This window comes from Sinohyriopsis cumingii, chromosome 8 (genome assembly GCF_028554795.1).
Source record: "Sinohyriopsis cumingii isolate HCF-2022 chromosome 8, ASM2855479v2, whole genome shotgun sequence".
NCBI lineage: Eukaryota > Metazoa > Mollusca > Bivalvia > Unionida > Unionidae > Sinohyriopsis > Sinohyriopsis cumingii.
In genome coordinates this window covers 89,066,529-89,129,597 of record NC_142968.1, presented here as the reverse complement: position 1 = coordinate 89,129,597, position 63,069 = coordinate 89,066,529, and the positions used below count along the sequence as shown (strand labels likewise).

The 63,069-nt window shown below is 34.2% G+C and overlaps 1 protein-coding gene across 3 annotated transcripts; it reads right to left on the bottom strand.

Moving 5' to 3' along the window:
- Positions 1-8,834: 8,834 nt before the first annotated feature.
- On the bottom strand, positions 8,835-56,683 carry LOC149794103 (uncharacterized). 3 transcript variants are annotated; one of them, XM_089968074.1, is made up of 11 exons: positions 56,180-56,683; positions 38,674-38,748; positions 37,528-37,830; positions 35,826-35,962; positions 30,942-31,071; positions 28,459-28,515; positions 25,755-25,811; positions 23,971-24,090; positions 23,039-23,113; positions 19,280-19,327; positions 8,835-12,965 (listed from the first exon to the last, which is right to left on the bottom strand). In XM_089968074.1, the coding sequence occupies exons 2-11, from the start codon at positions 38,735-38,737 to the stop codon at positions 12,943-12,945; spliced, it is 1,014 nt and encodes a 337-aa protein (XP_089824200.1). In that variant the 5' UTR covers positions 38,738-38,748; positions 56,180-56,683; the 3' UTR covers positions 8,835-12,942. The 3 variants fall into 3 exon arrangements, with proteins under 3 accessions (XP_089824200.1, XP_089824202.1, XP_089824201.1); XM_089968076.1 differs by having other exon boundaries at positions 56,184-56,683; XM_089968075.1 differs by lacking the exon at positions 56,180-56,683 and adding an exon at positions 48,755-49,079.
- Positions 56,684-63,069: the final 6,386 nt, after the last annotated feature.

Genomic DNA, 63,069 nt, shown 5'->3' with positions numbered 1-63,069 from the left:
GGTTCGAGTGCTCTCAATCTTTAACAACAAGATGACCACACATGGGACTTTCCAACCGCGTTTCCATCGTTATATTCCAATAGTTGAGAACTGTGTCCACCTCTGGCTAAATAATTGACAATTTCAAGTAGTGGCGCAGGTCCTTATGAGTCAAAATATCAAAACTAATTAGGTGTCACGACATATGCAGCCCAATGATTGACAGGTCCTGCCGTCAAATCTTGAATAACAAAGCTGGTTTCGTGTGTGCGTGGCACAATCTAAACACTACGAAAATGCTGGACTGATTTTACCACCACTCGTAAATCAAGACTGAATAATAGACAAGTGACAATTGACGTAGTCGAAGACAACGCTCTGATGGAACTTTTACGACTTGCTCCTGGAAAACGAGAGCCTTTTCATTTTCTATTTGTTTCCATGTGATATGCGTTCACCGACCGCCTTTTTTAAAGTCATTTATGATACTGTTCCGACAGCCCTAACTCCGCCGCGTTTGCGACTGTTGGAGTAGCTGCTGATAACAACGCTGGAATCGCTGCAAGGAATGAAAATAATCCACCGGCATTTTGCAATTACATCACCTCTTTTAACGTCACTGAGGTTTTAGTTCGTTTTTACCGCACTGAGCTGATTACGTTACGCTTGAGTCAGCTACACTAGGACAATTCGAGTTAATTTTCTTGTTGACGGTTTCAATGTGATCGCAAAATCACGTTTATTGCGTTTTTTACTTTTCCCACCTGGTTATCACTAAGGCCGACTTCATAATAGGAAATTATTATTTCAAAACGTAGCAGGTTCAATTACTAATTATCTACATACGCATGAAGGATCATCATTTGACCACCCACGATAGAGTCTTAACAGAAATAATCACAGCAACACGCCGATAACCACCGGGACCAGTCGCCTATACACGTACGTGAAATACATGTCGATAATGGACTGTCTGAAAACTGCAGATATTCTAACGAAAAGTAATAAATTGGTGCAATGTAGGGATGTTGTGTTATGAAACTGGCAAACCAGTATCAAGGTTTTCATGTCGGTCCATATACGATCACAAAATGAAATATGCATATACTATTTGATTGTTGTCAAATTTGAGCAAACTTTCTTAAAAAGGTCCCTGATGATTGTTTAACCGCAGAGAAACTTCACATGTAAGTGGTGAAATAGCATATGTTGTATGTGCGAGAAATGACTGCAAAAATGACAACAGAAATGATTCTTTGATCAGAGATGGAAATAGCAAAGGCATCCACAAGGTCAATGGTACTAATACATCTTTACAACCAGTAACACCATTAGTATGCCAAGTTTCGTCTTTGGCGTTGTTCTTACGAACTAATATAACCGTGCATTTTGGCCTTGGGAGAATCTCTACAAAATCAAAATATGTGACTGGGGGAATTCCACATAAAAACCTCAACGAGTCTCCGTAAACTTGTAGTCGACACTGTACAAAACTCAGGAGTCAAAATTATTGGCACCAATTACTTCGGTTTTTAGTCCATCGTTGCTACGTTTTAGATGGCGTCAATATTATGTAGTTTATGATATGCATAATTAGATGTATCTTTGATAAACATCATAGCTGAACCAGGAGATGTTTCATATCTAGCGAGTCCAAGAATCGTCGTGACAATGTCAATATTTCCAAGAATTGCTTTGCTTTTCTTTCCTTTGATGGAATAACGTGTGCTGTTAAACGATGCATGATGACATTCTAGAAATATCAAACACGGTCATTGGTACCGTAATCGTCATATTTCTCCTATATTACTTTTCATTCAATTTCCAATAAAACTTCATATGGAAGAAAAACGTTGACCTGTCCTGAACTTGCATTTCAATTTTTGTTTTAAAACGGTCCTTATCCTGGGATGAATAATGCTAAAAATATTTTATTTCAATCTATCAAAGCAATCTACTGTTTCTTCAAACTGGGCCATGGTGAAAATATATATTATTATTATTTAATATCTTTACAAAGCCTCTCCTCCTTACCATATTTCCAAAAGTCTTGTCTAAACCATAATCAACAACAGCTGAGTTTTTCTATCCAAGGATGGGTTTTGTCAGCTTGAGTTTTGCAACGTAATATGAAAAACAATAACTCCACCATCAAAGATATTTCTGAAATCAAATGATGGATCAGCAATCACGAACAAGGTTGATTCGAATTCTCTTTCGTAAAGTTTGCCAAATTCGGAATTGTTCAGGAACTTCAAGACATCTTTTTCAATGTTGTTGACAGCCTTTTTTCTCAGATCTGTATTCGTTTGAATGAATGATGTCATCCAATCACTTTAGCGAAATCCAAGTACTCGATAGACTTTACTTACACACATTCCAAATCGCAAATACAATGACAGATTTTGTTCGTACAAAATCATAATTGTTTTTGGTTATGAAATTTCTAACACACTTAGTGCATTCAGACAATGTGCGTCCTGGTTTTTCAACGATTGTACACTGACAGGGTGGCAATCACTCACGGGGCATTGGTAACGCTTCTGGGGCTAATGTATAATCGTTATGGGCATGCTAAAGTTCATTGGGTGTTTCTAAGTCAATATTAAGGAAAGTTCCATAGTCGATATTGCTGTTGTAATTGTGTTCAAGAAAATCCACCAACACGCATTATTGCCCAATCGTAAAGAGTATGGGCGCAAGAGTTCAGTATAATATCTGCAGATCTGAACTACGTGCGGTTATGTTCTGACAGACTGGTTTTTCTAATGACACAAACCTAGTTCCTTCCAGATACATAATTTAACTGTTTGGTCTACACGTCTATATTAGGATTACCATTGAAATATCACCAAGGAGTGAGCACTCAATAAACAAATGCATATTAATATCAGTCAACAGTTCCAACCCGAGTTTAGGCTTTGATTAAAGTTTATCCTAAATCATTCATGTATTGGTAGGATACATGCCTTTCCTAATTAATTAGTAGTACAATACCGACTCATGATTTTGAAGTTTGTCTAGTGATGAACCCAAAAACAAATATGAATCTATGAAATGTAATTGTGCGAGATCATATGTCATGTATTTTTCCATAATTTTTGGAATAACAGTGGCATATATTTTGCCTTACCTTTTTAAATTGCTTTCAATTGCACGATATGTGTGCAGCTCCCCTATATATGACAGTGATCATCAATTTCGAAATCACACATCCAGCATTAAGCCGCCATGTAAATCGCATTAGTACAATCACTGTTTATAATTCTGTCGGCAGAAGAAAATAGTTGTTGTTGAATCCATTTCGCAGTGCCCTCAAGCGATTTAAGAAATACTTCAAATGAATCAGCCGACCCCTTTTAACGATAGAACATTAGTGACTCTTTACGTCGAATTTGTCAACATTGTATTAAAACCAACATGGGAATTGTTCAGCAGCTTGTGGGTTTTTTGTGTTTCTTTGGTCCAGATTATTGTGTACTTAACTATGGTGTTAAACCCCAAAACAACAATAACAAAACTGGTATATGCATTCACTCGCTGGATGTAGCGAGGATAATATTGCACATTCCAACCATCTGTCATCATTATTAATTACATTTAACACTGACAGCTGAGGAACATATCCTGGCATTAGTATTATAACTCGATGGTTGGTATAAGGAAACGTGCGCTTCAAATTTCATACGTATATAAAGAATTCATCCTGATACCCCTATTTATATCTTTCTCAAGTCTTGAGAATCTTTCCAATTCTTTTATTTATTTCATCATTAATAGCCTTGGTGTTTTTGCGATTCAGATATTACAAGCATCCGTTTTCCTCAACGGCATTGGGTGTTTTTACAATCATCGGCATAGCAAATCTTCGTCGACAAGCGCAATAATGCTCTCGAGCAGATCCGCATTGTCTGAAAATTGATTACGCAGCTCTTCTTCTAAACGACATTTAAGATATGGTCGAGCGCCTGAAACAACAGGAATATGATCTATAGTATTGATAATGGTGTGTTCTGGTGCGTAGTACACATTGTCCTTGCAGATATTACGTCCAAACGCCATGGAACGTTTTTATTTACATAGCATTTTCTCTAAAAGAAATAATCATCTATGTTGTCATCAAAATCATCATCTGTGTTTTTTTTTACTGATGGCTTACGTTACTTTAGGAGTATGTGCTTCTCATTAAATATGAATAGTCTTGAAACAATTTGCAGTGGGTATTGTTTGATTGTACGACCATTTGTTGTAAAATACCTTACGCCTTTGAAAATAATTTGCAGTTTTTCGGGCAATGTATTGAAACAAATTTTAAAACCATTATGCATTGCTCGAGGATCAATCTCCGATTTTAGTGTTTGGACGTTGACTATAAAAAGAAGTGTAAGTTTCATGTCAAAAGATGAATTGCACAGATTATGCAGACATGATAGGAAGAATGGACACATTATAAAATAGATATGCAAAAATTCTGGAAAGTAAGTCACCGTGTCCCAGTTTTATAGCGCAATAAACATCCATCCTAAGATACACCTTATGGTAAGTTTGATGGTATTATATAAAAATATATAAATTTAAGACTAGCAATTTTCATTAAATCTTGGCAAAAATGTCACAGTGATCCAGTTTTGGTTCACAACACGTGATTATGCCTGGGTGTATGACAATAGATATAACAGAACAGTTATTTTAAAACATTTAAGATGGATACAATTTAACCAAATTTTTAATAGATCCTAGCAAATAATTCCTAATATCGTACAGTTGGTGGTAATAGGTAAAAATAGATGGGAACAGATGAAACGCAGACAAGACACGATTTTTTGAACAATTTTTGTCTCGCCTTTCCGAAGTAAAACACAGCAAACCTAATCTCATTCATACCAGTAGCATCGTTTTAATGTAAATGTTGTTTGCATGCCCTTAACTCCAAACGCGTTTGTATGAATTTGCTGGAACTTGCTACAACTCATGTTTAGATATAGCTGAACGCTTTTTCACGAATCCTAACCGAATGCAAGAGGGATGCGATAAGTCAAAGTTCATAGCCTAATTTCTAGATATCTTTTTTTTAAAAAATTCAAGGCATGTTTGAGATGATGTACTGCATTCGTCAACCTATTTTAATCTAAAAAATATTATATAATGAGATAGTAAGCGTTGCTTTAGACCAACACTGTAGCTTTTTCAACACTCACCTTCCATTCTGTTCACAATGTAAGAAACTAGCAAGAAGGCTATCTATTGAGCATCCAGTGTTACGATACGAGTTACTAATATTTAGTACTTTACAGCAATATTGAGCTTTGAAAAAGGGGAAGGAGTTCCATAGATACAAGTTACTGTAATTATTGTTACTAAACAGTCTTAATATCAAAGGTCTTGACTGGCACATGCTTGGATTAACCGGACATGGGTCAGATTGTATCCCAAATATCATACTATGAAATACTCTTTAATTCATTTAATTTGTTTATCCATTATAAGGTCAAATAAACACTTGAACGAAATAACAGTCAAAGGTTAGTATGTCTAGTTTACATAATGTTTATTTGTAGAACAATAACAAAAGGTGTTGCTGAGTAAGCTTCATTCAACGATTAATTGGTCTTGTTTACACAGTTTATGTGTCTAAAAATTAAAAGAGGCGAGACCGATTATGCTTGTTACTGCTCAGCTTTCTGAAGACTATATCGGTCATAGTTAAGCTGGTTTAATGACTTAGATCGGAAAGATCGGTTTCCCAGTAAGATATGTGTTTGCTATTCTGACGATGAGAGCAAGCCCTCCTGTAGGAATAACTGCCAGCCAACGACCTTGCAATAGAGAAAGGTGATTTTCTACCTTTTCTAATGTGATAAAAGGGACATTGCATATTGTTTTCATGCCTATTACAAGAAGTCCAGCATCAACTGTGGAGTTTTGAATGGGGATGTTCGCCTCAGAATTTGATCAAAACAACGTTGGCTCCTGACATAATCACCATCACAGTGAAAATGTGACTATTACACACTTTAACAAACACATGTGAAATGCAATCTTATAAATACCCACATTTGTCTTCATGTCTGTGTGCCCCGGCTGCCAAACAAGAAATCGCGAGTTTGAAACTCGCGGTGGCATCCCGACTTTCTCTTTTTTGACTTTACCTTTTTATGTTTAGGTTCAAACTTGTTCATCTCAGTTTTGTATAATTTTTATACTGTTTTATTTTTATGATGCAACTCTGTTGTATCACTCCCTTCCTATGACGGGCAATTAAATTAGTCTTAAATATAAACACCCACGTTCGTCATTCTTTTTCTGTGCTAGTCCCGGCAGGCAAACAAGAGGTCGCAAGTCACCATACATTAACCATTGGAGAGAAAAGGACGTGCTGTCTATGTTTTGTTTAAGACCTCTGTGAACTAGTCACGGGTTAGATGTGTACAGTTGAACGTGGCACAGGAGTTCTTTTGGCAATTTGTTGATTTTGAAATTAAGCATCTGCCAAGCAATATTCTGGAAATATCCGAAATTATATATATACAAAATCACTTAGATTCCACATTTTTTTTATTGATTCTGGTGTCTTTATCTTTAAAGGATTTTTAAAAAATGAATTAGGAAGCAGCAAAATCATGTCATACCTTCATTTCAGTGTATGGTTTTATTTTAGTGAGGTTTCAGCTGTACATAAAGTCATACCAAAAATGTAAACGTGTCATAACGGAACCCGTTTTAACCTGCTAACATAGTTTATTGTGTTTCAGCTTCCAAAGATCAAATTTTTTGTCCTATATCCGAACTTATTCTTTCTTTCACCAACGACACCCACGCAAAAGTATACTCCCATGCATATTTGCTTTTTCTTTCGTGTTTTCTTTATTCATTCATTAATTCACATGTAATTTATACTCGTATTGTCTGTGCCTGTTCGTGCTCTAAAATGACTGAGCTCCGAGACGCATAAGTTATCTCAGATGGATACTTCCAACGTCTTGTTTAATGCCTTCTATATCGATATTTAACTGCCAGTTCTACAGTATGTATTGTAACGATATCGATGGTTTTATGATGGATGTCTCATTTACGTGAATGTGAATATCATATGTATGATACATTCGATGTGATAGTTTATATGGATAATATTATTTTATTGATGAATGTTAGAATTTTGCAAAACCAAACAATGTATATATAGTATGCATGCAATAAATTCATAGTACAAAGAACGATGAAATAAACTGGACTGCTGAATGGGGATAAAAATGTATATTTAGCACTGTAGTCACTATACTAATAATGAAACTTAAGTCTCAATATTCTTCAGAAATTGTTTTGAATTTGCCATCTATAGAGAATGATGTGACAGTCAAGGGAGATTTATTCTGTTATGTTTTAGACATAATGGAAATAAAATAACCCTAATGCATTTGCATGAGTATAACGATGATAGTCCTAGCTGTTCTCGAAATCTAATGGAAGAAATTTTCATCAATTATAATATGTGGAGATTGAAATACTTTTCAAGAATTAGATTTGTCCCTGAGTTCCCTAAATTTTGTACTACCTGGGATGTTTTATCAGTACAAATTCTGGAAGTAAGCGGGCACTGAAATTCTTAACGATTAAGTCGATGAACACGGTAATATAATATCTCTCGAAATGAAGAAAAAAAAAATGCGATGCTATGATTTAAAAAAAAATGCTTCTCCTTAATATCCAAAATTACAACATCATGAAAAGATTCAATTCAAAACAATTTGACTCAAAACAATTTTGATAAACAGGAGGATGAGATTGAACTTGCAAATTGTCGTTACTAAGTTTCTTTTCGAAGTTTTTTTTTAAAAATATGCAAAGAGACAAAACACTGCTAAGCAAGAAACTTGGATGCAAATATTAAATTAAACGTAATGAGTGGTCTAAAATGTATAGCCTGGCGAAACTATATACTTAGGATACAAAGTTGATATCTTTTGATTTTAAACTAATTCATAGAATAATTGTCACCAATATGTTTTTGAAAAGTATTAACATATTAAGCGACGACAAATACACTATCTATAAGAGTGAGAACGAAAGTATTGAACATCGATGGCAATCTTATTTTGACGTTTTGGTTTTACTAATCTTTTGCACCTTCTTGTCCAAATAATGTATATTTCTCCTAAAAAGAAATATTTTAGGAAGTGTACAATTGGACATTTTGTGCAATTTCTTGAGTTTTTTTGCCTAAATAGTATATCTACATTTTCAGTTTCAACATGCAAAATCATCTATCGAAGATTTAAGCAAACAGTTGAAAAGCATAAGGACATTGGAAACTACACTGTTAATTTAATAAAAAGAAGACCATTTTCTTCAAAATGGGCCTCAGTAATGAACATGTAACTTATGCAAGTCCTTATATTCATTTTGGTCAGATTTGATAGTTACAGGAACAAATATGGTAATATCACAGAGTGTATGTCACCAACAAAATGTATACTTGTGTCAGTCTAAGGTATGTCTCTAAAGAAATTGCATGATATGTGCATGTGTACATGAATGTGTGGGGTTTTTGTTTGTCGTTTCTTTTTCTGTGCAGTATATTTATTGTCCATAGACTATCTGATAACCAGAAATGTTTCATTATAAAGTCAGGTCGTTTTCTAACCAGTGGTCAACCTATTACTTTTATATATATATATATATATATATATATATATATATATATATATATATATATATATATATATATATATATATATATATTTATGTGTGTGTGTGTGTGTGTGTGTGTTGCTATGTGGATAGTTATTTTACATCGCTGATGTGCGGAGAGGTACTGGATTTGAACTGCAAGAAGGAAAGTCAGACGTACGAAGCAATTGTGGCGTAGCAACTCTTTTAACTGAAATCAAACAACACACAATATAGAAAAATACACACACATCGAGCTATACGTTTTATATATAGAATGCAATATGTTCATTTATTTAAAAGCTTATCAACTTCATACAATTCAGAAATTTATGTATTTAGAATATAATGTGAATATTTAAAGATCGAATAAGTGAACGATAGCCAAAATTCTTAATAATTACATATTTCAGACTAATACCAAACTCATTTGTAATAAAATTATGTTTGACCTAAAATATTAAAATATCAGGTTCTGCAACTTTAAAGGTATTTTCGCTCTAAATTAATGACTTTTTAGCATGAAGATGGTAGCAAAATCATTTCTACAAAAGTCAATTCTACAATTTTAAATCCATACAAATGTTTAATAAAGATTAAACAATCGATTGCACACTATATTTAAAGATTAATATTATTATTATATGTTAAAAAATATATAATGCTTTGAGAGAGAATGAAATATTTTCAAAATATGTCTTTTAAAAGTAATCCGATGTTTCGAGACACTAAGAAATATCTTTAAACTCTAAATATATATTTTCTTACCTGCAAAAAAGGTCAGAAGTAAGAAATTTAGTGGCGTTGCAACTCCTGACTATGTTTGTGGGTGCAATATATATATATATATATATATATATATATATATATATATATATATATATATATATATATATATATATATATATATATATATTGTGCTCTTGAGTTTCGGAAACCTCTTCGTAATAAAAAAATACGAAGTTTGCCTTGTATCCCATTCCGTTTATAATAATGGTTTGCCCGTCAAATATTGCTTACACCGCTTGACTCTAGAGTACTTAACCTTTTTACGTGTATTTAACGTTAGTGACGAATGTTGCGGGGAATCTGCTAACAACAATATTTCCTTGTATTTGTACTGTGTAGTGTTACCTAACTCACTAGAATATACGAGTAACACAGTAATATATTTGTGCAATGTAAAACGTGTGGCGGTATATAATCAACACTCGTCTTTGTTAAAAGTATATACATTTTAATTACAATAATAAAAATCCCAGCAATCATAATACTTATTAAAACTATACAAATTTAAGTTACAATAATAAAATTTGCATTGTTTACAAATTCAAAGAAAATTCACTCGTAACAAGTATACTACATTGAAAAAAACACAAATCCACTTCAGTCTAGGTAAGAGTACAAGCGAGGTTTAGTACAAGGATGGAGATTCCATCCACATCATTGGGACACACCCGTCTAGCATCATATACATGTACGATAGAGGTCAGTAAAACTATCTCAGAGTCTTGATTTCCCACCGCTGCAATACACTGAACTACAAACGGGTTAAAGTAAGCATAATTAATTATACTGAAAGAAATATGCATTGGAATAATAATAAATGCTGTCCAACATGGGTTGAGAGACTCGAAAGATTTTAGTAAAACTTGGTTGAGTTCTCGGTGACCTCGGTAAAGCTTGGGCAGATTACCAAAGGAGATTTGGCAAGCAGCATGCAGTCGCTGAAGTGAATGGAACATTGTACAGTCAATCAACATCGGTGCATACCGAATTGTGTTTCATCTGACGTGTCTGTGCCTCAGACATGAGACAGGTTCACTGACCTTTACGGAACTGGAGAGGTTACATTTGAATATATGTATTTACAGAATAAACTATAATAAGCTCCTCCTGACGTACCCCACTCTCACCCAGTAATGCTATGTGCAGTAGTAAGCCACGCGTCTCGGCAACTCTAACAACATCCCAGTAGCCAGCCACTGACGAACACGCATGTCAGCTGCCCATTCAGAAGGCGTCTAACATACCTTCTCGGAAATGATCAGAGAATGTGGATAATACCACTGACATAAACAATGCAACCAATAATAAAGATTTGCTATAAAACACTAATTGATATAACTAAAAGTAGACATGTAAATTACATCTTAAACGTCATAAGTATATAGTATTTACTAAAAATGAATAGAAAAGTGGAAACGTCTTAATTCAATCGTTTAAATGGTACTGTAACAACTAGATATAAGGCTTCATGACAGTTTATTCAGGTTAAAATTAAGAATGTCGAAGTAATATTGTAGGACTTACTGTTGCGATTTATTACAAAATAGCAAACTGTCAGCACGCCGTTCCACCTATATATGCATTTACAACACATATAAATGTATACATGGATAAATATCTATGTATACATATGTTCACAAACACGCGCGTATGTACACATGCACATACACCAGCACGTGTGTATGTGTAACACCAATTAACTTTTATTCGTATATTCCTCTAATATTCAAACAAGTATTAGTGCCATATATATATATATATATATATATATATATATATATATATATATATATATATATATATATATCCATGAGGACAATGCAAAAATGTTTGAAGGAATAATATACAAATATATTACCTACTTCCTGTTTATATATGCACATGGACATTATAGATTTTTTGGTTTACCGATGTCATACTTATGTATGTGAACCTTAAATTACCGATTTCTGTTTATATATGTGAACCTGTAAATTACCGATTTCCTCTTTTAAATATGTGAACTGGCACATTACTGATTTCATGTTTATATATGTGAACCAGCACATTACCGACTTCATGTTTATGTATGTGCAACTGCACAGTACCGATTTCCTGTTTATATATGCGCACCTGCACATTACCGATTTCCTGTTTATATATGTGAACCAGCACATTAGCGATTTCCTGTTTATATATGTGAACCTGCAAATTATCGATTTCATGTTTACAGATGTGAAGCTGCACATTACCGACTTCCTGTTTATATACGTGAACCTGCACATTACCGATTTCATGTTTATAGATGCGAAACTGCACATTACCGACTTCCTGTTTATATGTGAACCAGCATATTACCAATTTCCTGTTTATATATGTGAACCAGCACATTACCGACTTCCTGTTTACAAATGTCAACCTGCACATTACCGATTTCCTGTTTATATATGTGAACCTGCACATTACCGACTTCCTGTTTATATGTGAACCAGCATATTACCAATTTCCTGTTTATATATGTGAACCAGCACATTACCGACTTCCTGTTTACAAATGTCAACCTGCACATTACCGATTTCCTGTTTATATATGTGAACCTGCACATTACCGACTTCCTGTTTATATATGTGAACCAGCACATTACCGATTTCCTGTTTAAATATGTGCACCTGCACATTACCGATTTCCTGTTTATATATGTGAACCAGCACATTACAGACTTCATGTTTATATATGTGAACCAGCACATTACCGATTTCCTGTTTATATATGTGCACCTGCACATTACCGATTTCCTGTTTATATATGTGAACCAGCACATTACTGATTTCCTGTTTAAATATGTGAACCTGCACATTACCGATTTCCTGTTTATATATGTGCAACTGCACATTACCGATTTCCTGTTTATATATGTGAACCAGCACATTACCGATTTCCTGTTTATATATGTGCAACTGCACATTACTGATTTCCTATTAATAAAAGTGCACCTGCACAGAGCGATTTCTTGTCTATAGAGGTAAAACCTGCACACGCAGTATATAGTGCGTTTGCAGGCTTTATATATATTTTCATGTATGTGACATATAAATCTCAAAATTATTGAAACCCGATGAATAAATGTTGTCTTTTCTAAGACTCAGTTCCCTGCTTTCGAGGTCGTTTACAATTTCGATTTTAAAAAATTGTAGACTTTGAAAAGGAATAAATTTGTGAATAAAAGCCATAACCGAAGTTGCTTGAAAGCTATTGTGAAATACTAAACTGTTATTATACTATTGGAAAATTAATGACAATATTATAAAGCATGAACATGAAATTGAAGGAAACGGAAACGAAATTTCGAATCTTAAAAATGTATGATTCGTTTCAGTTATCTAATTAAATTCTTCGAATTAAGCATCGGGAATTTTAGTTTACTTTGCCTCTTTCGCTTGGGAGAAATGTTTTATTTAATACCATTAATCGAATCAAGCAACATCTTAGAACTTCGGTGTAACCTGCCTCTTTAGATTGCATTCCGTATTATGATATCTCTGCCTTTTCATCTGAAACGAGAGAGTTTATTACGCTATAATATTCATCTGTGTCATTCAAAATAACCAACAAGAGGCCATCTGCCTGTGGTTCTACATATATGTGTTTTTCAATTCAAGCCTTCCAATTATTCAGCATTTACTGGGTATATTTAGGCTAGTGTGACACAAAATGATAAATTCTTATCGAGATTTCTTACCAAAAGAGAATAAATATGTTTATTTTGAAATGTAATGAACTAGTAACCATCCTTCTCCTGAGAAACTTGTTAACCGTTATGTAGTGCCGTATGTTGTGCTTAGTTCCTTAGACATAGCTGAAGTATATCACACGATAGGCCCAGACGCCTTGAAAATTTAGTATATATCATGAACATATACTATCTGTAATAAATTCTTTTTTTCGCCGGGTTTTCTACACACTTCCAAAATCAAGCCTAAAATGCAATTTAAGAAAAGGGACACAATTTTCAAATTTTGATTTTAAAGAAACTTATTGCAATTAGTAGATTATGCCTTTTTTTTATTGATTATTTCAATTAGTATTTATAATCTAAAATCTGATCCGCATATATATATATATATATATATATATATATATATATATATATATATATATATATATACTGATCCATTATCTATTTAAAAACAGCCATGGAAATTAGGAAGACTCGAATCCAATGTCTAGACTTACAGTGGTTGTATTTTTAAGTTTCAGCAGATCTCTCATTAATGCCAGAAAATTTATGAGATACTTGGACTGAAGAGATTCGCTTAAAGTATTTACATTAGTCAGAAACCAATATTTGGACTACACTTTTGCATACCGTAAAAAAATTGTATGCAGAGTATATAACTTGTACTTACTTTGTACATTTGGATGACATTGAAAGAAATTATTATGCAGATTATACGATAATAATAATAATAATAATAATAATAATTTAACAAGAATAACACATTTGGTCATAAAAGACCCACCTGTAATGTCGTTGTCAAGTTTTGAAACAGGTTGTATTATGTATTCTTTTTAAATGTCACTTACAAGCACACATGTATCTTCGTACTAGTATTCACACATGTTTAAAAATAATTACTATGTGCAACTATAGTGGTCAATAGATACATTTATGAACAATATACTATAGTATCAGGAATGTTTAGGCATTTTATTCCTGCTTAGGTCACTCTCTCTTTTATTCATTTTAGCACGCAAGCTACATACTATGTACAACCCGTAGATTATTACTCCACAAAAGTGAGTTTTCAATCAGACTTATATTATTCCTTGTAACTTTACTGCACAGAAAAGCATACGTATTGATCTTCACTACACAGTGTGTCAAAGTATAATTTTATAAAGCATAATTTTACATAGCAGGGAAATATAGTAGAAAATGTGTATAATATTAAAGAATGGCAACAGAATCTTAGGTCCACACTAAGAATATTTTGAATGAACTTAAGGAGGTTTCTAAACATTGGATGAACCACCAGCTGACTGACAAATAAAATATGCGGCGGATAAAAACTTAAATCACTGTTTTGTTTGAATGTATCTAACAGGTGTAACAAGGAGGCTCAAAAGATGTTATATGCGTTTCCGGGAACATAGAACATATTGATAAATTAATTTAAGAAAAGAACGATGCATGCTTTTTCAAGATTGTGAGCAGTAAAACCTGCCATAACTAAATTACCGAGACCCATATGGTGCAATGAATGAATTTGATGTCTCAGATAATTTATCATCGGTTGCTAATACAACAGTGACGTCTAATAAAACAATGGTAGAAGTGAAAGAATTTGCAAGTGAGTTTAATATACAAATATCAAGAGGCGCAAGAAAGGCTGATATAACTGCATTCTTAAGTGCGCTTGATGATGAACAAAACCGTCGTCGTGTTGTAATTGAGGATAAACAAAACCGCCGTCGGATTACATCTGTTATTGCTAAAGAGGCTGCTGAGTGTGTTCATGAAAAAAGGACGGCAATCACACCTGTCTGAATTTAAGTAGCATACGCGCATTAGTGAATTAGAAAATCTCAAGGCAATTGTCCTATACGAACCGGCAAAGATACTCAACAACTGTTATCAAATATAATTCCTACAACGCTCAGGATCCTCAGGATTTAAAACAGATATTGCCCTTAATGCGCATTTAGTTGTGCTACTTAATCGAAAGTCATCATATAATGATGGATTTAAAATTACAACGCCGTGGATTCACAGACTCACAACAGTGCCCGCATAATCATGAACTACAATGACACCAAAGCCATCAGTGATGAAATCAATGAACGAACTGGAAAAATTCTCGAAACGTAAGAAAAATACACCAATGAAACGTAAGGATGGATTCTTGACCGATGTGTAAAAGTCAAGTTACATATCAATCGTTTCGTGGATCCAGTTACATGCCAAATACCAACGTGGATTCCTCCACGGTCAGTGATAAATGTACAAAAGTTCTGATAAACGTTTTGAATGGGCGATGTTACCCGTTATATCCTACTAGTGCCAGTAAAGACCAGCCGCGAAAATTACTGCAGCACCTGGGTGTGATATAGAATTTGCTATGCATGTTACCCATACCACAATGGGCAAATCTGAAACACTTAACCCAGGTAACAATGTTAATGCGTTTACTTCCGATAAAGGCTTTTCTTCGCTTGAAATATAACCACATGGGTAGCATGAACGAACACTAATTTGTTGAGGCTAAGACAATAACAACAAGAATTGTTAAGACAACAACAACAACAATACAAATTTCTAAGACAATTACTCGAAAAACAAAATCACAAAGTTTAAAATATTTTAGCATTTGTATCTCAAGAAAGTGGCCCCAAAGCGATGAGTTAGCTGCTCCTCATAAATAAAATGTGCATCACCTGCGAAAACATCAGAAGAAGAACACGAACAAATAAGAAAGTGGATGGCACAACAACCTAGACTCAACATTCACACACTTGTCAAAAGAACATGTAGAATGGTGGGACCTGTAACAAACGAAACAGGGAGAAAGCCATGGACTGTGTGACCTAACGACCTCACGGATCAATTGAAAATACTCGTGGAATCGGTTCGTGAAGGGCATCAACAAATATGTTAATGAGGGCTGTGGTATGACCGTTACGTCCGAAGTACACAGTTTATACGCGTGAGCAAAGAGAAATAACATAAAACGTCGCATAGTAATGAGGTATTATCACATTTAATATATGGATGTTATCTGAAATTGACAATACATAATTCATATTTATTACAAGAAACTTTTATTTTCATTAGTTCCAATTTTGAAAAGTTATATTGTAAATAATAAAACGATACTGGCTACCCAGCACTATTGGTGTTATACCTAGTACAAGCTAACGAAGAGTAACATCTTGCTTTATTATTCATTGGGTAATTAGAGATCTGTGTCACTATCGTACATAACTATTCTTTTCTTTGGAGGAGGTGAAACTGTTTGTGACATACTTGTGTTGTCCTTAATATTGATTGTAAAATTACCCCGTGTATTATAGATCTTCCAAAAACGGACTCTAGCGGATAACCATGTTCTAAACTTTTAAGTTCACGGATTCTTTGAACATTTACTTTCTGTCCTGGAATTATGGCAATTGCTACAGTGAAATTTGCTTATGGATAAATGTGTTGATTCCTTCTGGCTGGTAAGTGCATTATTTGTCATTAAATATTGTAGGTATATTTTTGATTCAACCGGGGCACAATGGAGATGCTTAACAAAATTAGAATAAAACATGTTTTATATAACACTTTTATGGCTGTTACTAAGTTTACTACGTTTTCCGTAGTTGTTAAAAGAGTTGGGAGGCTATGAAGTGTATAGGTCTATAGTCTATGTGCATGGATCAGTGTTTTATCTTACAGTTCATTTCACACAGCATTGAGAATTTTATCCTATCTGTAGCACAGTCATTTTTCAGGTCAGCGATATTAAATGTAGCAAACAATATATAATTTGTTTCACACGTAGTATTTAAAACTAGTTAGGTAGCTTTAGCTACATTTAATAACGCTGACCTGAAAATGTACTGAGCTAGGCCTGCATATAGGATACAATTGACCATGCTGTGTGGAACGAACTAGCATAATACCAAAAAAAGCTCGACATCGTTTGCGTCTTTGTCTCTCTCTCTCCAAATGTTTTTTGTTGTTGGTGTGTTCTCAAAGATGGATTTACCTTAAATTACTATGTTTTTATTATATATGTGTTGCTGTTGTTGTTGTTTGATTTTAGTACAACCACGTCAGGCACAGGAGAAGACAACAAGGGTTTCTTTTTTTAAAAGTAGTTCTGAATGCGTGGACACCTTGACTGAGACGACTGGTCTGTGATGACTAAACTGAGATAAGAAAAGTAAGGTTAGCAAAACAGCTAGATTTCTCTGTTGCATGGGTGAGAAAATTGAAATGTTGCGTGTGCTACGCAAAATCAATGATGAGATGCAACAGGTAAATGTGACTTTTTCTTCACCAGTTCTCGCTGGAAAACCAGGCACACTCGAAATTGCATTTGAGTCATTGTGAGTTTATTACAGTTGGCCTAATATACGATCACAAGCGCTTGGTTGTCTTGACGCGAATAGCTGTTGTGAGTTTTAAGCAGTGTACGGCATGGAAGTGGTCATGAAGAAATTCGACGAAGAATCACATCAATAACCAGCAAAGACTAAAATTTCTACACCTACCCATGGGTTCACGTACAGTTCTGTTATCGCATTCAATGTCACGTATGCAGTTGAAATTAAACCGTCTCCATTAAGACCAGTTTTAGTTTTCCTGACGACATTCCACATGGGATATCATATCGCCCCTGACATTGTCAAATTCACTTCAACAATTCAAATCAATTTAACCTGTGACGCAATCAGTGGTAGTTATGAACGCGGAGTTTCTTCAGGTGTGGCTGTTGAGGGTTTTATACTGTTTGGGTTTTCAATGACTGTGAAATCTGGATATTTGATATCAATTACGCCCTCTGCGCCTGTTTATCTTTCATGTCATAACAATCGGTTGACATATATTCGTTGTACCATTGTGGATCAAGACAGGTACGTTACCAAGCTTAAGCCATACTTCGTATGTCCTGTCCATTGGAGATTTTGAGCTCCCAAATAAGCGTTAATCACCTCTGTTGTGAACGATCGCAAGAGGTGCAAAACAATTGTCAAACGTATGCATTCTGACAGCAAAACGATATATAAATTCTGTGTAAAAGCTAATGCAAACGGCAATGAAGAATATTACTCTAACCAATGTCATCCCTATTCCTATGTGTCATCCTTCAAAATAAAAATATTAACAACAAATAGATTCCTATGGGATGTAAATGCACCCTTGTGCCGTAACACGATAATGTATTAATTATGTGTAGTATTGCCAGCCATGCAATTGATGTTTCTTTGGAATTTATTCGTTTATGTTTGTAAATATTCTTTTTTCTGCTTAAGTTTGAGAATTTGATAAAACATGAAGCCGAATATACAGAAGATATTTTCTTTTCCCACGTTAATGCAGTGTAATCGTGTAGTAAAATATATCGTTTACGGTACCACACGATGAAACATATCTAGTATTAACGTATAAAAATAACATTATTTTTATTATCCACCAAAGGTGCTCCAGAACCGAAGTTTAAAAGACTAAACTCGCTCATCGGCACAAAACGCTCACCCCACCCACTTTACCTAAACTCTCTTCACTTTCTTAGATTAATCGTATAAATAAACTTGACTTAAGAAAGCGAAAGGATTGGGTTGACCTAATGTGTCGCAGTGAATTACATTTTTGTCATTTTGTAAACAATTTGACCCTATCTAAAAATAATGCAAGTCCGATTCAGCAATGCATCACGGCAGGTTTATTGTTGTCAAGGAAGTAAGGGTACATAGCTTCAGAGATGCGTTAAGGGTGTCTGGTCAAATTTATTTCTCAAAGATGAATTTCCATGTCCGAAATGTCAGGCATTTTAAATTTATTTCTTCTAGCTCAACAATTATTCGTTTTTGTTGCCGCAGGTGCAACGTTTGTCTGTTCACACAATCAAGCGTCGCATGGGATATAAGGATATATGTTTCTCATGTGAAAATATACGAATGAACAAAAATTAATTGTTTCGCCATCAAGTCTCTGTAAATAAATTCTTTTTCCTACATTTTTATGTTATTTCTAGATAATATCTTATGAAAGTTTTAAATAAAACAAAAAGATGTTCGCAAAATTATCAACCATTTTGGTCAAATTTAATCGAACTTGTTTCACAATTTTCGTTCTGTCATAAATAATAAGAAATACCTGAAAATTTACCGCACAGTTCTTCTTCTCTCATCATGGGATCGTGTTCTGTTTCAGAAAAAAAAAATATGTTACTACTACTACTACTACTACTACTACTAATAATAATAATAATAATAACGTGATATTTTAATGAGTGGTGAAGTCACGAGATAAAATATATCTTTTTTTTGTACCACAGGATGCAATGTATATCACCGCTCCGGTGGCCTAGCGGTTAGGTCGCGGGTTCGAACCCCGGCCGAGTCATACCAAAGACTTATAAAAATGGTACTAGCAGCTGCCCCGCTAGACGCTCAGCATTAAGAGGTTAGTGTTAGGACTGGCCGGCCTGGTGTCAGGATACAGTATTTGGTTGGGACATCGTGTTACATGTCGACGGCATGATGCCCCAGTGCTAGACATCACTATAAACTGCTACACTGCAGGCATCGTAGCGATATGACTGAAAAATTTCAAAATTCCAAATCACTCACTCTCTTACAATTATATATATATATATATATATATATATATATATATATATATATATATATATATATATATATATATCCTGTATTAACGTACAGAGAAAGAAAATCTTTTCATGATATACAACCAAACCTGCTCCAAAATCGAAGGTTAAAAGATCAAACTTACTCTTCGGCACAACACACTCAGTCTCATCCACTTTCCGTAAATTCATCTCACTTTCATATACAAATATATAGCTAAAGAAAGTAGTAGGATTGGGTTGACATAATCTGTCGCAGAAAATTACATTTTTATTACTTTGTAAATGATCTGTCCTGATCTGAATACAATGCAAGTCCGTTTCACCAACGCATCACAGAGGGTTTATCGACTTTCATTGTTCGTCAAGGAAGAAAGGCCAAATAATTTCAGAGATGCGGAAAGCGTCAAGTTAAGTCACACTCAATCAAGTGTCACATGGCATGGTGGAAAATCTTATATCTTCACAAGTGAAAATATAAGGACATGTTTTGCACATATGAAAATATAGGAATTAAAAAATATGAAAATTATTTAGCCAATAATTATCTATATTTCACCCTTAAGTATATAATAAATATGATTATTTATACACCAAGCAGCTTAATTCTGCAAAGGTTCATCGACATATATTCATTTTCTTACCACTTAATGACTATTAAAATAAATTATACATCCGACAATTCCATGATCTTTTGGCCTGTATTATTTCTTATAATATTTTTGTTGAAAGCTTGCAACCGTTCTCCTGATTAGCTGGATTTCTCATCTGAGCAGTCAAACTCCTAATTAAGTTCAGTATCACAATTTACTGAATAACTTAAAGTGGAAGAATAATAATAACGTGCTTTGACGAAAGGCGTAGATCTAGAATAATTATGCAAGCTATTCTCATTTTGGATAATATCAAATAGAAATACAGTTGCTGTGCGTCTTTATTTGAAGGTATTAACTTAGATGCAACGAAATCATGAAAGAAAAAGATGGCCTAGATGATAAACAACCTTTAATGAAAACAGAGAGAGAGAGAGAGAGAAAGAGAGTACTTGTATACATTGTTCAGGGACACCCCTAAGAAATAACATACGATGTTGTTCGACTACATAAATTATAAATAACTTAATGTCGTATATCTGACTGATGCATCAAGCAAGATTAAGGGTTCATTTATGTAGAATTCGTATAGTTGAGCCAACGATATGCACAGTTTCTATACACATGTTTGAATTCTTCCTGCACTCAAATACTAGCACCTTTACTCAGTCAATTCATATGGCAGACTTTACGGCCACTCTACATTTGGAAATTACTACATTTTTTTTCAAGACAATATGTTGCAATAGCTGTTGTTGATGGTCATGGTTATATGACGTAACAGCTGGGGATGTCAATAAAAATGGACTGGAGTTTTATTTCAAAAGATTGAAATTAGTGGAAAGCAAGAATTAATGCTAAAACAAGAGATGATGCTTGCATTGTTAACTTGAAAAAAGCGACTGCCTGCAAAATAAAAAAATAAAACAATCAATACGAGTGAGATACAAAAAATTCCTCAGATCACCGCTGTAACCCAATATGACACTCTAACTTAACGATAATAATATACAAGAGGCGATGACTTTAGGCTAGCGAAGTTGCGTATTGGTATTCTGGTACCATGTGACGAGGCTAATGAAAGAAAAATGCGTGCTACATAATAACGAATCTTCTGATAACGGAATCCGCTGATTTGACGATAGAAAGGAAGAAAATTGGAATTATAAGGCTTTAATGATCATGATCATATCTGGGTATTTACTGACGTGTAATGTTCTTACCTAATCATTCCATAGTTAGCTTAAATTCCTTCGGACTTTATTCATTTTATGAGTGATTTACCTGCACATCAATAAATACCCAATCATAGTGATTATATTTATAAGGAGAGAGATGATTTGAAAACTTCCTGTTTTCTCTATTTGCATTTGCGTATGTCTGTTTTTCAATTAGAAAAGAATCTGACCCAAGATAGGTAGCACACTTTTATGTTACAGTAGCATAGAATCATAGACTGATTGTGAGATGATTCTTAATGTTGAAAATATAACTCTTGATAAAGAATTTTCGATTTTGAGACCCATTTGTTTTTCACGGGTTTGGAACAATTCTCATTCTGCAAAGAAGCATACTTTATGATCATGATTAGTCTATGCTTATAACAAAATATTTGGGGGGAAATGCTTAATAATACGATAAAGAAGAAAAAGGAGAAGACGAAGGTGAGAAAGAATATGAATATGGGCATTAAACTGATCATGCATCGGAATAAGAATAATATATATATATATTACTTTACTATATACAGAATACTATATAGTGAGAAACTGGGTCTCTTCTCCCAAATACAGACAACTATTGTGTCCAGAATTAGCGGTTATAGGACGTTTGTTATTAACAATTAGAGCTAAAAGTTGCATGCAGTATTGGTAATTTGCACGTAAATCATGTTGAAAACCAGTTGCCATTTAACCGAGGTGTGTGTTATCTTTGGCTAACGAAGATAACTCATTGCTCGACTATTTTTAAGCACGCGTCACAAGGACATATTTTGCTTTGGGAACAAATTAAAAATACCGTTAACAGCAAATTGCCCACACATATTTCATTCCGTACTCTAATTAAACTGAATAATTGACTCCACCGTCTTTGTTAATGAACGTCATGTCAGAAATAATGTTTGTGCTAAAACGAAGTTTGCGGAGGAAAACAATAATTTGTTATGGAACGAAATAGGACAAAACAACGATGCAATTAAAAGGTCACGGAAGCCAATGTGCTTGGCAGTCGAAACCATGATAATCAGTTATAACTTCGCAATCAGTAAACACACCACCTAAGTCATATGGATAGATTTCACCTCTATCAAGATTCTACGAATCTGATGGCATATGGCTATTGAATAACGTGGATCAAAATCCAGTGAGACATTGAGAAAGACAGTCTCTACAGTGGTGCCAAGCTCAACCAAAACATAATTATCATAATCAAACTCAAACGATACATCGATGATATAAAACTAATAAGTTTCGAAAGAATCCTACAACAACAAAAATACGTATAAAAGAATACAAAGCAGATGTTCACAGACAGAGGACAAGGGAAATACGTGATGCCTAAAGAATGCAGGCTACTACCATACGCATTTGGTCTTCTGACAGGTAATCAAAAACTTACTATAAGAGATTTGCATTACTTTGCAGTTAATGTTTGTTACATTATACATCATACCTTTAATTCTTGACCCTAGGCTTGTTCTGTCATTGTAAACAACATCTTTATTTCTTGATATTTGTATTTCTTTTTCTAGAAACATAAGAAATATGCACAGTTTTAAACGGAAAACAATTGTTCGTATAATTTTCATAAGTCTGTAAATTTTGTATCTATCATCTATGTGCACATATGTAAAATAAAATATGCGTAACGCACTGCATAAAAGTAAAGCAAAAAATATACAAAGTATGTCCATGCCTCCGCTGCAACGTCTTATTTTTCAACTATACTCGCTAATGTTGGTGCCTTCTTACACCTTTAAATACTTATGTGCCAACTATTTAAAGGGATGCAGATCTCTTCACTACTCTGGATGCAAAGATTAATAGAAGTCCACCCTGCCTATGAGAAAAGATTTACTCTTTTGGTCGTAAGCTAGAAAACTCAGTATTCAATAGCCATTCTCTCTCTCTCTCTCTCATCACTTCTGACAATACCTTGCAAAAAATCTTTATTCTGACTAAATTGAAAAAAGAAACATCACTCATTACTTGGGGAAGTTGGAAACGGGGAAAGCAGTAAGTTCACATGAAACTTCTACTGACTGTCGAATTAATCGGTAAATTCAAAACACACAATCTGTTAGAAATTACAGACACTATGCTTATAATGTTGAATATATGCAATTTGAAATCAATATGTATTTTGCAAGTTAGACGACATCCAGAGCATGTCTCTACTAAAATATATATGCAAATAATTTTTCACGGTTTACAGCATTGGAGTAGAGTTTGAATAACTCACATATCTAATTTCAAATCAAGCATTATTTTATAACCACCTCCTGCGACAAATATTAATTTCTGGCGAAGTTTTCATTTTCACAATATGTAGTATTTATATAGTCTTGATTCATAACAAAGTTAATGAAATTAAACAAGGCTTACTTTTCCATGCAACGAACAGGTATACGACACACATCACTATCGCAATGCATATCAATGCCAACAATATGACTAATGTCATTGAGATCCCTCTTGTCATGTACACCTGGTTTACATCAATGCCTGAAAGAGCACGAAAGTAAAAATGAAAGTGTTTATAACATTGATCATTTCTTAGGAAAATATTATATATCAGTCTATCAGCATTTTTGCCCCCGTAATAACATAATATTTGGCTCCTGGGGTGGCCGAATGGTCTAAAGCGCTCGCCTTTACCGATCACTGCTATATCAAGTCTATCCGCGTGGATTCGAGACTCAGGCTCTGTCATTGTGGGTATGAGAGAAAGCTGCCAGTAGCTTCCTGCGGCTAATTATTTCATACTGGGGTTTAACCAGGGTTCTTCCTCAACCAGTTATACTGACAGCCGTGTATAGCCTATTTTGCGCTTAGACATGGCGATAAACCCAAAACAACAACAACAATAACGGAATAACTAAACTACAACGAGTTGGTTTTTCCAATTTGAGTCTGTAGACATATGTAGATATTTAATTGAATTAAGTTGCCGTACTGAAATAAGTTGAAATAAATCATATCAAATTATGAACGTTTATAACTATAAACAGCTAAAATGGGTTTTTAATGAATATTTTCTTTCTCACCATTAATTCTAATGTTTTCACTGCACCGCAGCCCAACATGCTTAATTGATAGATTACCGACCATGTATCGTTGCTCGTCCATCATTTACCTTACATAACTATTTTTTAGAAGATAACCTGGCGACAGTTAAGCTTCTGTGAATTGAGGACATGAGAACTTTTCTCTATATGCTTACATAACATTTTTCATGAAACGTGTAAATACATCAGGAAGTTAAAATTGGTGGTTAATCGGTTCTAAAGAACTGGCCAGCAAGAGTGAAATTTAAACTGATTCCCATCACAATTCGAAAGACAATAAGAAGACCACAGTGCATTTTTGATTCCATGCCCGCCCTGCGTTCATATATTCAGCATTTAGAAGCATATGCCCAATTCTTCACCTACCGACTTCAAACGGTAAAAATACAAATGTGTTGTGAAAGAATGTGCTAAAATAAAAGAAAGCTATAATGTAGAAACCGTCTGTTTTGTAAATTTTGGCTGTTGTGACACTGGCGTTTAAAATTCATATTCTAAAAGTAAACATGTATTTTCCACACACAGCGGTGATAGACTTTTGATATCATTACAGTGGTTTACAATGAAAGATATTGGACAATAACTCCCAACTAATTTAATCACAGCGTCCCTGCTCTCTTAACGTAACACCCAAAAACTATAGGTTTTGTTTTTTTCCCGAAAGAAAAATCATTGTCACTGAAAATCTGCTCAGAAAAAAGTAATATCATTCAATATAACAGTGACAAGTATTGACAGAAAAGGCACCGTCGAGGCGGGAACTAACTAGGATGGCATTTCAATTTTCTTTTCCCAAAGCTGAAGTATTATTCATAACATTGATATATCATGACTACTAATGCAGCGGAACGACTATACCTATAGTTCTTGTGAATACTTTGATTTACGTTACCCAATTTTATTCCAAGGTAAACAAATCGAACTGAAAAACACTTCTTTATAAATTACGATTTAATGTGTATTAAAGCAAATTAGACGTGCCAACAAATTAAACTATGACATGTATAATTTATTTACATAAATTCTAACTTGTTCATTCAAGAATGTTGAGATATCTTCTTATCAACGCATAATGAAGATGGAGAGCAAAATTAAAATTACCTTTTACTGAATTATCACCAATATTTCCAGCTCCTTCTCGGCCTGTGGATGGATTTTCTAGAAAGACAGTGAATGAATGTCCATATTTGAAGACTTACTTTCACGGATCAAATTCATATCATTTGAACTGTCTTGATATGTCACAGAAGTTTAAAACAATATGTTTACAAGGTCTTTAACAAGAAAGTAATATAATGGTTTAGGGAGGTTCTATCCGTAAACGCGATTTGTTTCTTTGACTGATTTGATATAAATCTTCCGACAAATTAATACAAGTAACAGCAAATTCAAGATAATAATAATAATAATAATAATAATAATAATAATGTGAAGCAGAATTAGGACTTAAAGAAAAATAAGATTATGAAGATTCATATTAATCTTGAGCAGTTTGGAAAAACCGATTCTTATCAGAGCCACTTTTCTCACAGAATAGGCTCAGTTGTTTTGTCCATAACTGTTTGTTAATTGGCGTTTTTGAATTCTCTTTCATGTTAAATAATGGATGCTTTTATGCTGATTTGCGCTCAGATCATGCTGAAGCTAGCCTCTCATCTAGCGGTGTTATGTGGGTTTACGTATAATTTGCATCATTGCATGTTTCTTTTCGTTTTTAGGTTTAGCTATAAACACGCACGTACTACATGAGACAAATTATTTTCGCATACAATTAACTTATACGTACACACTACAATTGTACAATTGATATAACATATGTCAAAGCAAAATAAAAGAAATTAATACTCGTATTATTAAGAATGACCGGAAATGTTTATATAAAGCTGTATAATTATAAGTTCAGTACTGGAACATATATCGATAGCTTTATAAAATATCAGTTCTCAGAAGCAGGGACCGTATAAAACCAGGCCATTCGGGCATCATTTGCTCCGGATCTGGAGTCTGTCTACAAAATGTGATTAAGAAATCCATATGCCTTTATTTTAAATGTTTTCATTATAGGCATGTTATAGTATCTGATTAAATAGATAAGTAAGTAGTTTGCTTCCAATCCTACTTAACTGATATGTGCCCCAGTAGCATTATAGTATGGCAGACATGTAAACTAATTGGTGATCGATCACCATAACCTTACGTCTGGAGGTTTCGTATTTAACCTGGTGATAGTGAAACATCAATGATTCAGGACAGAAAAAGTTAACTGTATGCTAAACCTAACATTTTATAGGAAATACCATCAGCCGATTAAAATCCATTAGGTTTATCGGTTATGATGAATTGATCATAGATGCTGAAATTTAAACAGATTTCCGTTACTGTTAGAAAGACAATCTAAGAAAAGTATCTTAAACTGAAATTGAACCGCTCGTCCTGTGCAAAACGTTCTGCATTTAGCAGAATATGTCTCACACTGCAATGAGTTACGATGCCATGAAACTGACTATTTAACATTAAAATCAAATGTTTTCCTTGTACCACTAGGATAGAGTAAATATAATTAATAGTAGTTGTAGTAGTATATATTGTTTTTTATCTTTGCTACATTAAGTCCAAGCTGTCTAGTCTAACTTCTATGAACATTTTCTTTACATAGAAGCATGTCATTTCCAGTTTCATGCCATTATGTGGTTTGTAATGATCGTTATTAAACAGAAATGTCCCTACCGCTAATGTCACAGTGATCTTACTCACTGATCGTGTGACCCAATATCTATAGGTTTCTTTCTTGCCTAAAAGAATAGGCCATGCATCAAGTTTAATACGGATTCCGTAACCAAACCTACTATGTAAAAACCATATTTTTCAGTGCCAATTTGACCATTGATCTTCTGATTCCAAAGTTGATGGGATTTTTTTCTCTATATTTCTGCCCAAAGGACAAACTGAAAGGAATTATTGCTCAAGGTAGAGTATCTAGATGTAAGGTTAAATCTTTAAAACAAGTTATGCTATTTCAGTCACTTTGGACTTGAACTGTAACATTGGGTCCATTCATAATGTGATATAGAGCAGAATTTAATGTAAAGAAACCAGAAATGGACACTGTTGGACAGCTAATGTCAAATCTTGAAGGCCTCCGATTAAGTGGGGACGGGGTGATTAAAAATGTATAAAAATGCAAATATATGTTATTAAAAACATGTACTTGTCAGGACTCTGTCTCACTGTATTATGTGATATAAATCGAAGATGACAGATTTATTAATAACAGTAACAAATAGCGTGTCAATTACTTACTCATTTCAAAGCATTAAACGTGTGGGTGCATTTTGTTTTCTTCGGAATTATAAGTATTAAAGATAAAGTGAATATGCTGGTCTTACTTAAAATCCGCTAATTGATAACGTTATTTGGTCATCATACTAGACTCAGACAATTCCGAAAGAGGAGGCAACAAGCACACTATTTAACACTAAATAATCTTGATGCAAAAAGCATGAGATCTGTACATCCAGTCTTCATAGGCTGGAACAAGATTATAATTAGGGATACTGCAAACTATGATTTGTATATAACACTTTTGCATTCATATTTTCAACAGTGGTGCCCTCTACATAAAATATTAATATTTATGTATAGATTCGTTTAAATTGCACAGTCAAGTACATGTATAGATTCGTTTAAATTGCACAGTCAAGTACGATATATCATAGTAAAGAAGGCAAAATATAATTCTGGAATATGCAGACAGGTCCTTCATACCCCTCTAAAAACAAGAACAACTAAACCGAAAGTAACATACCTTGCAATGTGATATTTATGAACTTTCCAGCTCCTTCTTGGCCCGATGATGATTGTCCTGGAAAGACAGTAGGTGAATGTCTGTATTTGATACATGTATGTCAAAGTCATTAAGGCACTAGTATATGCTACAGAAATTAGATCCATAAGATACTTTCAATATGCATAGGAACGCTCGAAACCATAATAATAGATCCAGAAACACAATTTACTCTTCACTGGTTAGCTAATGTGCTGATTTGATATACGACAATATTTCCCCATTATTTCACAAAACGAATAAAAGACAATAATGATAATAATAATAATAATGGAAGGTAAATATAAAACATAGACAAGACAAACAAATAAAACAGAAAAAACCGTTGTCTTTGCATGACTATGACTTGTTGTGGATGCTGGAAGATATTTTATGTTGACCTAGAAATGGATGAGCCATAGCGACATCTGCTATGTTATGTAAATTTATGTATACACAAATTATATCCCGGATATTTCATTGTTAGAGTTGTAATTATAGGCTATTGGGTGACTAATAAGCCATTTTAGACAATTATTGAAAAGAAAACATGTCGGCTGCAAAAAGATAATTTTATTTGTGAATGGCTGTTTTTTTTCCAGTCTTCTTGGTTTAAACCGCTTGGTTTCAATGTTCTAAGGCGGCGTATCCAGTAAGATTCCTTTTTTTCTGGTTTCGGAACTCCATTTGGGGTTGTGAGCAATTAATATAAGTGTTATATCACTAACTGTGTAGCCACGGAAGATGTGATCTGCGACTGGGCTTCTGTACAGCTTCTTTATCATCCAATCATATCTGTGAAGGTTGATCCTTTTGTGTAGTTCTTCAGTTTCTCCGACATACTGGATACTACAGATCTTATACGTGATGAGATAAATTACATTCTCTGTTTTGCACGTTTTGTTTGGACCATGTATATTCAGTTTTTCTCTAATTACTGTGCTAGAAAATATCATTGTTTCTATCATATGTTCGCGGGTTTTGATCTTGAACATTGTTCTGTATATCAATGACACTGAATTGATTAAGACTGATCTTATTGAAACTATTGTTTCTTGGCAAACTATTAAATGTCACGTCCAGGATGAATGAAATAATAAAATAAACATAACGCTAAGATTTGACTGGATGTTTAAAAATTAGGTTTTACACATATACGTATTGAATCAAACGCATTATCTTCACAGAACATTTCGGATATTTTCACAAAACATTGAATAGCTGCATGCGTCAAATCATATTAAATAAAAATGGGTATTATCGGAATGATGTAAACGGATCATTGCTGTATCTTTATAGCAAGCCCAGTAGTCGAGAACTGCGAGTGGATACAACGTTTGATCCGGACATGGGCATGATTCTACAATCCATGTACTCTCTATTTCCTGCACGTTTAAGATATGTTCCAGATAGTAACTGAACGGATATTAGAAGAATACTTTGCCATTAGGTGTTCCAATGCCATATCGTGTGACATGCGTATCCTCTGACTGGTCATCGATCTCCAGTACCGTACAATTCGGAGATTTTTGCAGGATAGCCTGGTGAAAACGACAGCTAACGTTCAATGATAATGGATCAACATTTATGTACTGATTTCACGGGGTTTGATTCAAACCATATTTATTTTATTGTTATTAGCTTAACTGAAGCATTTAATGGCTTATGTTATTCAAAAGATGGGCTATGCTCCTAAGGCCTGCTGTTAGTGAAATTAGGTCCATATAATGTCTAAACATGCATTTCATCAATCCAACATTGCTTAAATTGCATAAAGCAGTTTTCCATACGACACCGTTCAATAGTTTGTCGCAACACTACCCTTTGATTACCATTATCGTTATGTTATTTGATGACAGTAGTTACTATGATGGCGGAGTATCCTAACTGCTGCAATTATTAAAGTTCGTGAAGAAAACGAGTTCTTTATCACATTCATGCAATTCTGAGAATGTGTAGTTCGGAATGCCTCTAAAAAATTTTTTTAACAGCTGCATATAGTAAATTGGCAACATTTACAAACTATAACAGTATTAGAAAAGCCAAGATGAGAATTTATCAAAAACGACTGCAAACGAATTGAAGTGGTATGCTTGGGTACAGTAAAGGCACTACGGTTCAAGTTCAGATCTAGAGCAATTATGATCCTAAGAGTCGTAATAGAGCCGGGCTGTTAAAGCTTTTGGACTTGCAACTTCGTCTTGAGTTTCGTGCTCATACAGTTTCGACGATAGTATGGTTTGCTTTAGAAAAATCAATTATTTACAAGCATCAGCTGATATATCATATTATGTTTCATACTGTCACCGTGTCAACGCATTTGATATTTCACATTCTAATCAAGTGAACTTAGATTGCTTGGTCAAATTATGGGCCATGTAGTTATGGAATAGTTCTTATTAATTATTGATAACCATGAATGAAACAATAAATTGTTTTATATAAGGGAAAGACAAAGTATTTACCTTCATCCACTACGATATGTGAACAGTACTCTGATAACTCTGACCCCTTTGCACATATCAAGCCTTCACCCTTGATACATGCATGGTATATACCTGCTTTTTTTCCTGGTAGTAATTTTATTGCCTTGGTCTGTAAAAGAAATATACCCGTCATAGTTAATGGTTCCACGTACGTTTGTTTCTCCACGAGTAATGTTTAGAAAATATCAACGCTAAAAGTATATTTACGTAATTTGTCTTTGAATCGATGAATAGACAGAAGGATATAAGTACTAAACATACCAATACGTTCTAAGTCAATCGATGCTTAGACACCGAATTTGCAGTCCTCCTTTACAGTTAGTTGGATTTATAATTTTGCACATTTCTTTTTCCAGAGACAGCCTTATTACAGTCACATGGTTCTATGTATAACTCGCATTCCAAAAGCAAGCCCATCCAAATGCAATCAACATTCAAATATCATGTTGCAACAGGCATTTGGGACTCATTCTGATTTTGAGGAACGTTTGATATTTGCAATAATTAATCTGGATAATGTGTAAAAATCATTGAAAACAAACTTTCGATGAAACGAATTGGTTAACATGCAAAAATATATTCATTCTGAGTTTCATTTTTGTAATCTTAATACTGTACAGGAGGTTGAATGATAAAAAATATTTACAAATAATATAAGGATGTAAATGAATGGATATGTGGGAAATCGAAAGTACAGAAACGTTGTTGTACCAGGAAATGGATATCTACCGTTAAATGCAAGCCAATCAAGTGTGTGAATAACTTTGGAAAAAAGCAGGATGCGAGTATACCCCTGGAATCTGATTGACATAAAATCTCATTTATTTGTTTTCATTTTGTACTTTTTCTCTCTTGAGTGATAATTAGACACAATCTTAGTTTATTGTAACGGTTTTGTGAGTACAAAGCTATAAAGAAGAATAATAATACACTATATATATATATATATATATATATATATATATATATATATATATATATATATATATATATATATATATTGTATATGCCTAACACAGAAGAAAAATCGACAGAAGCAAATAAATGTGAGTGTTGTTGCGAGGTGCAAACCCTATTTAAACAAAATAATTGCTTGAAATAGCATCAGTGAATGTCGATTGAGAAATATGCATAAAATTATATTCGTTACCTTAAACCTTCTGACTCCACCCAATTAAAACACATCTATCAATGTTTTGCTACTAGTAGGCAAGCAGGAGCATATGATAGAAATAAAGTAGATCATTGCATCTGTGTCACTAAAGGCTTTTATGGGAATTTCACACTTCTGAAACCCTATTGACTGGAAATGTAACATACAATTATTTCACAATTTCAGTTTGGATGACAGCATTTGTTAATGATATATAGATACCTACATCATATAACGGACTCGTACTGATACAGTCTCAGCTACGTTGTAGAGCGAAAGGAAAGAAACGGTCATAATTTTAGCTATTTCATCGTGTTACGATTATTTAAATTTATTATGTTTGCTTGCCCTTTGGACATCCTGACATTTGTTATTTTTTTAAAGATATTTATTCGAATTTGAGTTAAGTACCTATCTCAGATTACGACCTTAGAATCTTCTGGAGGCGAACTTGTGGACAATATTTGATGGAATTTTCGATTGAAAATGGTACATACAGGGCATCCTATTGTGTGATGGATCAGGTAACGCTCTTTATATAGTGGAAATCAGATAAACAATTATTCATTCCTGTTTTAATATCATTCTGGTTAATCACTTTCAGTTGGGTTCAATTATAATTTGCACGGAATTATTTACTTTAATTATTCATTGGAATTTCAAACTGCTCATTTATATTTTAGACTACAACACTACTCTGGGATTTCTGATCCAAAACAGTCTAGATTATATCGTTATTATACATTAATATTCTTGGTGCATCACGTTATTGGAATTCATTCGGATCATTCTTTACGTTTGGACTTGTGACTGAACATTTAGAATTATTTCGATTTTAATTCACAGTATTGTAAGTTCATGTTATATTATCACTTTATAATTTAGGGAAACAAACTGCTTCTTGAATTTGACGAAGCTTGCTGCTTGTGCTTTTTTCCGTTACATGGTTTAAGACTATAGAGGCGTAACGATCGTTTCATGAATTCAGTTCAAATCAAATCAATACATTGGCTAGATGGTATCAATGATTCGTTTATTAGAGAAATACATACTATATTGTCCACGTGATCATTTGACTTCTTTTCTATTTATTTTTACTTTATATACTACAGAGCTGAAAACTCGAAATGTTACACATTCAATGTGTTTTGAAAGTAATTAAATATTAGTTTCTTTCGATAAATAACGTAATATTCCAGAAATAAAGATATCACAGATAGAATATGTTTCCATCTCTTTATGAAATGTCTCAAGGTACATTCCGTACTTTATCTTGAATTTAAAATTTAGATGGGGTAGAAGTACCAAAGCAAGTATCATGAAAGAATTCAAGGAACATTAAAAACCACATGTGCAAAACAGTTTACACATCGGCACACTTCAATACATCGACTCTATACTACATCTTGTGAAAGATTACATCAATCAAACCATCGCTGTTTCAAACATGCAACAGAGCAAACGACGACCCCAAACAAAATTGGCGTGTTTTATCAACAAAATAAGAACCCTCTGAACTCAGACAAGAAAAATCCGAAGATCGCAGCAACAGTCATAGTCGTCATCATCCTACGTTGGTGTAGAAAAGAGAAAATAAGGTTCGCATATGAAATAAAGAAACAAACTTTAGACAAAGGAAATTTTCACAACTGGACAACATAAATGTTTCTTGTGACGGGATCAATCCGTGTAAGCCATCCATATGGATAAATATTAGAAGATAAGAATGAATAGAGTTTAAAAAGGGTACTTACATCACCGAGGTACAACGAGTGACCGAACAGGACGAAGGCATTAAGATCTTCTGACAAAGAATGCGCAAGGTGGGAAAACGTCATATCAACGAAATGAAGGTACAGGTAAAGGTCATCTGCTTAGTTTCATTTCACTGGTTGCAGTTTCATGCATTATCCATTTAAAAGGAAAACAATCGATGAAAATGTCGTCAACCATTGTGTCGTCCTTAGCAATATCATCACTACAAGAATCACACAAACAAAAGCAAAAACAGCAACAACAACATCAACAACAGGCATGGAGAACGTGCCCAGTTGAACAAAATAGTCATTTTCTTTCAGATCATAATCATGGTGTATTGTTTGGCTGCTATTGGAAACTTGAGAATTGCAACAAAGCAATGAGCAAGTGTACAACAGAAGACAACAAGAAGTTAGATCATAAATATCCTGGACTTTCAATGAAAAAACATTGATAGACAATTCCAAACGTAATATAACCAATATGAAAATTCACGAAGGATTCCATTTAAATGCTCCACATCTCCATACGATTTATAATCTCTTCTAACTCAGCTCCAAGGCGCGCTCTTCAAATACAAAAGAGGTGCGTTTTTCAACATTCATACTCCAATTAATCGCCTAAAAAGTATTCCTTCAGCAAAGCGGTGTTTATCAGTTTTTCTCCACGTCTAAGTTATTTTCAGTGGAAATAAGGACTAGCCCATTGCTCCAAAGTCAAGTACAGCGACAACATTTTATTTAAGCATTGAGAGACCCCATCATATTGAATGAAGACCAAATACAGCGTTTGTGCACTCAGATGTAATATAATACAATGTGGCGTGGAACGTATCCACCTCGTTGCTGAGAGTGATTCCATTTAAAGGTGTATTCTGGCACTTCCAAAACTGATGAAAAAGTAACGAGAAATACGTATTACTTGCCGTGAGACTGTGCTCATCGGCACAATCGTTCTTAATGCTCACTCTTCATTATTTAAGAATAAATGAATACATGGAGAGGGTTCTATTTTTCATATTAAATTCCCATCCTGTTCAAATTTGCATTGAGTGTTATAGCGACTCAAATGCACATAAATCTCGTACTGATCCAACACTAATGTTAAATTCACGCCATACTATATGGTAGTCGCAACGTCATGTTAAGCTCTTATTGGCATCTACAGAGTCCCAAACATGTCAAAGCTCCATTACAGTCAATGGCGTTCCACACGGTATATTATCTTTTCATTGCGATCTGCAGGGTCGTTCATTGCCACTATGAAAGGTTTGGGTGCTTTTACTCTATCACAATTACAGTTATGTTACAATAAAGGAAGATGTGTGTTATTTATTTTCCTCCAGTTAAATTAAATCTGGAAAGTAAACTTCATATAATTCGCATTATCAAATTTTCCTTAAGCTAAGAAAACACCAGTTCATGATTTTGGCATGACGCGAATACATTTTTACCTATCTCGGTCAATGTATCCGGAATTGAAATTAGTAGAGCAAATTTTAGACATGACTAATATATGTACTTTATTTGAGATATTAATTATGACAATTTTGTTTTAATGCTACTTGTGAAGATGCGTGCACTATTCAAAGTATGGATACATTTTGTTTAAAGAGTATAATGTTGAATCAGTTTAGTCGCTACATGATGCTTACATTTCACAGGCAATGTTGGTCAAAGTTATTTTGAAAGTGTATAACAACTCGATTAACTAAACTACGTGACGATCTTATGAACATATACAACGACCATCAATTGTACACACACACACACACACACACACACACACACACATATATATATATATATATATATATATATATATATATATATATATATATATATATATATATATATATATATATATATAGCGATTGAGAGAGAGAGAGAGAGAGAGAGAGAGAGATAGAGAGGGGGAGTGAGAAACATAAATTGCTATATTTTTGTATTTACTTCTTCGATGAAAGTACCAAGATTGTACAGCCAATGCACAGACGGTACAGGTTTGCCACAGTCTTTCGCTTCAAGATGAACAGTCAAAACGTCATCAACACGTTTTATCTTTGGTTTGCAGTTTGTTGAAGGTGCAACTAACAAATGGAGAGATACATAATTTTAGTCTACATATTTTTATGTTGACGTTTGAAGGTTATATGAATGACAATGCATTTATAGTGTCGTTTTCTAAAGTCTGAAAGCATTCTAAATACAATGTCAGTTTGTGTTTTGCCTTTTTATCTTTCACTACAATAGATAACACCAAAATAATTATATGCGTATGACACATTTTCTTATCCCTTCTCTTCCATTTTTAATTATGTTTTAATTACAAAATTCCATCATCTGAAAACAGTAACATACAAAATAGAGTTGGATGCGAATTTGGATGACTTATATTGATCTCAAACTCCAGAACGTGATTGCTTCCGTGGCAGTAATATAATGTTTATGAACTAACGTTGTAGATTGTTATTATCAGCCGTTTGCTTAGAAACAAGCATGAAGCCTCAGCTATTTTGGATACTCGTGTACACGGGATATTATGTTCTCTTTGTATATGTGAGCATCTTGTTTGAAGTAGACTCATCTACCAAAACACTATGCTACATCAGTTAACGTTGCTTTAGTAATGTTTCGATTCGTATGTGTGTGTTGCCCACCACTGCTGGATAAATGCGTTAATTTTATATATCTTCAGTTGAAGACAAGTATTGAAAAGAACCTGAAAATGAAGCAAAAGCTAAGAAAAGTCAAGTATATTTGGTTCAAAGTTTACATTGTATTAAAATGTTTCTCGCCTAATTAACCTCATTCAGTAATGGCGTCATGAAGTTGTTCAACAGCTCACATTGTTCCATCGATGTAAAGAAATCGAATCAATTCGTAAAAACGTTGACATTTAAAAAAGCACTATCTTATGATGAAACAAGTAAATATTAGGTGCATAATCCATGTAGGAAATTTACAAAATTGAACATCATTACCATTTATTTATAAATTACCAAGAACAATGAAGAGATGGATATTAAAAACTGCTGAACCGTATTTCAACGTTATCATATATATCGACCGAAGAGTAGCATGTTATCTTTTCTGCAAATTTGTCACTTGTACTAAAGTTTACTCGAGATAATTATTATTTATTAGTATAAATGTTTGTTTGAAATAATGAGGAAAAACAATAAACGTGAATGAATAACCTCAGTTTTAGTTCCAGTTGAAATTACTTGACATCATTTTCAGCTTAAGTTTATTCAAGCAGATCTAATCCCAGCAGATATTAAGACACTTGCAGGACCCATTCTTAAACCTCCAGAGAGGGTCCTGACCTCACCTTTTATTAAGATTTTACTCTGAGGTGTGAACTATGCTGACATATGACAAAAGACATACATACATGCATATATATATATATATATATATATATATATATATATATATATATATATATATATATATATTATATATATATATATATATATATATATATATCATGCATACTCTCAAATACTTTGAAAGAAGAGGAACACCTTGTGATACCCTGTACATGATTAGAGGCAAGTCTTAACCAATACAGACCACAACAAGCACAGTAATTCGTAACAGTTTAACGCCTTACAACAATCAAACCTGATAATTATATCTGAATACTCACCTAATATAACCAGCTGCACTTCGCAGTCATAAGACTCATTTCTTTTCTCGATTTTTACGATATACTTTGCTTCATCTGATATGTGTAGCTTGCGAATTTGAACATTCCCATTGATGTCAAGAAATAGTTTATTGTCGTATCCATTTGATGCGGTTGTATTAAGGACGGAATTTCGCATAGACCACATAGCAATCAGCACATTTCCCTTGTAGAATGATACAAGTGTAAAGGTAGTGTCGAATGAAATGTGACAAAGTTCGACAGAATCCCCTTGGCAACCAAATTTTGAAGCAGTTCCTGTCTCTGAAAATGAAGATTATTTAGTTTTTATACATGAAATAGACAGTCTCGTCACCGCAATCACCGCATATCATAATTAATAATAATAATAATAAGAAAAAGAAGATGAGGCTTCTTCTTGGATACTGTATTAATTATAACACAATGGGTTTCAATACTTTAAAACCTTTAGACATTCTGAGGATTACTATCCTTGATAGTTTGCGATAGCAAAGCATGTCCTTTACCACATTCCAAATGATACAACCTAACATGAATTATATGCTCTGTACTGTCTCTCTCTCTCTCTCTTTCTCTCTCTCTGCAGCCTGTTTTAATCTAAAAGATGTTTAAAATGTAAGAAATTTTTAAAATGTTGCAAAATACTTTTACAAAATGTGCAGTAGTATAATAACATTTGAATGATCTAAATAACTTAAGGAATGATGACACAGTGATGAATACCAGAGTTATTACATGTTCAACAATGTAAGTTTACGAATAATGCATATAATCAGGAGGTTGATAGAATATGATTCTACAGGCACGGGCAAGGATCTTTGCGAATACGTCTGCATGTTGTTTTATTTGTTTTCTTTTTATTACTAATTTGTTGCTTTCTTTTCTAAACATTTTTTTCAACTACCCATCTTCCCGGATGTCTGCTCTGAGAGAGACAGACATTGGTGTATGTCTGGAGTTGGGGGGAAAGAGAGCTCGGCCCAACCTTCAACTTTACCATGAACAAAATTTAAAAACTCTTCGTTACTTAGTATATCTTTAAATAGTAGAATCAAATTAAATTAGCAAAATTAGTATTAAATATTTATTAAAGATTTTTAAAATGCATGCAGCTACGTTACCTACCCAAATTCAAGCTTGCGCCAAAAGCTACCAGGAAAAACAGACTGAAGCGTCGGGTTTCAGGCATGTTTGCTTTACCTACAAAATTAATATATATGTATAAATATATAGAGACATTATTTCTCGTTGATTTGCAAACTGAATACAAGCAATGCATATGATGCATATTGTTAAATCATGCTTACTATTTGTCTAAAGTGACATTCATGATTGACGAATTTTACTGTATGATATATGATGTCCAGTTCCTTATCTGGTAGCAAAAGGAAAGCATTTGGTTATTTAACCACAAAAACATTTTTAGAGAAAATACTGGTTTAGAAGTACGCATATGTCATTTATTTCCGAATTAAAAGACTTGTCTGTAGAATTCCATTGCCGTTTAGCTTATACACAAGCCGGAACGTCATTGTATATTGAGTATAGTATGCTCTTATATCAACCAGAATAAACCAAAATCTTGATATATGTATTAAGTGAAAAGAACCAGCCTATTTATATCTGACATTATCCGCTGTTTGTAAAGATCGTGTGTCCACCCACCCACCCCCACCCCGCCCGATTGTCGTCAAAAAGCACGTTAGATCATAATCAGTTTATAGCTATTGGTACGATATCTTTGTTTTGGTGTGTGTGTGTGTGTATTTCTTTTGGGGTTCTGTTTATTTGATTATTTCTTTATTTCGGAGTTATTTTCGGATTTTTTTCCTGTATGATAAGGTCATTTGTTCTTGCAGTTAGACTTGGATAGCCTCAAGCATACAAGGATTTTGTTTGGCATAGCATGCGAAATTCCAGTAAGCACTAGTCGCTGAGTGAAGCGGATTTACTCGTTTATTAATGTGGTTCAGAGTTCATAATGAAACTGTGGATGTACAATCAGCCACCATGGTCTGAGGTTGACAAAGTTTTATGGCGCTCTTTGATGGTTTTACACTTGCGCTACAATGCGACTGGTGGTGCTTGATTTATTCCATATCCGAATCATGTCAGCAGACAGAAGATGGTATTTAATCTCAGGAAAATCTTGGATAGTCAATATAGACATCATTTTGTTATTCAATGGTTTTTTGACGTAGTTTCAAGCAGAAGCTTTCTGTGTTTCAGACCAGTCTCTGGTCTGTTCCCTACACGATATATCATCCTGTCTGAAATGTCGACTCTGCTAATTTTATGACAAGTTGTTACTGATAATCTGATGTATTCGCCTTTTCTTTGCACAATTCATACGGAACCATGAGGGTTATTAATTTTTCAAGTCTGAGAGACATCGCTTTTACCTATGTTCTTCTAATCAATATGTTAATTCTTTAAAAAATTTCAGAAAATTGCCGTTAGCCAATTAGAATACTAGCAGCATAACTAACACATTTAATCCATTGATTCTGCATTAACCAATGAAATCTAAAGAACTAGAGCCACCTTCCGGGCATTGCAAGTAACTGGCAGCCTGGAAGTAAATCAAGCGGCTGCCGGAAAGGCGGCGATAGGGCTGCAGTGCTTGTCCTTCTTGAGCAAATGCGTGTCCACGACCAATTTGTGTGGCTTATCATGTCTGGTACAAGTAGTATCTAAACATGCAGATAACGCTTGAATGCCTTGCTGCTGTCAGTGCTGTCTCCAACCTCCACGCTCAACGTTGGCGCCCGAATGACGGAGTCGCTTTGTGTATCTATGATAAACCTATCCACAGCCGCCGTTGACCACTTTTCGCAAATGGATGATGCGGTAAAACATTATGTCGACCTAAAGCAAAATAACCCTTTAGTGCTGATCTTCCAACTGGCATATGAACCCATTTGTATTTTAAGTACGGACAATGCTTGGCACATCAAACCGCAGGTATGAAAGCTTACAAACACATACTACCAACCACAGTTCCAGCCAGCACTAGCATGCGAATGGGCTGGTAGCCATAGCCTCCACAGACGGTGCTGGCGATAAAGAACATCGTTCTGACATTTAAATGTATTTTAACTTCTATAAATATAGGCTTAATAGTATTGTCTCCATTATATGCACCATTGTCGGTACCATCGCCGGCAGCATCTGTATCCGTCGTTTCACCAATGATTGTGGAAATGCATACAATGGCTTCTGTGAAAGTAAATACTTATATTGAACATTATTGTGACAAGCTAGCGCAAATATAGCACATTGTAAGCCAAGAACTCCGCGAATATGCTCTGCCATGTAATTTGTGATTGGCGACTCGTTACACAATCCTGGCCAATCGCATGCTACAATTGCACCCAGTGGACTTGGTCTGATTTTATTTTCCGGACTAATCTAAGGTCGTTGTCATCAGGTGTCACGGAATTGTATAAATTGCTTAATTTCTTATGTACAGCGATACCCGAGGGTGATTATGTATATTGTACAATACTTCGAAACAGTGAGTTTGGTTCTTCCTATGCCGTACGTGCGAAGAGCGTTCGATTGGAAAAACCGAATACTTCCAGCGCACAGACGATGTATGGCTGCATCGTCTGTGTATAAATGCCTCACCGTAAGAATAAATCTTCACATTTCGGAACGTCTTGTCAGTGAGCGGTCTTTTTAAGGAATTGCACATCTTCAGCTGTAGAGGTAAGTGAGTTGTTAATTTCTTGTGTATAAGTTATAACTATTGTACTACCACGTTTATTTTTTATATTTTCTATGTAGCTTCGGCTTACCTAGTATCATGCATATATTTTCTATTCTTGTTTTTGACTTTGCTAGATATTTATATTTGCAATAAAGAATGTTATTTTATTAAGAAACGTTTAGTACCATAGGATTCTTATCTGACAGAGGTAGGTTCACTTTTGAACCTGTTTATTGCTTTGTAATGTCGTGCCGATAATGTAATTTATATAGCTTACCGTATATAACGTATTTATGTGTTATCGAATATGCCCGTGTCATTCTTAGTACACGGTGTTAGATTAAATTTTAGGTGATCGGGGTCGACGTGATTCCAACCATAGAAGTTGACCATAGCAGCTGTAAATCTGAACCATAACAGCCGTGGTGCTGGTCGAGAAGCAGCTGATCGGGCGTTGCTGACCAAATTGATGGGTGCTAATTGCTTAATTGACCAAGGAATTAAATGGTCGTCGGGGACTACTTGGAATAAGGACTCCTTGATTGACGAGTGTGACTGGTAGCCGAGTGTGCTGGTGACGGACTGTTTAACTCCATACATGTAATCCTTTATCCGTGAGCTAATTTTGGAGTTTGTAATACCCAGTGTTTTTGGAACTGTAAAGATATTTCGCATGACATATGTCCCTTTGTTTTCATCATTTACTATTTGAGTAAAATACCTCATTTTTCACTATTTGAGTGAATTCATTTTTATTATTTGAGTAAGACACCTCGTTCTTTTCGTCATTTATTTGTAGCATGATATATTCTTGTAGGACACGGGATATGAATTTATTGTGGAATGTATCAGATATCGTATCATGTCAGCCCATGTCACCAACCGTTAATAAGTCAGTCAGTCGTTGGTCTCAGATGATTTAATATAGAAAGGCACTACTGAATAAAATAGCAATATGTGTAGTTTGTATGACTCGCTCCTTTTCCTGACTTTTCAATTTAACAACCAGACCCATGTAAATGCGGTAATAATTATTTTAAAGGCTACCTGGTACATTAGCTGCAGTGCTAAAATCAAATATCCGAACGGAATTGCTAGTTTATTTTATGTATGTACAGATTGATTATTTAACGCCCATGTACAGTCTTATTTACGATTAAAATATTTGCTTGCAAATCCTACATAATTTTTTAAAACTTTGGTAAATTAAATGAAAGCTATGACTACCGTTCTACATTTCCTTGCGCTGACCGTTCCATATTTGAAACAAAATAATTTCTCTCTTAATACATATTATATTGCAAGCCAAATACAAAACACTGTTCAATGAATCCTTGATAAAAACATCCTGCATATTTTTTGGAAGAATGACTCAGCTTTTGCTCATATTCTGCCCGAAATAAGGTATATTTACCTTTGTTACTATTACACAATGGGTATAGTAAATAATATCGTTCAGCCGAGGTTACCCATTCACAGCCTTGACCGAGGTATTCGTGTCACAGCGAAGAAACACGCAATACCGCCTTAAAAGTATTGAATAAACACAGTAGTTCGTTTTTAAACATATCCAGGGTCACACAATCAATATGTTTAGTGCGTCTATTATTGATTATACCTTTTAACTAGTAGACTGGATTACCAAATTCCAACGCTACGGTGGAATCAATATCTTTCCAAAACTAGGACGCTAGATGGAGCTACAAAGCCCTCTAACATTTAAAATCAAAACATAAACTTCAACGAAAGGAAAGTTACTGTCCTTGTATTTGTTCATTACGCATGAAAATTAAAATCCTCCATCAAGTTAATTAATTAACATTGGTGTCAATATATTTAAAAAAATGTAGGAAAATAAGGAGGGAAATAGTGAGAGAGAAGTGGAAGAGGAACACTTTTCTTTGGTTTAAATTGCATATATGAATATTTTGATATCTTGCGCTAATGCTTATCGCATATACACTTTACGAATCCTTATGCTAGAATAAATATTCCTTTAAAATATATCAGAGTTTTTGGTATTCTATATATGACGTTATAGATTATAAACGATCCAAGGTTCAAGATGATGAACATAGGTAGGTCCTTTATGGCTTAACACAGTGTCTTTGAGTTGCTTGAAGTTTGCGACTAAAGCCTACTTCAGAAATCCTCTTGCTTAGCGACGTTACAATTTACAATCGTCCGGTTGAAAGTCTAATTTGTAAAAGTTATGGTCTCTCACCTTATACTTCGAAGATTTATTAAATAATAGTTGTGTACAACTTTTAAGCATCAATTATGGCATGAAATGATCAATGTCAATCCACAGATGGGTTTTATTTGTCTATACACATCTATAGTTCTAATAACTGAAATTGAGCTTCGATAACTGCTCGACTCTTGAAACTTACATTATCAGAAGTATAACAAAATGATTTTACTGTTTGGCAGATGACCTCATTAGAATACATTATATATAATTATTTTTTAACTGTTACAAAAGTTGGCAATCATTTGATCAAGGTATTAGTATACATGACTATATGAAAACATTTTATACATAATAACAGCAATGAAATCTTTCCTTCCGCCTTCTTCATCCTTTCTGGTGGAATGAGCACAGTATGAAAACGAAAATTACATAAGTGTTGTTTCATTCGACAAGCAGGCTCTGCTGCCATTTTCAAAAATCAAATTCTCTCGTATTCTCGATAATGCAGGACGAAAAGTGTTATATTAGCAAATGTACTTTTCAGTTAAATATCAAAACAGGTTTACTACGACAGAAGCTACATACTTAATATTTTATTATTAAATTCAGCCAGCCAGGTATGAAACAACTCCTCGAATATGTACTGACATATGTTGTAGGTAAAGTAATCTATACACTTCTAAATTGTAGGTCTCTCAGATAAATGGAAGAAAATCCCTATGTGTCTGTCACAAGGTAAGACTTGGCACCTATTCAAAAATGAAATAATTAACATCGGGGTTCCTCCGTGGTGATAGGTAATATATTATCGGGTGTACATATGTATATATGTAAGTTATATGTAGGTATATATTAGTGACAGTGAAGCATACTTTTAGAATTTCTTTCAATTATGAAATCAATAAAGACGTCTGAATCGATCTCGGGAAACACAGGTTATTAGATAGATAGAGTGATAAACAGAAATATTTACCTATAATTTAATATAAACTCATATGTTATACTTCAAAAATAAGTTGATTTGCTCAAAACTGATCATATCGCCAAACGGATTATAACGGCCAGAACTTCGTGTGCTGCTATGAATACTTCTGGTAAACGATTCATTTCTGTACTGGCCAATCATGAATAACGTACACGTACCTGTGTTTGTTACTTATTTGTTCTAATTAATAGGAAAATTATTTTAAAAAACTGAGATTGAGATCGTTTTATTTTTGTATGAGAAAAAAGATTGAAAGTAAGATTAGTTATAAGTATGTACCATTGATTACTTATTCCGGCTACTGTGTTTCTAAATATGAAAACAAAAATACAAATTTTGGTTCAGTGGTCTACATAAAAAAGAAATATTAGACCAAAATCTTACCTTTGGTACATTTTGCCTCGAACCCATTGCAAGGATACCAAGAGAGTGGTTAGAGATTTAAACTCAAGATTCATTAATTAATACCGTAAAGAAAACTGAAATTCCAATTGTGGTAGAATAAATAGATGTACAACATGGACGGTAAAGACACGTGAGCAGAGAATATAAAAATATTCCAGTCTATTCATTTTTAGGGATTACCATAATGTTTGGGACTAAATATTGTGGCACTATTATTATTATTGCCAAACTTCATGAAGAATTTTGTTATTGTGTTCATCATATAATGCTGCATGAGGCCAATACTGGCCTCCATACCTATTTTACGAACAACTGTCAAATTTATTCACATCTGACTAGAATCCATTTTTTGCAAACAGTATGTACATAAAAACATCTTACGTTCAATTTCTCCAAGATTTATACAAAATATACTTCTCCTTGCTACTCATTATAAGTTTAGTGGCATCTCATTGTCACTATATACAGACTCCATATTTTGTACATTGTATCAAAGTCTGTAGACAAAAAAGTAAGGAATTTATATTGCAAATTATTCTAACATACACTCGCTGCTAAATGTTGCAGGATACTTAACTGAAAGAAATGGGACATCCATATTAGCATAAGTAGTACACATTTCTTCATAATCAGAGTACCATTCCCCACCCAACTGTACTGAACTGAGCATTACCAACGGCCCTTCATATCTCAGTATCTTTTCCAGTCTATGGTAAAATTTCTTTATTTGCATTCAAATTGATTGCAGGTGCATGTAAGATACACTTCTACAGTGTATACCTAGTACTTCACTGGAAACACTATACCTCTGAAGCCGTCAACTGTTAAATATATGGCAACTATTCAAACATCAAATGAAGAACATCGTTAGGACCACGTCGTAATAGGTATTTGCGGGTTTATTTATATTAGTAGATAGTAGCGACGTTTGAGGAAAGGTTTGAGGGTTCTTTCCTGCGCAATTGCCAAAGATTATTGAAGCCACAAAAGTCGAGGTTCATGATGGAACACACAATCCCATACAACTCAGCAATAGGTAGATGGAACGAGACCCACACTTTCATATAAACTAGGCTGTTATATTTGGACAATATCATGAACTGCACAAACTTAACAACATATCCAAATAGCTCAACGGTCACAACTTCTTGTACAACTATACATATTTATACTAAAGCATCTTTTTCTGAACCATCCAATTATAAACAATGTTGACTTACTTTTTCTCATTAGTCAAGTGTTATTTTCTCGGCTCTTGGGTTTCAAAATGTGAAAGCAATAATACAGATTTTGTTTCAGTTTAAACATTGACCAATTCTGCATCTGTTAGTTACAAGAATATCTTTATTATTTACATAATTTTGTTTAATGTATCTGTCCACTCTTGACAGACCTAAAGTTATAGTCGAATGAATCATATCGCATACATCGTATTCTTAAATAGGGTCAGCCTGAAATACATGACATTAACAAATAATTCAATTCATTTGTATGGTAATATTTTCAATTTTTATGAGTTAAATGTTTGTTATATTATAAACTGAATAAAGCTCCATACAATGCCAAATGTTGAAATATTCCAAACAAAAATTGTAATTATTTGTATTTAAAACAGTTCTTTTGATACTTTGGTAACCAATGCAGAAGTGTATCGCAGTCATTATTGTATTATCCATTTAGTTCAGTCGATGAAATTCCAAACCTCTGAGATTTCGATATTCTTATATCTGTTTTTTATTCTAAGCTGAACAAGCAAGAATCTGTCTATTAAACCTAAACGAAAGTCATCTTACAGAAGTAACAGTGACATATAAAAGGATGGATAATTATCAAATCGGTAATAAATAAGAATACTTTCTTCAGCTGTCATTTTCAACTTGGACTTTTGTAAAAGTTGGTAATAATTATTGTAAAATTGATTTATATGTTTTCTAGAATAAGATTCACTGGCTGAATCCTAAATTGCCATATTCGCCATAACTAATGACGCTTCTGTCAATATAACGGCTGTTTTTGCTTTGTAAACTGATTGTTGTCATTTTTAAAAGACGCTATTAAAGGGCTTTTTGTATTTACTCAATCACAAGTGCCCCGGAAAGTTTGGCCACCAATGTCGACAACCATTTTGTACACATGGTTCCTGGGGTTTAACTGAAAAAAACTATGGCAATCCATGTGTTGCGATTTTTTATCATCTTTAAACGGCAATAACTGAGATCAGCTGAATTAAACCTATTGAAGGCACAGTATCCTTCATAGAATTTTGTTGATGCAGATGATTCTGTATCATACTGATTTCCCATCTGTCAGCACAGATGCTGCTTAGTGATTTACAATGAAAGGAAATGCATGAATAAACCAAATAGGTTTGTATTATATAATGTGTTTGAAGCGTCAAATAATGAAGGAACTCATTAAGTACACCTAAAAGGTTCTAGTCTCCTCTACACTGACCCATGACCTTGCCGTTGTTGTTTTTTGTAGTTGATTAGGAATGGGTAAGTAAATCTTTAACACTCTTTAGACAGTGATTGCATTGGTATTTTAGAACATATCGATCTCAGAAAATAGAAATGACTAACGTAATGACAACTGAAGAACGTTGAACCTTGACTAACTCAATATAATCAATCTATATATCAGCAATAAATATTGACAGTCTAAAAACCTAGTGGATACATGCTATTCTCGCACACAGTTTGATATTACTGGTCATACTTGCTGCACAATAATGCAACCATATTGCAAAATCGGAACGTTCTTGGTCTTTTAGTGGGATATAAATAGTGACTATTTCAAACTATTCCTGTTGTTGTTTTCTACGTAATAATAACATGTCATCATTAAAAGCATTGTAATCAATGAAGTGAGGCTTTTTTAAACTGAATGATTTTTTTAAAAAACATTCTGTCCCAATTTGCATGGATAATAATATAGATAAAAAGTGCACCCCATTTAATGATTTTTGAATCGTCGTCGAAAGTGGTTTCATAGCCTTTCAATTTATCAGGATCTATTCCTCGCACATATAGCCATATAATCGTCCCACATATAGCCGTATAATCGTCCCACATATAGCCATATAATCGTCCCACATATAGCCATATAATCGTCCCACATAAAGCCATATAATCGTCCCACATATAACCATATAATCGTCCCACATATAGCCATATAATCGTCCCACATATAGTCATATAATCGTACCACATATAGCCATATAATCGTCCCACATATAGCCGTATAATCGTCCCACATATAGCCATATAATCGTCCCACATAAAGCCATAAAATCGTCTCACATAAAACCATATAATCGTCCCACATATAGCCATATAATCGTCCCACAATCATCACCACCTGCACAATGTTACTATGGTCGTAATGGGCTGAGAACGATACAAGGTAAAATATTATGAACATCGGTAGGTTTGTTTTGGCTTAACACAGTGTATTTGAGTTGCTTGAAGTTTGCGACTAAAGCCCTATTTCAGTAAATCATCTTGATTAGCGAGGCTACAGTCGTTCGATAGAAAGTCTATTTGTAAAAGTTATGGTCCCCCTCCTTTAACTTCGAAGATTTAATAAACAATCGTTCTGTACTAATTTTAAGCAGCAATTATCAAATGGACTTATCGATTGTCAATCCACAGATGGTTTCTATATATCTGTACACATCTATTTTTCTACGAGCTGGAACTGGGCTGAGATAATTGCTAGACTTTCGAAACTTACATTATCAGAAAAATGACAAAACGTTTTTACAGTTTGGCAGATGACCTCATTAGAATACATTATACTTATTTATGTTTCACTGTAGCAAAAGTTGGCAATCTTTCAAGGAAGGTTTTTTAGATACATGATTATATGAAAACATATTTTATATATAATAGCACCAAAGTAATCTTACCTTCCGCCCTTTTCTATCCTTTCTGGTGGAATGAGCGCAGTATGAAAACAAAATTACGTAAGCGTTGTTACATTCGACAAGCAGGCTCTGCTGCCATTTTCAGATCAAATTCTCTCATATAGCCGATGGTGCAGGACGAAACGTGTTCCAGTAGAAAATGTACTCCTCAGTTAAATATCCAAAACAGGTTTACCATAGGAGCTACTTACGAAATAGTTTATTATTAAATTCAGCCAGCCAGGTATGATACAACTGCTCGAATGTGTACTAAAATATGTTATAGGTAAAGTAATCTATACACTTCTAAAATGTAGGTCTCTCAGATAAATGGTAGAAAATCCCTATGTGTCTGTCACAAGGTAAGACTTGGCACCTATTCAAAAATGAAATAAATAACATTGGGATTGCTCCGTGGTAATAGGTAAGATATTATCGGGTGTACATATGTATATATGTAAGTTATATGTAGGTATATGTTAGCGACAGTGAAGCATACTTTTAGAGTTTCTTTCGATTACGCAATCAATAAAGAGGTCTGAATCAACCTCGGGAAACACAGGTTATGAGATAGATAGAGTGATAAATAGAAATATACCTGAATTTTAATATAAACTCACATGCTATACTTGAACATCAAGTTCATCTGCACACAATTTATCACATCACCAAATTGATTACGATGGCAAGGACTTATCGAGCAGCTATGAATATTTCTGACAAGAGATCCCATTTCTGAACTGGTCAATCATCAACAATGCAGACCTACCTGTATTCGTTACTCAATTGTTCATAGTAATAGGAAAATTATAACAGGAAACTGAAAATGAAATCCATTTATTTTTTAAGGAGGGAAAAGTTTGAAAGAAAGATTGGTTATAAGCATGTACCATTGATTACCTTTTCCGGCTACTGTGTTTCTAAATGTGAAAATAACAATACAGATTTTGGTTCAGTGGTCTATATAAAAGGGAAATATTAGATCAAAGTCTTATATTTCGTACATTTTGCCTTGAACCCATTGCAAGGATACCAAGAAAGTGGTTAGAACTTTAAACTCAAGATTCATTAATTTATAAAGTATAGAAAACTAAAATACCAGTTGTGGTAGAATGGATAGATGTGCAGCATGGGCGGAAAGACAGGTGAGCAGAGAATGTAAAAATATTCCAGACTGTTCATTTTGAGGGTATATCATAATGTTTGGAATTAAAAATTGTGGCTTTATTATTATTACTAAACTTCATGGAGAATCCTGATATCGTGTTCTTTTTGAAAAATTGCATATGACAAATACTGGCCTTCCTACCATTGTTTAGAACTATTGTCAACTTTGTACACATCTGACTAGAATCCATTTGTTTTGCAAACAGTATCCACAGAAAAAAAACTCTCCAAGACTTATATAAAATTTACTTATCCTAGTTACAAAATGGGTTACTCATAATATTCATAAGTGTCAGTGGTTTCTCATTGTCACTCTGTACAGACTCCATGTTGCTGTACATTGCATCAAAGTCTGTAGACAAAGCAAGGATTTATTTTACAAATTATTCTTTCACACACTCACTGCTAAATGTTACAGGATACTTAGATGAAAGGAATGTGTTTGAAGCCTCAAATGATGAAGGAACTCATTAAGTACATCTAAAAGATTCTAGACTCATATGCTTTGACCCATGACCTTGCCATTGTTTTGTGGTCGATTAGGAATGGGTCAGTAAATCTTTAACACTCTTTAGACAGTGATTGCATTGGCACTGTAGAACATATCGATCTCAGAAAATAGAAATGACTAACGTAATGACAACTGAAGAACTATGAACCTTGACTTACTCAATATAATGTGTGTGTGTGTGTGTGTGTGTGTGTGTGTGACCAGTTAATATTGACCGCCTAAAACCAGGTGCATGCATGGTTCTTTTGGCACGAAATGTGCTCTTACTGGTCATACTTACTTCATACAATTCTATGTAAGAGGAGGCTTCTGTACCAGACTGTGTTCCCATCTGTCAGCACAGACTTTGCATAGTAATTTGCAATGAAAGGATATGCATGATTTAACCAAGTATGTTTGAATTATATCCTGTTTCAAATTATGCAGGAACTCATTAAGTACACCTAAATGACGGTAGACTCCTCTACGTTGACCCATGACCTTGCTATCGTTTTGTGGTTTATTAGTAATAGGTCAATATATCTTTAACACTCGTTAGACTGTGATTGCGTTGGCATTGTATAACATATCTATCTGAGAAAAAGGTGACTAACATAATTACAACTAACGAACGTTGAACTTTGACTAATTTAATATGATCAAGCTATATAACACCAATTAATACTGGCGGCCTAAAACCTAATGCATACATGCACGAAATTTGCTCTTACTGGTCATACTTGCTGCAATTAATGTAGCCATATTGCACAGTCGGAACGTCCTTGGTCTTTTTAGTGCGATATAAGCAGTAGCTATTTCAAACTACTCTGTTTCTTGTTGTTGTTTACTACGTCGTAATAACGTTGCTTCATTTGAAGCATAGTAATCAATGGTGTGAGGCTTTTTGAAACTGGATGACTTTTTTAATATTATTTCTTTCACAATTTGCAGGGTAGAAAAACAGCTTAAATTTGTACCCAGTTTAATTATGGTCGAAACTTCATCAAATGTTATTTCTAAGCCTTTCTTGTTATAAGGATCGATTCCTGGCACATATAGCCATATAATCGTCCACAAAAGATTATCAACTGCACAGTATCACTACCGTTTCCTCCCAATCTAATTCACAGTGGATATTGCTTGAATCGCATAGGAAATATACGAGAATATTCCGATTTTCACTTAGTCTTTCATAGAGATTGGTTGACAGCTACATGTACATATCTTTGAAGGACATAATTCTTTATGTGTGTGCAACAAATGGCAATTTTGCACTATTAGTGTACATGTAGTAAAGTTATGCAATTGTCTTGTGCAAATATTGCAAGTAAGATATACACTATTTGTTTCATACGTACATTATTATACTCAACTTTGAAGGTTAATCAAAATATGTTTAAAATAAAATTAGTGAATTTGTATTTACACGCTTCTTTTGTTTTGAGTCCTCTAGTAATTACAAAATAAAAAAATCAAACAAATAAACAAATAAAAACGTTGATTTAGCAATGTATGCAATGTATGTAAAGATTGGATTATCACACTGGTATGTAAACTACCACCAATGTTTGTGAAACATCCTAGTTCCTTTCTTTGCGATTTAGATAATGGGAATCTTTTGAACAGGGATTAAATGTGCGATTTTGTCCTTTTGAACGTTCATTTTCTTTATAACTTCTCCTATCAGGCGCGTAACTAGACCATTTTTCGTCATATTCAAGTATCGCATGTCGAAGGCATTCCCCTCGTCACGTAGCGAACAACAGAGAAAGTGGTTTCGTATATTCTATGTAAACAATGGTCATGAAATCATGGAGTTATTTGTCTCATATCAAGCTTGATTGCAATACTAACAAATCATTGAAATAGTTGGTTTGAAATGCTTTTATCTTTTCTTGTCAAAACTGTCGTACGCAGCTGCGTATCTGCCTATATATCATTTTCAGATACTATTGTTAGCTGGCCAAACCTATCCCATAGCCGCATCCAGTACGGTCAAGCGCATTTTTGACGTAGGCAACTCGAATGACCTACACTTCTTACATGAATAGAACATTTGTCATTACAGATCACTGCAGAAAGTAGTATACAGTAATATGCCAGCCCACAAGTATAAGAGTTGAACTGTACGTTTCATCAAGTATTTTTAACAATAAATGAGTATATATTGCTTTATGTTACTGCATCGTGACTCTCATCTTAACTCCCCCCTTATGACTGCATGGTAATAAATAATCCAAAAATAAACAAGTTAACTTGTCTAATTAGCAGCAAACAATGAACACCAAAGGCGGCACATCACATATTATGCAGATTCCTCAAAGATTTGCCATGTAGTTAATAAATTAAATGGGAATGAATATGAGTCCCAAAACTGCTAATAATACATTGGATTGGCTAAGGAATTTACTCTCTCTCTCTCTCTCTCTCTCTCTCCTTATTTTGATAACTCCTTGAACAAATATGGATAATAATGATGAGTTAACTCAGCCTGCAATACATTTGCAACGGCCAGTTGCAACAGCACTATCAGCTATGTGTAACTCATGTGGCTTCTTGGATTGGGCTTGGGATCTGATTACGCTGGCATTGATAATGCTGTGTTCACCTGTATACATCCATCCACTATAAAATTAATTATATGCAACAATTTGAAGAGTCATCTAAATACACGTAGATTTGTACAAATTGTAATTCTGGTCACATAGGAAAATCGTCCACCCACCCCTTTCCTTTCAGAAATGGATTATCTAACTTTGTAAGTCCTATCCTGGACCGCGGACAGGTTAGGACAAATTACGGGAAACCACAACGGATCTGGGGGTCCACCGTTGTCTCAATTTGTAATTCACTGGGGCCTACTGGATAATTTTTCCTTGGGCCCACAAATCCTGTCCGCTGTTCTGGTCCTCTCTGATGCTTTTTGTGCTCATACCTACTTTTCTCTTTTAGGCAGATTACTGAACTATTCATTCATGATTTTTAAACACACTATTTCTGTGAAGTGTGTACAGATGTCAAACCTTTACAAATTTGTTTGAAACTTTCTTCACGAACATACACTATTTTAATGACAATCGCTTAAAAGTTGCTCTAAGTTGATTGCGCATGCGTTAAATATTGGAGTGGAAAAACCCAAATTCGACTTCCTGAAAAAAGGTCTATAGGCAGCAAAGCGCCTGCCTGTCTTTGTTGACATTACCTCATACGCGTTTCTAAATATGGACCATACTATCCGGTCGATCGATTAGAAATATCACGCATTACGATTTATGCTCACGTGACTCTGAGTTACGGGATTACCTGAGACTAAATGAGGACAAGAGCTAATAGTGCTTAATTTAAATTAATCCAATTAAATTGTCTGCTTCTCTAATGGATTGAAATAATGCTAAAACATTATTTGACAACTGTAATGCAATACATGTGAAATTGGTTTAATTTTTTTTTTTTTTATCATTAGGTTGTTTTAAAACCGCCGTTCACAGTGACATATATTAGGTAGCGTTCTGGCGTCATCTAAATCATCTATGTCAATAATGATATTTCTAAAAGATCCTTACAGGTTACAAAAAACGATTCAAGGTCCACGATTATGAGTACAGGTAGGTCTGTTTTGGCTTACACGGTGTCTTTGAGTTGCTTGAAGTTAACCGACTAAAGTCCTACTTTAGTAAATGCCTCTTGTTTAGCGACGCTAAAGTCGTTAGTTGAAAATCTAATTTGTGAAAGTTATTGTCTCTCCTGATACTTCGAAGATTTTTTAAACAATCGTTGTGTACAAAGTTTAAGTACAAATTATCAAATGGATTTATCGATTGTCAGTCCACAGATGGTTTTTATATGTTTATACAACACATGTATTTCTATGAGGTAAAATTGGGCTGCAAATGAATGCTAAATTCTCTTAACTTACATTATCAGAAGTATCACAAAACGTTTTTACAGTTTGATAGATGACCCCGTTAGAAGAGATTATACCTCAATGACCCCGTTAGAAGAGATTATACCTCAATGACCCGTTAGAAGAGATTATACCTCAATGACCCCGTTAGAAGAGATTATACCTCAATGACCCCGTTAGAAGAGATTATACCTCAATGACCCCGTTAGAAGAGATTATACCTCAATGACCCCGTTAGAAGAGATTATACCTCAATGACCCCGTTAGAAGAGATTATACCTCAATGATCTCGTTAGAAGAGATTATACCTCAATGACCCCGTTAGAAGAGATTATACCTCAGTGACCCCGTTAGAAGAGATTATACCTCAATGACCCCGTTAGAAGAGATTATACCTCAATGACCCCGTTAGAAGAGATTATACCTCAATGACCCCGTTAGAAGAGATTATACCTCAGTGACCCCGTTAGAAGAGACTATACCTCAATGACCCCGTTAGAAGAGATTATACCTCAATGACCCCGTTAGAAGAGACTATACCTCAATGACCCCGTTAGAAGAGATTATACCTCAATGACCCCGTTAGAAGAGACTATACCTCAATGACCCCGTTAGAAGAGACTATACCTCAATGACCCCGTTAGAAGAGATTATACCTCAATGACCCCGTTAGAAGAGATTATACCTCAATGACCCCGTTAGAAGAGATTATACCTCAATGACCCCGTTAGAAGAGATTATACCTCAGTGATCTCGTTAGAAGAGATTATACCTCAATGACCCCGTTAGAAGAGACTATACCTCAATGACCCCGTTAGAAGAGATTATACCTCAATGACCCCGTTAGAAGAGATTATACCTCAATGACCCCGTTAGAAGAGATTATACCTCAATGACCCCGTTAGAAGAGATTATACCTCAATGACCCCGTTAGAAGAGATTATACCTCAATGACCCCGTTGGAAGAGATTATACCTCGTTAGAAGAGATTATACCTCAATGACCCCGTTAGAAGAGATTATACCTCAATGACCCCGTTGGAAGAGATTATACCTCAATGACCCCGTTAGAAGAGATTATACCTCAATGACCCCGTTAGAAGAGATTATACCTCAATGACCCCGTTGGAAGAGATTATACCTCAATGACCCCGTTAGAAGAGATTATACCTCAATGACCCCTTTAGAAGAGATTATACCTCAATGACCTCGTTAGAAGAGATTATACCTCAATGACCCCGTTAGAAGAGATTATACCTCAATGACCCCGTTAGAAGAGATTATACCTCAATGACCCCGTTGGAAGAGATTATACCTCAATGACCCCGTTAGAAGAGATTATACCTCAATGACCCCGTTAGAAGAGATTATACCTCAATGACCCCGTTAGAAGAGATTATACCTCAATGACCCCGTTAGAAGAGATTATACCTCAATGACCCCGTTAGAAGAGATTATACCTCAATGACCCCGTTAGAAGAGATTATACCTCAATGACCCCGTTAGAAGAGATTATACCTCAATGACCCCGTTAGAAGAGATTATACCTCAATGACCCCGTTAGAAGAGATTATACCTCAATGACCCCGTTAGAAGAGATTATACCTCAATGACCCCGTTAGAAGAGATTATACCTCAGTGACCTCGTTAGAAGAGATCATACCTCAATGACCTCGTTAGAACAGATTATACCTCAATTATTTTTTTTACTGTTGCAATAGCTGGAAATCATTCAATAACATTTTCAGGATTATATATATATATATATATATATATATATATATATATATATATATATATATATATATATATATATATATATATATATATATATATATATATATACGTTAACAACAATGTAATCTTACCTACCGCCTTGTTATGTCCGGGGTGAGGGTCTGGGCAGCATGAAAACAAAATTACATCAGTGTTGTTACATTCGACAAGCAGGCTCTGCTGCAATTTTCAAATCAAATTCTATCGTATTCTCGATAATGCTGGACGAAACGTGTTCCATTAGCAAATTACAGTACACAGGTAAATATCCAAACAACTTTACTAGAAGCAACGTACGTACTTTCTTATTATTAAAAGCAGCCAGGTATGACACAACTGCTCGAATATGTACTGAAAATATAGTCCAGGTAAAGTATACAGAACACTTCTCACATGTATATCTCTCAGGTAAATGGGAGACTATAGTCATCGTTCTTCCTAGAAAGACTTGGCACCTATTCAAACATGAAATAAATAGTCCAACGGGTTGATAGGTAAGTTATTATCGGGTGTACATATGCATATATGTAGTTAGATTTTAGCGACATTTAAGCTTTGGAGTTTCTTTTAATTATGCAATCGATAAAGATGTCTGAATTCACCTCGAGAAACAGAGATAATGAGCTAGATTTAGTGATAAATAGAAATATATCTAGACATGAAATGTAATATAAACTCACGTGTTATATTTGTGCAATTGAATAAATGACACGGGAAAAAGAAATCTAATATTTTGTTGCTGATATATTGGGTATGTGGAGTTTACATAGGACGCATACAGTGATAACCAGTTTATGGGGTTTAATATATACACTTTAAAAGTCCTTAAAATCCGCTTTCGTTTAAATAACAAATGATTTAGACGAACTAGTAAAGCGTCGATTTCCGGAACAATATCCACATACTTGTAATGATACGTGCCGGCATGCATATCCCAGGTGCAGACGGGTGACAGGTAAAGACGGTACTGACTTTGTAAGTACTGCTTTGAAGGCCTGTTCTTGACTAGGAAACCAAGGCAGTGCTGGCTCTTGTATGTGATACCCGTGATGATTTGATCTGCCTGATTTTTCTGAATTAGTAAGATTTTAGTTTTCCTGGTCTCTGCTAATAAAAAGCTGTCTGTTGAGGCGGCATCGACTGCGATTCTGATGGAATGCGCATCATTTTTGACGCGTTTGCTCGCTCTTTCTCTTGTCTGATTAGTTTATTTTGAACAATAAAGTCACCAATACATTTTCGGACTATCTAGAGTATACGTAGCTAATATGGTCCAAACCATACCCGATTCATTTGGGACAGGCATTGTGGTTATCCATCGGCAGCTTAAAACGCTTACTCCTAGTGTATAGTCATGCATATTGTGATGAAAACAGTAATTTCAGAAGAAAGAAAGAAAACAAAACAAAGGTATATACTGGAGAAATTAGTCAAGTATCGCAAGAATTTACCGTGACCATCACGCTAATGAAAAACACATTTACCATAAATAATTACATAAACAACCTTACATGATGAATAATAGCCTATTATTGGACAACATTCATATACTAAGTCGAGTAATGAAAAGAATTGAAATATTCGAGACCGTATAACAGGTAAAATGGCACTGACATCGATATCGCAAAGATTAGATAAAGTATTAAGTTTTCATTAGATTTGCTGTAGAACGATAGGGATATGAAAAAAGTATAGTTGTGAATACTTCCACGTTCGGAGGAAACTACAAAAAATTGATCAAATAATGTAAATACATGAGTATATTGATTTTGTGCGGTCTTCAAAGTGACCGTGCTTGCTAGCACGAGCGAAACTAGTAACCGAGGTATGAATGGCATTTGATACCCATCCCCCCAGTGTACATTTGGACATCGGTCTTTTTCTGACTTGCATCCAGGTGGGCAGACAAGCTTGAGAGGTCTGTATTTGCAAGATAGTGATTGTACTTTGATCGAGTTCTCACCTGACGAAGATATTTTAAGATTAAACGTGGAAGCTAGAGTCATTACAGCATTGTGAGTTTAAGAATGACTGTCCTAAGATGATTTAGGGACATAACAGTTAGATACGTGAGCAGAAAATACTTAGTATTAAAATCATGTATGATGGTGTAGAGATGAAGTTTTATATTAAATCTAGTTCAAGTCCAATAATAAATTGTGGATGCTAAATCATTTACACGTGTGATTGCCTTACGGATATCATTTCTCAATAGCATCTTCTTAGAGGAGGTGGTCACTATCGGACTGATAATACATGTCCAGTTGCAGGATGATGTATTGGTCATTCTGACCATATATCATTAATGACATAATATGAGGGCAAAATGTTTAGCAAGCCTCATGAAAGATGTTTAAACACGTGTCCTATAAATTAGGCCCCATGAATATTTAAATATTAAATAGGATGCTTATGCTTAAATATGCATATGATGAAAAGAAGAAAAATCAAAATATGAATTTAATACAACATGTCATCCTCAAGGGGACCATGTGTGTGTGTGTGTGTGTGTGTGTGTGTGTGTGTGTGTTATTTGGGTTTTTAATGGAGCTTTAACAATTATTAAATCATATCGTGACGATGGCTGCAGTGTGCCAGTTTATAGTGATGTCTGTCACTGAGGCATGCAGTTTTGTAGTGATATCTAGCACTGGGGCGTCATGCACCAACATGTATAGTCATGTCCCACCCAAGCACATTATCATGGCACAAGGCTGAACACTTCTAAGACTGACTTCTTAGTGCTAGGCGCCAAGCGAGGCAGCTACTATTTCTATAATTCTTTGGTCGAATACGAACGCCACTACCTTCTGCACACACACACACACACACACACACACACACACACACACACACACATATATATATATATATATATATATATATATATATATATATATATATATATATATATATATATATATATAATGGTTTGCACTTACAACGTTTCAGAGAAATAATGACTCTTTCTTTACTTTATCTGTAAACTTTTTATTACCCTTTTTCAAATATTTGCTTCTCAATTGTTTGCGTTTGGTCAGGAAACACAAGCAAATCTAATGTACGAGCACAGATGATTACAGTTGCTGGGTTTTATCCGTCGATAGAATACTTGAGGAAAACATTACCAAAATACCAAAGCTTTAATCAATGGCATTTTATTTTTGAAGGCGTTTAAAAAAGTTATTAAACATCTTTTAGTACACGCATGTGAAAGTGTTTTCTTCAACTGATATGCCTCCAACAAACCAGCAGTGATTCATTTAGTTAACTGCAGATTCCCAGCATGTAAACAGAACCATTAAAGATTGCCATATACAGTTGCCGCATTTATGTAACCCTCAAATAGCGAAGAATTATGTCGCGTACTTGTCATACATCGAGATACAGGTCGCAATATCCTTGGCACTCTGTCGGTCTTTAAGACTCTTACATAGGAAGGGAGAGTGGTGCCTTAGGAAACAAAAAGAGTGAGTGCATATGTGTTTTGTGGGTGAATAGGGGTTATATAATTAACATAGATTGGATAACAATTTAAAGAATATTTAATGAATTTAACAGAAATACATTAAAACTATAATTATTATGCATAGCTCGTGTTATGTATTTCTAATATACCCAAATTGATTGGGTGAGAAAGGGAAGCTGTCATATGTGGCGAAATATATATATGTTCCTATTTAATCTGTAATAAATCACGGTTGTTTTCTTATTTAATACTGACATCTCAATTCCCTACAGTCAGAATATCTTAGCTTGATACTTTGATTCTCAGACAATTTGAATTCTGGCACCGACTGTAGTCGCCAACTGTCTGGCCAACAATGACAGCACAACCCTATTTATAACCTTCCCCGGACACGAAATGAGTTAACTCTACCAAAGTATGAAGGCACGGGAGACCAGGTAACCAGTTAGTGCCTTGTGAGGTGCGTCGTGTATTGTATTATCGTGTGCTGAAAAATGGCGTTAAACCACACAACAACAACAACAAATATAAATGTCTGAGTATTGCAGGGCTTGCCTATACAAAAATAAGAACATCTGAAGAACTCATATGTTTTTAAACTTAAACTCTATGATGATAATTTAAGTCCGTATTAAAGTCCGTCTACAATGCACATTTAAAAAGACAAATTGAAACTTATTTAGTTTTAGGGAATAATTATTTTGAAATGTTAGAAGACACAAGTTTGATACGAGATATTATGATCATACAATCATACGATAATTCGAAGAAAAAACCTGTCTCGGAACACACAGTATAGATATGTCATGTATTTTGTTTCTTGGGGAACTTTGTATTTCTAACAACGATACAACCTGCGCAGGACTCAGATTACGCCGCAGTAGTGCCTCTCCTCACTGTCATAGTCACAAGAAATTTGAAAGAACAAAAATGTCGTTATGATATTGCCACGGCCGTCGCGTATAACAAACCTCATGAAAAGATTTGAAAAAATATAACTGAAAAGTAAAAGAAAACAGAAGCTCCTAGTGTGAACTCGGAGAGCGGGATGGATCCCACAACAGCCAAAAAAGATCTAAAGTCCTTACAGAGCATTATTCTTCCGTAACATTCATCATGTATGTTTTTGTTATCAATAACCTATCGACTTCATAAGCCGTAATAAAGTCTGGATGTACTTGTATTCCCTCTACATTGCACATTTAAATAGACAAACCTAACCTTTTAGGGAATAATTATTTGGAAATATTCCGTTAGATATAAAACACTTGTTCTTCGACATATGAACTTGATCTTTAACTACATAGGGGAAAATATCTCTGTATGAAAGTGTCTGAATCTGTTAATAAGTTTTGAACAGGAAATCATATGACCAGTCGAAGTAAAGGAACTCATATTTCTGAGAACATTATATCAGTTTATAAGTTGTTTCTTAAGGAACTTTGTATTTCTGAAAGCTATACAATTGTAAGGAAGAAGATAATGATAAAGACATTTTCCTCTGCTTGAAATTCGTGTTCACTGGAGACCATTGTTACTGTTCTATGATTTCAAACTAAACAACAGAAAAGAACGAAAACCAAGTTTTGTAAAATTCAACAAATAATTTATTAACTTGAATAAAAAGTGAACATTTAAAAAGAACTTACAGTAATGTGAGTTAAATCCCAGAGAGTCCAGACAGATGTATCATAAGTCCAAATTTATAAAGTTCCAACTCAGTTCCAGTGGTATTCCAAATGATTTCTAATATTGAACGTGTTGGTATGTCTGTAGTCTCGAATATAATGTGTCAGTGTCCTGTAGCGTGGCTATGTGCTAACAATCATTTGATGTATACACTAATATAATCCAAAAATGCATATGTCAGAAATAATTATAATTCCAAATTACTGTTACAGTCCAAGAATATTAAAGATGAGCACTTTGTGTTTCCAATGAATATAATTTGAATGAAAAATTCCACCCAAATGAAATACTCAACACAACAGTAAGAATGACTGCTTCAGATCTAAAATGTAAGAATTAGTAATTTCTCAAGTAAACGACGTTATATAAAAAGCTAAGACACAGAAGTAGAGCCATGTTAATGGTCAAAATATCATTTCCTCAATATTCTAAGTTGTCAAGAAGATAAATTATGTTACCACAATTATAATAAAGAAGATAGTAAACATCAGATATAACAGGTTTATCCATGGGAATGACATGACCCAAACCCAAATAAACATATATACCTCCGCTGATAATAATCATAATATTTAATCCACACTCATACAGAAATATCAACTATGTATTATCTGTTTACAAAACAAAAGTTACTGGTCAGGTACACAATGCAATTTATTCTGGACAAGGTCATGTCTAAAATACAGTTATACATAACATACAATCATGGAGAGAAAAAAATCTAACAAATGCAAGTTAAATATACATAACACAATCAGCCGCCAAAGTATGATAAAATTAGTTGTTTTATATCTATAAGTATTGATCCAAGATGTAAAAGCATTCATATACACATTCTGAATCAAATAAACGTTTACTTCTTCCACGCAACTCTCAATATCTCCCTCCATATTTTCCTTTATTTCTTTATATAATATTCACAAGAATGTTAATTAATTTGACAAAATATCTTTCATTTTGTGTCTATTCAAGTAAATTTGTATTTGCTTCATAATAACGTATATTCATGCATAAATTAAATCAAAGAAAGATAAACCAACCACGACAGCTTAATTATATTTCTAACATCTGATTGAATTGGTGCTGAAAATTCACTTTGACTTTTAGGTACACTATACATGGCATCCAAGAGTGTCTTACTGTATATATGCATATGTAGATAACGACTTGAACAAAACTATGAAATATTTTCGAAACGGATATCTTTATATATAAAAAAGGAATAAGAAAGAGACTCACCTGGAAATTTGGAGCCTACGTATTAGCAAAACTTCCTTAAATCGAGTTGGAAATTATTCAGTCTATATGCATAATGTTACAAATCATCCACACTTGAGAAAAAAATGCACACCAGACCCACTGAATCAAGAAGTAGGAAGTAAATTATTCATTTGCAACATATGCTTATTTAACTTTTTGTTGGAAGACCAAAAACAATGTTATACACTAAATGAATATTTATTCTAACATAAGGATTCGTAAAGTGTATATGCGATAAGTATTAGTGCAAGATATCAAAATATTCATATATGCAATTTAAACCAAAGAAAAGTGTTCATTTTCCACTTTTCTCTCACTATTTCCCTCCTTATTTCCCTAACTTTTTTATATATTGACACCAATATTAATTAATTAACTTGACGGAGGATTTTACTTTTCATGTGTAATAAGAAAATACATGGACAGTAAATTTCGTTTCGTTAAAGTTTGTCTTGATTTTAAATGGTAGAGGGCTTTGTAGCTCCATCTAACGTCATAGTTCTTGGTCACATGAGTTCGCCTATTGGGTGTATATATACGAGCCAACTATAGTTGCAAGGGTGG

Bases quoted from the DNA above. Each gene is read 5' to 3' on its own strand.
- LOC149794103 (XM_089968074.1), bottom strand. From the start codon at position 38,737: ATGCCTGAAACCCGACGCTTCAGTCTGTTTTTCCTGGTAGCTTTTGGC. The intron at 28,516-30,941 runs GTAAATACTTTG...CTGTCTTTCCAG, and splicing joins ACATATCGTAGTGGATGAAG to GACAATCATCATCGGGCCAA. The intron at 23,114-23,970 runs GTAAGCCTTGTT...TTATGTTTCTAG, and splicing joins CCTGTTCGTTGCATGGAAAA to AAAAAGAAATACAAATATCA.